This window comes from Salvelinus fontinalis, chromosome 7 (assembly GCF_029448725.1).
Source record: "Salvelinus fontinalis isolate EN_2023a chromosome 7, ASM2944872v1, whole genome shotgun sequence".
Taxonomy (NCBI): Eukaryota; Metazoa; Chordata; class Actinopteri; order Salmoniformes; family Salmonidae; genus Salvelinus; species Salvelinus fontinalis.
The window spans coordinates 27,747,311-27,819,399 of NC_074671.1; positions in this window are offsets into that span (position 1 = coordinate 27,747,311).

Sequence of the window (72,089 nt, forward strand, 5' to 3'; positions counted from 1 at the left end):
TTGGGAGAAATCGTCTTTTGGTGGAAAGCTGTCCTCTTGCCATGTGGAAATGTCAACTACGTTCGGGATGAACTGAAAAGCGTGCCCAACTTTTCACATCGTTGCAAAAATAAATGTCCCAAAATCGCACTAAACGGATATAAATTGCTATAAAACGCTTTAAATTAACTACTTTGTGATGTTTGTAACTCCTATAACGAGTGAAAAGATGACCGGAGAAATATAACAGGCTAAACTAACGCTTGGAACAGGAGAGGGTCGGTGTCTTCCACGCGCGTTACGCAGCAAGAAAAGACTTGCTAGCTAAAGGTTTTTTTCATTTGTAGGGCCTGTGAACGAGCAATCGAGCCCGTTGGAATCGTCATCACGTAAAGGCATCCAGGGGAAGACGTAAGAAGTGTCCGTATAGTCATAGCAACGACAGTGCCCGTTTAAATGACTTCAGAAAAGTGGCCAACGTTTCTCAAATCTGACTCCATGTCAGGGAAATTGCTGTAGAATGGGCTCTGTTCCACTTAGAGACAAAATTTCAACTCCTATAGAAACTATAGACTGTTTTCTATCCAATAATAATAATAATATGCATATTGTACGATCAAGGATTTTGTGGGAAGCCGTTTAAAAAATTAGCCACATTAGCATAAATAGTCTAAACAGCGCCCCCATCCCCAACAGGTTAAGTTCATTGAGTGAGCAGTTGTGAAATACAACATCTTCTGCCAAGTAAGTGAGACAATGTACAGTCTATTGTACACTGTAAATGTATCACCATAAACACTCTTGCTCATCTCAACAAAGTGCCAAACAGAAGCTGTTTGGCATAATCAAGGTAACGCCTTATGCTGTCATCATCATCAACCAGAAGCCATGGATTACAGGCAACAAGCGTCAATACATGACTAAGATCGAATCGTACTACACCGGCCCTGAAGCTCGTCAGATGTGGCAGGGCTTGCAAACTTTTACAGACTACAAAGGGAAGCACAGACGAGAGCTGCCCAGTGACACGAGCCTACCAGACGAGCTAAATTACTTCTACGCTCGCTTCGAGGCAAGTAACACTGAAACATGCATGAGAGCATCAGCTGTTCCGTACGACTGTTTGATCACGCTCTCCGCAGCCGATGTCAGTAAGACCTTTAAACAGGTAAACATTCACAAAGCCGCGGGGCCAAACGGATTACCTGGACGTGTACTCCGAGCATACGCTGACCAACTGGCAAGTGTCTTCACTGACATTTTCAACCTTTCCCTGTCTGAGTCTGTAATACCAACATGTTTCATGCAGACCACCATATTCCCTGTGGCCAAGAAAACTAAGGTAACGTGCCTAAATGACTACCGACCCGTAGCACTCACGTCTGTAGCCATGAAGTGCTTTGGAATGCTGGTCATGGCTCACATCAACACCATTATCCTAGAAAGTCTAGACTCACTCCAATTTGCATACCGCCCCAACATCACTAAAGATTGGAAAGCTGCCGCAGTCATCCCCCTCTTCAAAGGGGGTGACACTCTAGACCCAAACTGTTACAGACCTATATCCATCCTGCCCTGCCCTTCTAAAGTCTTCAAAAGCCAAGTTAACAAATAGATCACTGACCATTTCGAATCCACAATACCTTCTCCGCTGTGCAATCCGAGCTTTCACGGGTGCACCTCAGCCACGCTCAACGTACTAAATGATATCCTAACCACCAACGATAAAAGACAGTACTGTGCAGCCGTAGTCATTGACCTGGCCAAGGCTTTCGACTCCGTCAATCACCGTATTCTTTTAGGCAGACTTGGTTTCTCAAACAACTGCCTCACCTGGTTCACCAACTACTTCTCAGATAGAGTTCAGTGTGTCAAATCGGAGGGCCTGTTGTCCGGACCTCTGGCAGTCTCTATGGGGGTACCACAGGGTTCAATTCTCCAGTCGACTCTTTTCTCTGTATAAAATATTATCCTGCACTCGATAAATCCATGAATAAATATGTAAACTGTGATATCACTAGAGAATCAGGGTAATTCTCCCATAAACTGATGGGTGTTTCCCTTTCCACGGTTTCAAGATTCTATCTATTTTGCCAATTTTATAAAATCAAAGTTAATAGTTACAAAATGGCTCAATTTTTCTGGGATATTTAGAGTACATCTAGAGACCGAATGGCGATTTAAAGTTTTCATATTTTAGAGAACCAATCCATAATATAGTACGCTTATCATAGTCGGGTTTTAGTCCAGAGAAACTGGAAAAATTATCCAGGTCCTCAATGGGGCCCTTCAAGGTTGAAGATGTAGTACTCAAAAGAAAACTTGAATCATCGGTGTACATTGATACTTTTGTCTCTAATCCCTTACATTTTAGCCCCTTAATGTTGTCATTTGATCTGATTTTTGAAGATAACAATTACAATGGCCATAATAAATAGGTATGGTGACAGAGTTGTCTTGCCTCTTGCCGATTCAAAGTTCTCAGTGAAGTAAGCGTTATTTATTATTTTTGATCAAGGATTGTTGTACATGACTTTTACCATCTTATGAGAGATTCTCCAAAATTAAAAAAAATCTGGCACTTACAGTATAAACATATTCTAGAGATACTGTATCAAATGCTTTCTCATAATCTGCTATAAAGATTATACCTGGTTTCCCCACATTCTCATAGTTTTCCATTATTTCTAATCGTTGTCTAATGTTGTCTCCATAAAATCTTCCTTTTTAGAACCCAGTCTGATCGTGATAAATAATGTCCGGTAGGACCTTTTATATTCTATAAGCAATACATTTTGCCAATATTTTTGTGTCACAACACTGACAGGTGAGGGGCCTGCAATTTTTGTAATAGACTGGGTTTTGTATTTCCCGCCTTTCTCCTGCTTCAGTAGGAGAGAGATCAGTCGCTCTTATTGTGTGTCTGACAGTAAAGAGTAATTCAAGCATGATAGTAATGGATCTTTCAGTAGTACATAAAAAGTTTGGTATCTCTCTACTGGAATGACATCGAGGACATGGGTTTTCCCCATCTAAAAATAATCAATAGTTCGTCATGTGTAATTAGGCCTTCACAATATTTTTTGTGTTGCAGATAGTTTAACATGAAAAGGAAAAGAATATCACAAAACCTGTTGTCACGTAAGGTTAGAGGAACTTAAGAAGAGAACATTTGTTTAAAATATTTTGATTCCTCCAAAATCTCTGTGGGTGAAATAAGGATTTCTCCATCGTTTGTACCAATTTTATTGGAGGTTATTTTTGGTTGTGTTTCTATATTGAAGATTCTTTTGCCGTTCTCCATCCAATTTTCTCTGTTTTTTAGATAAGTAAAAACAAATCATTCCTGAAGAAGTTCCTCAAACTCCTTCTGTTTTATGTCTAGATTATTCAACAATTCTGTATTACATTTATCTACGCCACTGATGTGTAATGTTAGATTTTCGATTTCTGCTGTAAGTGTTGACCTAAATCGTTTTGACCTAAACCGTTTTCCTCAATCTATACTTAACAATAACAAGACAAAAAAAGAACAATAAATCCCTCCCCGTTCCCCTTCATACTTCCCGCATGAATCTGTCCTGTGCTATTGCAAAGGTGAGAGTGTGTCACTTATTGGTGACCACTACGGTCATTCCCTTAATGCAGGTTTTTGGTCAGTGGCTATGTCTCTATGCAAAGAAAATATATACACTACATGACCAATAGTATGAGGACACCTGCGCGACAAACATCTCATTCCATAGTCATGGGTATTAATATTCCATTGGTCCCCCCTTTGCTGCTATTACAGCCTCCACTCTGCTGGGAATACTTTCCACTAGATGTTGGAACATTGTTGCTGGGGCTTGCTTACATTCAGCCACAAGAGCATTAGTGAGGTCGGGCACTGATGTTGAGCGAGTAGACCTGACTCACAATCGGCGTTCCAATTCATTCGAAAGGTGTTCGATGGGGTTGAGGTCAGAGCTCTGTGCAGGCCATTCAAGTTCTTCCACACCGATCTCAAAAAAACATTTCTGTACAGACCTCGCTTTGTGCACAGGGGCATTGTCATGCTGAATCAGGAAAGGGTCTTCCCCAAACTGTTCCCACAAAGTTGGAAGCACAGAATCATCTAGAATGCTGTAACGTTAAGATTTCCCTTCACTGTAATTAAGGGGCCTTGCCTGAACCATGAAAAACATTTGAGCAGGTAGTGTTCTCCTGGCATCTGCCAAATCCAGATTCATCCGTCGGACTGCCAGATGGTGAAGCGTGATTCATCACTCCAGAAAACGCGTTTCAACTGCTCCACTGTCCAATGGCGGCGAGCTTAACACCACTCCAGCCTACGCTTGGCAATGCGCATGATGATCTTAGGCTTGTGTCTTAGGTGATCTTAGGCTGCTCAGCCATGGAAACCCATTTCATGAAGCTCCCGACGAACAGGTCTTGTGCTGACGTTGCTTCCAGAGGTAGTTTGGAACTCGGTAGTAAGTGTTGCAACAGAGGATACAATTTTTATGTGCTACGCGCTTCAGCACTCGGTGGTACCATTCTGTGAGCTAGTGTGGCCTACCACTTCGCAGCTGAGCCGTTGTTGCTCCTAGACTTTTCCACTTCACAATAACAGCACTTACAGTTGACCGGAGCAGCTCTAGAAGGGCAAAAAAATTGACAAACTTATTTTTTGGAAAAGTGGAATCCTATGACAGTGCTACGTTGAAAGTTCTTCAGTAAGGCCATACTACTGCCAATGTTTGTCTATGGAGATTGCATGATTGTGTGTGCTCAATTTTTATACATCTATCAGCAACGTGAGAAACTGAAATAGCCAAATCCACTAATTTGAAGGGGTGTCCACATACTTTTGTATATATAGTGTGCATATAGTCTTAGCCAGACTTAAATGTGCTCTAGTCAAGGTACAGTTGAAGTCGGAAGTTTACATACACCTTAGCTAAATACATTTAAACTCAGGGTTTCACAATTCCTGACATTTAATCCCAGTAAAAATGTCCTGTCTTAGATCAGTTAGGATCACCAATTTATTTAAGAATGTAAAATGTCAGAATAATAGGAGAGAATGATTTATTACAGCTTTGATTTCTTTCATCACATTCCCAGTGGGTCAGAAGTTTATATACACTCAATTAGTATTTGGTAGCATTGCCTTTAAATTGTTTAACTTGGGTCAAATGTTTTGGGTAGCCTTCCACAAGCGTCCCACAATAAGCTGGGTGAATTTTAGCCCATTCCTCCTGACAGAGCTGGTGTAACTGAGTCAGGTTTGTAGGCCACCTTGCTCGCAAACGCTTTTTCAGTTCTGCACACAAATGTTCTATAGGGTTGAGGTCAAGGCTTTGAGATGGCCACTCCAATACCTTGACTTTGTTGTCCTTAAAACCATTTTGCCACAACTTTGGAAGTATGCTTGGGGTCATTGTCCATTTGGAAGACCCATTTGCGACCAAGTTTTAACCTTTCACGAGCCTCAACCCCGGATCCGGGAGCCCCCCCCCCCCACACACACACTGATTAGCATCGCTAGCATAGCGTCACAATTAAATAGTAGCATCTAAATATCATTAAATCACAAGTCCAAGACACCTAATGAAAGATACAGATCCTGTGAATAAAGCCACCATTTCAGATTTTTAAAATGTTTTACAGGGAAGACAAAATATGTAAATCTATTAGCTAACCACGTTAGCAAAAGACACCATTTGTCTTTGTCCACCATTTTCTCTCTCCACCAGTAGCTATCACCAATTCGGCTAAACTAAGATATTGATAGCCACTAACCAAGAAAAAACCTCATCAGATGACAGTCTGATAACATATTTATGGTATAGGATAGGTTTTGTTAGAAAAATTGGCATATTTCAGGTATAAATCATAGTTTGCCATTGCAGCCACCATCACAAATCTCACCAAAGCGACTAGAATTACTACAGAGAGCAACTTGTATTACCAATTTACTCATCATAAAACATTTCTTAAAAATACACAGCACATAGCAATGGAAAGACACAGATCTTGTGAATTCAGACAACATTTCAGATTTTCTAAGTGTTTTACGGCGAAAACACAATAAATCGTTATATTAGCATACCACATATGCAAACGTTACCCGACCATTGATTCAAGCCAAAGAGAGCGATATCGTTATCATCGCCAAAATATATTAATTTTTTCACTAACCTTCTCAGAATTCTTCAGATGACACTCCTGTAACATCATATTACAACATACATATAAAGTTTGTTCGAAAATGTGCATATTTAGCCATAAAAAAACGTGGTTATACAATGACAATACTAGCAAAACTAGCCTGAAAATGTCGGTCGCCATCTTTCACAGTGATCTTGTCTCATGGATATCTATTCATAAACTTGACTAAAAAAATATAAGTTGGACAGCTATCGAAAGACAAATTAGTTCTTAATGCAATCGCTGAATTACATTTCTAAAATTATCCTTACTGTGCAATACAGGGTTCGCCAAGCGAAGCTATGCCAAACAAAATGGCGGAATATGCCTTTAAAAAATTTCGACAGAACAACGATTTATCATCTTAAATATTTCTTACTATGAGGCGATCTTCCATCAGATTCTTGGGCAATGTATCCTTTCTTGGGTCTAATCTTCTTTTGGTCGAAAGATGCCCTCTGTCCGTCGAAATGCCCACTAACGTTCGACCGGGACCCCGAAACGTGCCCGGCTCTTCAAAGCGCATCACATAGAAATGCCTCAAAATCGCACTAAACGGATATAAATTGCTATAAAACGGTTTAAATTAACTACCTTATGATGTTTCTAACACCTATAACGAGTAAAAACATGACCGACGCTATATTACTGGCTAAACCAAGGCTTGGAAAAAGGCCAGTCAGATATCCTTCTTGCGTTGAGCGCAGAGTCCAAAAGAACGCTACTTCCGGTATTTTGTGATTTATGGAGGCACTGATTGCGCAATCGACTCCATTCAAAGCGTCATCACGTACTGACACCCAGGGGAAGACGTAAGCAGTGTCTGTTTCTCCATAGCATTTACAGTGACCTTTAAACTGACTCCAGATCAGTGGCCAAGATGTTTGAAATCTGACTCCCTATCATGAAAAGTGCTGTAGATTGAGTTCTGTTTCACTCAGAGACAAAATTCCAACGGCTATAGAAACTAGAGAGTGTTTTCTATCCAATAATAACAATAATATGCATATTGTACGAGCAAGAATTGAGTACTAGGCAGTTTAATCTGTAGAGCAAATTATGCTAATGCGAAACAGCACCCCCTATAGTTGCAAGAAGTTAACCTCTAACGAGCCTCTACCCCGGATCCGGGAGCACCCCCCACCCCCCCCCACACTGATTAGCATCGCTAGCATAGCGTCACAATTAAATAGTAGCATCTAAATATCATTAAATCACAAGTCCAAGACACCTAATGAAAGATACAGATCTTGTGAATAAAGCCACCATTTCAGATTTTTTAAATGTTTTACAGGGAAGACACAATATGTAAATCTATTAGCTAAACACGTTAGCAAAAATCACCATTTTTCTTTGTCCACCATTTTCTCTCAACACCAGTAGCTATCACCAATTCGGCTAAACTAAGATATTGATAGCCACTAACCAAGAAAAAACCTCATCAGATGACAGTCTGATAACATATTTATGGGATAGGATAGGTTTTGTTAGAAAAATGTGCATATTTCAGGTAGATATCATAGTTTACAATTGCACCCACCGTCACAAATGGACTAGAATAAATACATAGAGCAACGTGTATTACCTAATTACTAATCATCAAACATTCGTAAAAATACACAGCATACACTAATCGAAAGACACAGATCCTGTGAATACAGACAATATTTCTGATTTTCTAAGTGTCTTACAGCGAAAACACAATAAATCGTTATATTAGCATACCACATACGCAAACGTTACCCGAGCACTGATTCTAGCCAAAGAGAGCGATATCGTATCATCGCCAAAATATATTAATTTTTTCACTAACCTTCTCAGAATTCTTCAGATGACACTCCTGTAACATCATATTACAACATATATATACAGTTTGTTCGAAAATGTGCATATTTAGCCACCAAAATCATGGTTAGACAATGACAAAAGTAGCACAGCTGGTCAGAAAATGTCGTGCACCATATTAGACAGTGATCTAGTCTTATACATAAATACTCATAAACTTGACTAAAAAATATAGGGTGGACAGCGATTGATAGACAATTTAATTCTTAATACAATCGCGGAATTACATTTTTTAAATTATCCTTACTTTTCAATACAGGTTGCGCCAAGCAAAGCTACATCTAACAAAATGGCAGAACGTGCGTTTGACATTTTTCTACAGAACAACGATTTATCATCTTAAATATTTCTTACTATGAGGCGATCTTCCATCAGATTCTTGGGCAATGAATCCTTTCTTGGGTCTAATCTTCTTTTGGTCGAAAGATGTCCACTTGTCCGTCGAAATGCTCACTAACGTACGACCGGGACCCCGAAACGTGCCCGGAGCTTCAAAGTCTATTACAAAGCAATGCCTCAAAATCTTACTAAACGGATATAAATTGCTATAAAACGGTTTAAATTAACTACATTATGATGTTTCTAACACCTATAACGAGTAAAAAGATGACCGACGCTATATTACTGGCTAAATCAAGACTTGGAAAAAGGCCAGTCAGATATCCTTCTTGCGTTGAGCGCAGACTCCAAAGGAATCCTACTTCCGGTCTTTGGTCATTTATAGAGCCTGTGATTGCGCAATAGACTCCATTCAAATTGTCATCACTTACTGACATCTAGTGGAAGGCGTGGGCAGTGTTTGTATCTCATAGGATTAACAGAGACTTTAAAAACTGATCTGGAACCAGAGGCCAAGATGTCTAAATCTCACACACTGGGAGGAAAAGTGCTGTAGAATGAGTTCTGTTTCACTCAGAGACATAATTCAAACGACTATAGAAACTAGAGAGTGTTTTCTATCCAATAATAACAATAATATGCATATTGTACGAGCAAGAATTGAGTACTAGGCAGTTTAATCTGTAGAGTTAATAATGCTAATGCGAAATAGCACCCCCTATAGTTGCAAGAAGTTAAAGGAAGTACAGCATCATGCGATATAGAGTTTTTATGGATGTGTTATGAATGACCGAAGTATTTCAAACAAAGTATTGGTATTCCTCTTCTGTTCCCATGCTGGAGTCCAGGGCTTGATTACTACCTGTTAGAATGGTGCCAACATTTTGTGGATGATTTTTCAGCTGGGGAACGGGTGTCAAAGACCTGACTGGGTCCAGCACCGCAAGGCATGACTCATTATATTGTTGTGTCTATCAAGGCACAAGGTGAGACCCAAATGCAGACACAGGAGGCAGATGGTTGGAGTCTTACAATGTTTATTAATCCAAAAGGGGTAGGCAAGAGAATGGTCGTGGACAGGCAAAAAGGTCAAAACCAGATCAGAGTCCAGGAGGTACAGAGTGGCAGACAGGCTCGTGGTCAGGGCAGGCAGAATGGTCAGGCAGGCGGGTACAAAGTCCAGAAACAGGCAAGGGTCAAAACTGGGAGGACTAGAAAAAGGAGAATGCAAAAAGCAGGAGAACGGGAAAACCGCTGGTTGACTTGGAAACATACTAGATGAACTGGCACTCAGAGATAGGAAACACAGGGATAAATACACTGGGGAAAATAAGCGACACCTGGAGGGGGTGGAGACAATCACAAGGACAGGCGAAACAGATCAGGGCGTGACAGTGTCTGTGTTTGTGTACTGCGAAACATGTAACTTGGTTCCAAAAGAAACCCACTTTCAAGTTCCTTATTTTGGGAGCTGTCACCAAGGAAAGTGTGTCTTGGTGTAACGTCGTCCCCGGGATAGCATGCACACAACACAAATATGCCTGGGATATCAACCATTCAAAGTTGGTGACCATAGAATTCTATGGGAGTGACCTTACTGAGTAAAGTATTTTACATCATTCCCCCTGGTCGTCACTAGTTAACACAGCTACAAAGTTATAATTATGTTTAAAACCCTGCCCATTTCCACAATGTATTTTCAGAAAATTAGATTCGAAACCTAATCCTAACTAATGAAGGACACGTTTTATCCATTGGTGCACCAGATCTTCCATGCATTTTGGCAGAAGTGTGTGGGAATAAGATTAGGTGTAATGTGACTAACATGAAATCCCTGTAGAGCATGTGCCATCCTTCAGCAAAACATGTCACCTTTTATAAAGCACATGTTTATATCATATTTGACATAGTGGGTTATGTCACATTTGACATTGGTGATTATATCACACAGTTATGCCACGTTTATGCCAAACACCCTTTTAGGGACTCCATATGACTGACATATGGTCATGTACATGATAGGCCTATCTGTCTTATAATATTACCCTTACAACAACAACAAAATGTCATGTGATAGATTCTATAAATGTCCATATTTTGGAATGAAAGTTTGTTTGTTCACAACATTATTATTGCAGTCCTCCATGGTTTTGCTTTAATATACATGTATACTTAGCGCAACTGCTAGGTGGAGACTGTCGAACTGTTAGCTGCAGGAGTGCACCTCATATGTTGGAATAAGAAAAGCAGGAAGAGAAGCTGTCTTCTTATTCATCCTGTTTTCAGGTTTGTAACATTTATAAGCATGGTTTCGTTTGAAATATAGAAATAAAATGTTTATCTAAACTGTGAAGAGATTTCTTGTCATTTTGATGTATAATTTAAGTGTTTTTACCGAGTGAAACACTAGTGAGATTTTCTCTTCATATGAGCGTAGCCAAGCTAAGCTATGAGACAAGATGGCGTGTCGTATGAAATGTTTTGTTTTATATCTTCGTTCTAAACATTTTGGCTCTTAAACGCTTTTATTTTTTTACGATGGCTTGTATTATGTGTATTAACATACACTACATTAATTATATGTATTTTCGAAGGTCACTTTTTTACAAAATGTGTGTCTAATGGTCGTATGATAACCGCTAATGTTAGCTAACTCAGCGTTAGGAGCTAGCTACCCTACCATAGCTAGTTAGTTGTTGTTAGCTGTCCATGGGTTTTTGTTGTATTTAATACACAGACCCCTTCTATAATTTGTTTGTACAATTAGCACTGTGTATTTAGTGTCATGGCTGTTGAAGGAAGTGGACCAAGGTGCAGCGTGGTGAGCGTACATTTTCTTTTATTATAAAAAATGACGCCAACAAAAAAACAAACGAGAAAACAACCGTGAATCTAAAGGCTATCGTGCCAACAAACAAAGACAACTTCCCACAAACACAGGTGGGAAAAAGGGCAGCCTAAGTATGGTTCTCAATCAGAGACAACAATAGACACCTGTCCCTGATTGAGAACCCTACCCGGCCAAAACATAGAACTATAGAACATAGAATACCCACCCCAACTCACGCCCTGACCAAACCAAAATAGATACATAAAAGGATCTCTAAGGTCAGGGCGTGACATTTAGATAGTCTTGTTGTCTCAACAATGCATTGTTCTATTTACTTATTTTGTACACCGCCGTCTTTAGTGATAGGGTAGCTAATTGTTAGCTAGCTAGTTACATGAATAGTTGAGAGCTAGATTTAGCTATGTTATGAAGACATTGAGAAAACAGGATTGTGATGTATTTGAGAATGTGTGAAAGTGTTTGCTATTGCCATGATATATATGGTACTGTATGAAGTTTCCAGCTTTCTTTACCGTTGTCACTGCATTGTAGCATTATCTATTCTGATTTCTGTTCTTTACTTATATTCTTCAGATAAAGTAGCTAATGCATCTCATGCATCCAGGGGTGGCGATGAAGACTTGAGGGAAGCTGCAGAAACAAACGTTCAAACGAAAGGAAACATCTAAACATCTTGGCAGGGAGAGAAACACATTTTAATAAATAATATGATTTAGAGTTGAATTATTTACAGCCATGTTTTTTTTCTCCATTGTGTTTTGAATAACTTGTAGAAAATGCACTTTACAATACTGTCATGAATCATTATGACCATCTTATGTCCCTTCACTTGGAATGAGAAAATACACTTTATGACACCGAATGCATTACACTGAAATATGTCATCCGCATGTAACCCAACTCTTCTGAATCAGAGAGGTGCAGTGGACTGCCTTAAACAACAGCATAGGTGCCCAGGGAGCAGCTGTTGGGGGTTAACTTTCTAGCTCAAGGGGAGAACAGCAGATTTTTCCACCTTTCTAGCTAGGAAACTCGAACCAGGAACCTTTCGGTTACCTGCCCAATGTTCTTGACCGCTAGGCTACCTGCCACGCTGTACTGTGTCCCTTTACTTGGACTAAGAAAATACACTTCATGACACTGTCACAAAGTATTAGGACCATCCAGTGTCACTTTACTTGGACTAAGGAAATACACTTTGGCCACTATCAGAAATCATTATGACAATCATAATTATATAAGACAGATAGGCCTGTCCTGTACATGCCCATATGTCAGTCATCAGTCACAAAATGGGTGCCTTATCCCGCTCCTGAAATCTGCTCCTGCATTCATCCCAGTCATCAGCAACAGAGCATTGGGCTGGGTACATATCTGACATCAATATGTGCGCAATTATAATTATGATAAAAAATGGTCCATAACATAAACATACTGTTTACAAATAGGCTATGGAATAATGGAATGTTATGCCTTGTGGGGTAGGTTTTGTGGGTTTTGACACTCTTATGTAGGAATCATAATCAGCCATAAAATAACACAATATATATCGGCTCTTAAAACCTGTCTGGGACGGGGGTTCCGCTAGCGGAACTCCTCCCACATTCCACTGAAAAGGCAGAGCGCGAAATTAAAAAAAAATATATTTTTTAAATATTTAACTTTCACACATTAACAAGTCCAATACAGCTAATGAAAGATACAGATCGTGTGAATCCAGCCAACATGTCCGATTTTTAAAATGTTTTACAGGGAAGACACAATATGTAAATCTATTAGCTAACCACCTTAGCAAAAGACACCATTTTTTCTTTGTCCACCAACACCACTAGTTATCACCAATTCGGCCAAATAAAGATATTGATAGCCACTAACCAAGAAAAAACCTCATCAGATGACAGTCTGATAACATATTTATGGTATAGGATAGGTTTTGTTAGAAAAATGTGCATATTTCAGGTATAAATCATAGTTTACAATTGCACCCACCATCACAACTCGACTAGAATAAATACAGAGAGCAACGTGTATTACCTAATTACTAATCATAAAACATTTCTTAAAAATACACAGCGTACACTAATTGAAAGACACAGATCCTGTGAATACAGACAATATTTCAGATTTTCTAAGTGTCTTACAGCGAAAACACAATAAATCGTTATATTAGCATAGCACATGTGCAAACATTACCCCAGCATTGATTCACAGCAAAAAGAGCGATAGCATTATCACCACCAAAATGTATTAATTTTTTCACTAACCTTCTCAGAATTCTTCAAATGACACTCCTGTAACATCATATTACAACATACATATAGAGTTTGTTCGAAAATGTGGATATTTAGCCACCAAAATCATGGTTAGACAATGAGAAAAGTAGCCCAGCTGGTCAGAAAATGTCGTGCGCCATATTAGACAGTGATCTAGTCTTATACATAAATACTCATAAACTTGACCAAAAAATACAGGGTGGACATAGACAATTTAATTCTTAATGCAATCGCTGAATTACATTTTTTAAATTATCCTTACTTTTCAATACAGGTTGCGCCAATCGAAGCTATACCAAACAAAATGGCGGCATAAGCGTTTAACATTTTTCGACAGAAACACCATTTATCATAATAAATAGTTCTTACTATGAGCTGTTCTTCCATCAGAATCTTGGGCAATGAATCCTTTCTCCGGTCCAATCGTCTTTTGGTCGAAAAATGTCCTCTAGTCCCGTCAATGGCCACTAACGTTCACCATGCACTCGAAAAGTGTCCAGCTCCTCAAAGCGCATCACACAGGAATGCCATAAAATCGCCCTAAACGGATATAAATTGCTATAAAACGGTTCAAATTAACTACCTTATGATGTTGTTGACACCTATAACGAGTAAAAACATGACCGGAGAAATATTACTGGCTAAACAACAGGTTGGAAAGAGGCGAGTCCGACGTCCTTCGTGCGTCAGGCGCAGGCAGCAAAAGGAAGCTACTTCCGGTATTTGGTCTTTTATACAGGCCCTGATTGCGCAATCGACTCCATTCAAAGCGTCACCCCTTACTGACATCTAGAGGAAGAGGTAGGCAGTGTTTGTATCCTCATTGCATTTACAGGGACTTTACAACTGACTTGGAATCAGGGGCCTAGATTTCTGAAATCTGACTCCCTGTCAGGAAAAGTGCTGTAGAAGGAGTTCTGTTTCACTCAGAGACAAAACTCCAACGGCTATAGAAACTAGAGTGTTTTCTATCCAATAATAATAATAATATGCATATTGTACGAGGAAGATTGAGTAGGAAGCCGTTTAAAAAGGACACGTTTTCCAGAAAAAGTGACAACAGCACCCCCTGTCCTCATCAGGTTTTAACCAACCATGCTATTTTGTCAGTTTTTTCGCATAATTTGTATCTTATTTTGTACATAATGTTGCTGCTACCGTCTCTTATGAACGAAAATAGTTTCTGGACATCAGAACTGGGATTACTCACCTCAAATTGGACGAGGAGTTCTTCTTCAATGAGTTGGACGCGAGGAATGTACTACAGACACCCGACCAGGCCCAGATCCCCATGATTCGCTGAAAAAAGGAAACGTTGGTTTTCTGGAAAAAGATCAGGATGCCTTGTGAGGATCAGGAGACGAGTGGCTAATCTGCCTTTGCCTTCCATTCTATTAGCTAATGTTCAATCGCTGGAAAATAAATGGTATGAACTGAAAGCACAGATATCCTACCAATGGGACATTAAAAACTGCTGTATATTATGTCTCACTGAGTCGTGGCTGAACGACGACATTAAGAACATACAGCTGGTGGGTTATACATTGTATCGGCAGGACAGAACAGCAGCCTCTGGTAAGACACAGGGCGGGGTCCTAGGCATATTTGTAAACAATAGCTGGTGAATGATTTCTGGGGAAGTCTCAAAGTTTTGCTTGCCTGAGGTAGAGTATCTCATGATAAACTGTAGATCATACTATCTACCTAGAGAGGTTTCATCTGTATTTTTCGTAGCTGTCTACATACCACTAAAGACTGAGGCTGGCACTAAAACCACACTAAATGAGCTGAATCCCGCCATAAGCAAACAGGAAAACACTCATCCAGAGGTGGCGCTCCTAGTCCTCGGCCACTGATGTCCCACCTGGACATCAGTTTTACCAAATTTCTATCAGCATGTTAAATGTGCAACCAGAGGGGGAAAAATTCTGGACCACCTTTACTCCACACACAGAGACACATACAAAAGCTCTCCCTCGCCCTGCATTTGGCAAATCTGACCATAACTCTATTCTCCTGATTCCTGCTTACAAGCAAAAATGAAAGCAGAAAGCACCAGTGACTCGGTCTATAAAAAAAGTGGTCAGATTGAAGCAGATGCTAAACTACAGGACTGTTTTGCTAGCACAAACTGGAAAATGTTCCGGGATACTTCTGATGGCATTGAGGAACACAACACATCAGTCACTGGCTTTATCAATAAGTGCATCTAAGATATTGTCCCCACAGTGACTGTACATACATACCCCAACTAGAAGCCATAGATTACAGGCAACATTCGCACAGAGCTAAAGGGTAGAGCTGCCACTTTCAAGGAGCGGGACCCTAACCCGAAAGCTTATAAGAAATCCTGCTATGCCCTCCGACGAACCATCAAACAGGCAACAAGCATCAGTACAGGACTAAGTTTGAATCATAACACACCGGCTCCGACGCTTGTCGAATGTGTCAGGGCTTGCAAACTATTACAGACTACAAAGGGAAGCACAGCCGACAGCTGCCCAGTGACACGAGCCTACCAGACAAGCTAAATTACTTCTATGCTCGCTTCGAGGCAAGTAACACTGAAACGTGCATAAGAGCATCAGCTGTTCCGGATGATTGTGTGATCACGCTCTCCACAGCCAATGTGAGTAAGAACTTTAAACAGGTCAACATTCACAAGGCAGCAGGGCCAGACGGATTACCAGGACGTGTACTCCAAGCATGCGCTGACCAACTGGCAAGTGTCTTCACTAACATTTTCATCCTTTCCCTGTCTGAGTCTGTAATACCAACATGTTTCAAGCAGACCACCATAGTCCCTGTGCCCAAGAACACTAAGGTAACCTGCCTAAATGACTACCGCCTCGTAGCACTCACGTCTGTAGCCATGAAATCCTTTGAAAGGCTGGTCATGGCTCACATCAACACCATTATCCCATAAACCCTATACCCACTCCAATTTGCATACCGCACCAACAGATCCACAGATGATGCAATCTCTATTGCACTCCACACTGCCCTTTCCCACCTGGACAAAAGGAACACCTATTTGAGAATGCTATTCATCGTCTACAGCTCAGCGTTCAACACCATAGTGCCCTCAAAGCACTTCACTAAGCTAAGGACACTAAGACTAAACACCTCCCAACTGGATCCTGGACTTCCTGACGGGCCGTCCCCAGGTGGTAAGGGTAGGTAACAACACATCTGCCACGTTGATCCTCAACACAGGGGCCCCTTAGGGGTGTGTGCTCAGTCCCCTCCTGTACTCCCTGTTCACTCACGACTGCACAGCCAGGCACGACTCCAACACCATCATTAAGTTTGCTGATCATACAACGATGAATCAGCCTATAGGGAGGAGGTCAGAGACCTGACCATGTGGTGCAAGGACAACAACCTCTCCCTCAACGTGATCAAGACAAATGAGATGATTGTGGACTACATGAAAAGGAGGACTGAGCATGCCCCCATTCTCATCAAAGGGGCTGTAGTGGAGCAGGTTGAGAGATTCAAGTTCCTTGGCATCCACATCACCAACAAACTAACATGGTCCAAGCACACCAAGACAGTCGTGAAGAGGACACAGCAAAACCTATCCCCCCCCAGGAGACTGATTTGGCATGGGTCCTCAGATCCTCAAAAGGTTCTACAGCTGCACCATCGAGACATCCTGACAGGTTGCATCACTGCCTGGTATGGCAACTGCTCGGCCTCTAACCGCAAGGCACTACAGTCGGTAGTGCGTACGGTCCAGTACATTACCGGGGACAAGAGTCCTGCCATCCAGGACCTCTATACCAGGCGGTGTCAGGGAAAGACCCTAAAAATTGTCAAAGACTCCAGCCACCCCAGTCATGGACTGTTCTCTCTACTACTGCATGGCAAGCGGTACCGGAGCACCAAGTCTAGGTCCAAGAGTCTTCTAAATAGCTTCTACTCCCAAGCCATAAGACTCCTAAACAGCTAATCAAATGGTTACCCAGACTATTTGCATTTCCCCCCCCCCCCCCATGCTGGTACTACTCTCTGCTATTATCTATGCATAGCCACTTTAATAACTCTACTTACATGTACATAATTACCTCCATTACCTCGACACCGGTGCCCTCGCACGTTGACACATTGACTCTGTTCCGGTACCCCCTGTACATAGCCCCGCTATTGTTATTTACTGCTGCTCTTTAATTATTTGTTATTCTTATCTCTTACTTTTTTTTGTATATTCTTAAAACTGCATCGTTGGTTAAGGGCTTGTAAGTAAGCATTTCACTCTAAGGATTACACCTGTTGTATTCAGAGCATGTGACAAATAGCATTTGATTTGATTAGAACAGGTCTAAATATATGTCTTGACAGTGACACAGTTTACTAACCGCTGTGCTTCCAGTAATGCACTGTAAATTCTAGAAATACAACATGTTGCTGTAGTCAGGTGTTACACTAAAATTCTGTAAATTTGTGTTTCAGTAAAGGTTCTGTAAATCTACAGTAATTTACTAGCTTCTGTGCTGCCAGTATTTGCTGTCAATTTATACTGACCTACTGGCTACTGTGCTGTGGTGTTTGGTTTTTGTATCACTGCATCTCAAGGGGACTGAGGAACTAAGGGAGTTTACTTTTGTGAGAGCAGACTTTTATTACCTCAAGGTGCCTTCAATAAAGCCTTAGTGGATTGTGACTCAATGCTGTAAAACACGCTTTGTTCACCCATCTCTCACCTCATTTTCAAACAAATATGCAGCTGCTAGATAGGCCACTAATGTACCAAAAGGAAGCATGTGAATGTAATAACTATTCTGTGTGTGAGTGTGTGCGAGGTAGAAACATTCTGTGGACATTTCTAAAGGGCTTCTCTATGCTGTGGTGTGTGGTGCGTTATCCTAACAGGCCACACATTGTGTTTGTCTGAGCTGTACTGACTGTGAACCTTTGAGCTGGAAAGCTGCCATAGCCAGAAAATGAGTGAACACCCACACCATTGGTACCTCTGTGTGTGTGTGTGTGTGTGTGTGTGTGTGTGTGTGTGTGTGTGTGTGTGTGTGTGTGTGTGTGTGTGTGTGTGTGTGTGTGTGTGTGTGTGCAGTGCCATTTTACTTAATTCCTTGTTACCATGGTAACTAATCCTATTTACTGAGAATTGGATCCAATATTCAGGTATTTGGTCTCAAAGCATAATACATTTTATCTCCCTTTCTCCTGTCTCAGGGACGCTGAAGCAAGAGACCATAATAATAAAAGTAATGATAATAATACAATTACTTTGTATATGTAACGATTCTCGTTGGTGGAAGGAGAGGAGGACCAAAATGCAGCGTGGTAAGTGTTCGTCATATTTTAATTTCAAACTGAACACTACACAAAATAACAACGATAAGAAAACCGAAACAGTTCTGTAAGGTGAACAGACACTAGACAGAAAATAAACACCCACAACCCATAGTGGGAAAACAGGCTACCTAAATATGATTCTCAATCAGAGACAACGAACGACAGCTGCCTCTGACTGAGAACCATATCAGGCCAGACATAGAAATACAACAACATAGAAAACAGAACATAGACTACCCATCCAAACTCACGCCCTGACCAACATAACACAAAGACATAAAAATAAACTAAGGTCAGAACGTGACAGTATAGAGCTTTTCAATACAAGTAACAAAGTTCTTCACATCATAAAATTACATGAAAACAATAGCATATTTCACTTAATACTGAAAATCTAATGCAATTCTGTTGTTGATACATTTAATTATATGAAAAGATTGGGTATGTTTATTATATAGTGAGATCGGGTTGGTTTACATGGTAATACAATTGAGGAGCTCTTATCGAAAAACCACATGAATTTCATGTGAGCACATGTGAACACATATGACCTTGTATGATCTCATGTGATCACTTGATTTCATGTGAAGTTAACGTGACATGTGACAACATGTGAAGCAACATGTGATAACATGTGGGCACGTGAGAACATGATCTCATGTGAAATAAATGTGACAACATGGGGATGCAACATTTCAACATGTGATATCATGAAATTACACATGACAACATGTGAGCATGTGAAAACACAATCTCATGTGAATTAAAAGTGAAATAAATGTGACAACATGGGGAAGCAAAATTTCAACATGTGAAAACACGATCTCGTGAAGTATATGTCAAAAAACTAAAAAGCTGTGATATAATGACACTACACATGCAAAAATCCAGGTGTTAAATATAATTTTGAATATTTTACTTTGAAAGACATAATTGACATGAATTCAATTTAAACAGTCTTGGCCCCGTGCAGGCTTTGTCTGGTTCCCAGTTTGTTCCAGGGCTGTTCTTAGAACATTGTGTTATTCTTAGAACATTGTGTTATTGTCTAGTTCTGGTGAAAATGATGTAAATCTACATCTAGTTACTGTATTTTTACAGCATAATTTAGATGTTAATGTTAAATAACAGTATGCTGCTATGTGCTGATTACGTGGGACTCATCCTCACTTGGGTTTTCAACTCTCAACCTCTTGGTTGCTAGCTACCTGAAGTTCCTGCTGCGCCACCAAGACTGTGTACAGACTCGAAATGGGCAAGAAGACATTTCTGCACTTTGCCTTAAAGTTGCAGTAAAAATAAAGTAAATGTATACAACAACATGAACGTGTTAATTCTTTAAAATAACAGTATGCTGTTGTATTCTGATTTAAATTACTGTATAATCTTGAAACGTGACCCAGCCTTAAATGGGATTTGAACTCATAACCTATTGGTGGCTATCAACATGAATTGTCCTGCTACAATGAAGCTAAACCATCAAATCTGTGAGTATGATAGAGATATGGCCACAAACTTATTGTCTGCACTTTGCTAATAACTTCCCAGAATCAAGTAAATCATTATCTATACCAACTGTGCTCCAGGACACTTAACATAGAGCATTCTTCAAATATTTGGGGATTTGAACCTGCAACCTCTTGGTTGGAATGCATCAATGTTTCTGCTGTGTTACCAAGGTCTTTCCAGTTGCTTGAAACATACAGTATATTAACACACTCAAAAAATAAGGGTATGGTTAGGGTACACTACAGTGTTATTACATGGGGTACAAAAAGGTTAAAGGTTTACTTTAGTTTAGTTTATTAGGATCCCCATTGGCTACTGCACATTCAGCAGCTACTCTTCCTGTGGTCCACATAAAACATTTAATAAAAATAAAATAATAATATTAATAGTTAAAATTGGAAAGACACCAAGAGACAACAAAAATGCTATTTACACACTATTCATACATACTGTATTCATCTTCTTATGTATAGTTAAATTAAATCTTTAGAGACAGGAGAGGCGCTGTGATACAGTTTTTTAACCTAACTGGCTTTTTGTCTGAGTAACCTCTGGTGGCAGAAGATTCCACGATGACATGTTACATACATACTGTAACTGAGAGACGCATTAAATCTGTTTTTGGTTTGGGTACAGTGAAGAAACCCATAGTGACGTGTCTGGTGGGTATGTATGTGTGTTTGAAGTGCTTGCAAAAAGATTATTCAAGTGGTGAGGCATCTTCAACACAGAAATGTTTCTTAAGAAGACTACCAAGAGAAATTGTCAATTTCTCCTCAACCCTCAACGACTATCGTGCATGTTGTTGATGTTAGTTCTATGTGTGCAGTTAAGGCCAAGGCATGCTGCTTTGTTTTGAGCCGGCTGCAACTTTGTTAGGTCTTTCATTGCTGCACCTGACCATATTACCAGACAGTAATCAAGATGGGACAAGATCATAGCCTGAACAATTAGTACAGTTTTTTTGTGTCAGAAACGCAAAGCTTATTTTTATAACAGACATACCTCTACCCGTCTTCATAACTTTGTCATTGTGACTTTACCATGATGTTACTCCTAAGAGTTCAACGGTCACACCCTTTATGCACAACTTCAGTTGAGGTTTAGGTCTTAGAGAATGCTTTGAACCAAATGCAATGCTTTTGGTTGTAAATGTATTTAAGACCGGTTTATTGTTAATTACCCATTCTGACACTGACTGTAACTCCTTGCTAAGAGTCTCAGTGAGCTCACTGGCTGGATGGACTGATATGCAGAGTGTGCAATCATCAGCATACATAGTCATTTTAGCTATGTATTAAAGGTACCCTTCGCAAATACAAAGTTTTCTACCTTTTAGGTATAATGGGATATTTTTCTACACAATATTTGGAATATACGGTACACTCATCAACACGCTTTGATAGGTGGGGGCAATAAACTGGTGAGGAACATTAGCATATTTGGGAGCGTGGTCAAATATATGTGTATTGTGCCAACCGTCAGTGGAAGTGTTGTAGCAGTTTAAGTGTTTGATGGCTATGCCAATATAATTAGATTGCATCCTTTGACACTGTCTGTTCTGAAAATGTTGTATGAGAATGTGTCAGTAATGAGCTGCAGTAAAGGTTATTGTGTGTGTTCCAGTGACTTAATGGTAACATGTTGCTGTATACTTGTCATTTCTCAACTGGCACTAGGAAACTTGCTGGAAGTTTTGTTTGACGCTGGAGCTCAGCCCCTTGCATCGAAATCGTTAAGGAGCTATTTTTCAAAGCAGTGTACCTATGTGCGTATCACTTTATCAGACGTACGTCATCAACGACGTCTGAAGCTTCATTTGATCACTTGCTTTTTCAAACAGTGTGTTGCAAAATGTGAGTTCCCACTGATTTAACCATGGTTCTGGTGCTTTCTTAAATTCCAAGCTGCTTTGAAACACTGACCTCTACTGGACATCATACTTACAAATATGTGACTACCTTGTGTCACGTTCCTGACCTGTTTTCTGTTGTTTTGTATGTGTGTGATGGTCAGGGCGTGAGTTTAGGGTGGGCAGTCTATGTTTTCCGTTTCTATGTTGGTTTTGGGTTGCCTGGTATGGCTCTTGATTAGAGGCAGGTGTTTTGCGTTTTCCTCTAATTGAGAGTCATATTAAGGTAGGTTGTTCTCACTGTTTGTTTGTGGGTGATTGTCGCTGTGTCTGTGTTTGTTGCACCACACGGTACTGTCTCGTCTCGGTCGGTCGTTCCTGTTCATGTGTTCTTCGTTTCATGTAAGTTCGTAGTTTAGGTCTGTCTAGTTCGTTTTGTTATTTTGTATATTTAGTCAAGTGTATTTCGTGTCTGTCTTCGTCTTCCAATAAAGTCATTATGTATTCATCACCCGCTGCGCCTTGGTCTACTCACTCACCGAAAGACAGCCGTTACACCTTGATTCGGTCTTATGTAGCAAAATTTGAAATTGTGTTTTTTACAGGCAGAGACACAGAGCTACACAATGGTATATCACATACTGCATTTTTGAGGAACAATGGGAAAATAATTCTGCTTTGAAAGTTGATAAACTTGTAAACTCAATTTTGAGAAAATGGCCTTTCAATGTTTTGGTACTGCTACTGGAGAGCTCTCCTTTGTCTCCACCCATTCAGCATTGTTCACACCCTCTTAAGTCAGCCCCACCCATCTCTTTAAGGATTCACATGTGAGGTCTTGTGCTCCAGAGTGGTGCAGTGGACTTAAGGCACTACATATCAGTGCTAGATGTGTCACTACAGACCCTGGTTCAATTCCAGGCTGTATCACAACAGGCTGTGATTGGGAGTCCCATAGGGTGGCGCACAATTGGCCCAGTGTTGTTAGGGTTTGGCCGGGGTAGGCCATCATTGTAATTAACAAATGGTTCTTAACTGACTTGCCTAGTTAAATAACATTTTTAAACAGTGAGTAGTGTAGCAAAGACTAAAAGTGGTAAAAGTAGTACAATAAGAAAAAATTCTAGGATAGTACACCTGCAAACAACAAAATAAGATACATTTAAATGAATTGTCTCACCCCTGTCAGTCTGTCTTTACACAGCTCAGTGAAATACATTTGCCTGCCTCCCATATATAAAATGTATATTTTTTTGAGTGTACAGTGGCAAGAACCCTTTGGAAATACATGGATTTCTGCATAAATTGGTCATAAAATTTGATCTGATCTTCATCTAGGTCACAACAATAGACAAACACAGTCTGCTTAAACTAATAACACAAACAATTCTACGTTTTCATATCTTTATTGAACACACTGTGTAAACATTCACAGTGCAGGGTGGGAAAAGTATGTGAACCCTTGGATTAAGAAACTGGTTAACCCTCCTTTGGCAGCAATAACCTAAACCAAACATTTTCTGTAGTTGCAGAGCAGATCTGCACAACGGTCAGGAGGAATTTTGAACCATTCCTCTTTACAAAACTGTTTCAGTTCAGCAATATTCTTGGGATGTCTGGTGTGAACTGATCTCTTGAGGTCATGCCACAGCATCTCAAATCGGGTTGAGGTCAGGACTTTGACTGGCCCACTCCAGAAGGAGTACTTTCTTCTGTTGAAGCCATTCTGTTGTTGATTTACTGCTGTGTCTTGGGTCGTTGTCCTCAAACTTCCGGGCGCCGAGCAAGATGGCTGCCTCGCTTCGCGTTCCTTGGAAAATATGCAGTATTCTGTTTTTTTATGTGTTATTTCTTACATTGGTACCCCAGGTGATCTTAGATGTCATTACATACAGTCGGGAGGAACTACTGAATATACGATTAACGTCAACTAACCACCGTTCCTACCAGGAATATGACTTTCCCGAAACGGATCCAGTGTTTTGCCTTCCACCCAATACAATGGAGCTGATCCCAGCCGGCGAAGCTACTCGACGCCGTAAAAGGGGAAAACGTAGCGGTCTCCTGGTCAGGCTTCGGAGACGGGCACATCGCGCTCCACTCCCTAGCATACTACTCGCCAATGTCCAGTCTCTTGACAATAAGGTCGATGAAATCCGAGCACGGGTAACTTTCCAGAGAGACATCAGGGATTGCAACGTGCTCTGCTTCACGGAAACATGGCTAACTCAAAAGACGCTAACGGAGTCGGTGCAGCCAGCTGGTTTCTTCACGCATCGCGCAGACAGAAACAAACATCTTTCTGGTAAGAAGAGGGGCGGGGGTGTATGCCTCATGATTAACGAGACGTGGTGTGACCATCATAACAACACTCAGGAACTCAAGTCATTCTGTTCACCTGATCTAGAACTCCTCACAATCAAATGTCGACCGCATTATCTACCAAGGGAATTCTCTTCGGTCATAATCACAGCCGTATATATTCCCCCCCCAAGCTGACACATCGATGGCCCTGAACGAACTCTATCTGACTCTCTGTAAACTGGAAACCACACACCCTGAGGCTGCATTCATCGTAGCTGGGGATTTTAACAAGGCTAATCTAAAAACAAAACTCCCTAAATTCTATCAGCACATCGATTGTCCTACCAGGGCTGGCAAAACTCTGGACCATTGTTATACTAACTTCCGCGACGCATATAAGGCCCTCCCCCGCCCTCCTTTCGGAAAAGCTGACCACGACTCCATTTTGTTGATTCCAGCCTACAAACAGAAATTAAAACTACAAGCTCCCGCGCTCAGGTCTGTTCAACGCTGGTCCGACCAATCTGATTCCACGCTTCAAGACTGCTTCGATCACGCGGATTGGAATATGTTCCGCACCGCGTCCAACAACAACATTGAAGAATATGCTGATTCGGTGAGCGAGTTCATTAGAAAGTGCATTGACAATGTCGTACCCACAGCAACGATTAAAACATTCCCAAACCAGAAACCGTGGATTGACGGCAGCATTTGCGTGAAACTGAAAGCGCGAACCACTGCTTTTAACCAGGGCAAGGTGACCGGAAACATGACCGAATACACACAGTGTAGCTATTCTCTCCGCAAGGCTATCAAACAGGCTAAGTCCCAGTACAGAGACAAAATTGAATCGCAATTCAACAGCTCAGACACAAGAGGTATGTGGCAGCGTCTACAGTCTATCACGGATTACAAAAAGAAAACCAGCCCCGTCGCGGACCAGGATGTCTTGCTCCCAGACAGGCTAAATACCTTTTTTGCCCGCTTTGAGGACAATACAGTGCCGCTGACACGGCCCGCTACCAAAACCTGCGGGCTCTCCTTCACTGCAGCCGAGGTGAGTAAAACATTTAAACGTGTTAACCCTCGCAAGGCTGCAGGCCCAGACGGCATTCCCAGCCGCGTCCTCAGAGCATGCGCAGACCAGCTGGCTGGTGTGTTTACGGACATATTCAATCAATCCTTATCCCAGTCTGCTGTTCCCACATGCTTCAAGAGGGCCACCATTGTTCCTGTTCCCAAGAAAGCTAAGGTAACTGAGCTAAACGACTACCGCCCCGTAGCACTCACTTCCGTCATCATGAAGTGCTTTGAGAGACTAGTCAAGGACCATATCACCTCCACCCTACCGGACACCCTAGACCCACTCCAATTTGCTTACCGACCCAATAGGTCCACAGACGACGCAATCGCAACCACACTGCACACTGCCCTAACCCATCTGGACAAGAGGAATACCTATGTGAGAATGCTGTTCATCGACTACAGCTCAGCATTTAACACCATAGTACCCTCCAAACTCGTCATCAAGCTCGAGACCCTGGGTCTCGACCCCGCCCTGTGCAACTGGGTCCTGGACTTCCTGACGGGCCGCCCCCAGGTGGTGAGGGTAGGTAACAACATCTCCACCCCGCTGATCCTCAACACTGGGGCACCACAAGGGTGCGTTCTGAGCCCTCTCCTGTACTCCCTGTTCACCCACGACTGCGTGGCCATGCACGCATCCAACTCAATCATCAAGTTTGCGGACGACACTACAGTGGTAGGCTTGATTACCAACAACGACGAGACGGCCTACAGGGAGGAGGTGAGGGCCCTCGGAGTGTGGTGTCAGGAAAATAACCTCACACTCAACGTCAACAAAACAAAGGAGATGATTGTGTACTTCAGGAAACAGCAGAGGGAGCACCCCCCTATCCACATCGACGGGTCAGTAGTGGAGAAGGTGGAAAGTTTTAAGTTCCTCGGTGTACACATCACGGACAAACTGAATTGGTCCACCCACACAGACAGCGTTGTGAAGAAGGCGCAGCAGCGCCTCTTCAACCTCAGGAGGCTGAAGAAATTCGGCTTGTCACCAAAAGCACTCAAACTTCTACAGATGCACAATCGAGAGCATCCTGTCGGGCTGTATCACCGCCTGGTACGGCAACTGCTCCGCACACAACCGTAAGGCTCTCCAGAGGGTAGTGAGGTCGGCAGAACGCATCACCCGGGGCAAACTACCTGCCCTCCAGGACACCTACACCACCCGATGTCACAGGAAGGCCATAAAGATCATCAAGGACAACAACCACCCAAGCCACTGCCTGTTCACCCCGCTATCATCCAGAAGGCGAGGTCAGTACAGGTGCATCCAAGCAGGGACCGAGAGACTGAAAAACAGCTTCTATCTCAAGGCCATCAGACTGTTAAACAGCCACCACTAACATTTAGCGGCCGCTGCCAACATACTGACTCAACTCCAGCCACTTTAAAAATGGGAATTGATGGAAATTATGTAAAAATGTACCACCAGCCACTTTAAACAATGCCACCTAATATAATGTTTACATACCCTACATTACACATCTCTTATGTATATGTATATACTGTACTCTATATCATCTACTGCATCTTGCCATCTTATGTAATACATGGACCACTAGCCACTTTAAACTATGCCACTTTATGTTTACATACCCTACAGTACTCATCTCATAGGTATATACCGTACTCTATACCATGTACTGCACCATTGCCTATGCCGTTCTGTACCATCACTCATTCATATATCTCTACGTACATATTCTTTATCCCTTTACACTGCGTGTATAAGGTAGTAGTTGCGGAATTGTTAGGTTAGATTACTTGTTGTTATTACTGCATTGTCGGAACTAGAAGCACAAGCATTTCGCTACACTCGCATTAACATCTGCTAACCATGTGTATGTGACTAATAAAATTTGATTTGATTTGATTTGTTGCATCACTCAACTTCTGTTAAGCTTCAATTGGCGGACAGATAGTTTAACATTCTCCTGAAAAATGTCTTGATAAACTTGGGAATTAATTTTTCCGTCGATGATAGCTAGCTGTCCAGGGCCTGAGGTAGCAAAGCAACCCCAAACCATGATGCTCCCTCCATCAAACTTTACCATTGGGATGAGGTTTTGATGTTGGTGTGCTGTGCCTTTTTTTCTCCACACATAGTGTTGTGTGTTCCTTCCAAACAACTCAACTGTAGTTTCATCTGTCCACAGAATATTTGGCCAGTAGCGCTGTGGAACATCCAGGTGCACTTTCACAAACTTCAGATGTGCAGCTATGTTTTTTTTTTGGACAGCAGTGGCTTCTTAGTGGTGTCCTCTCATGAACACCATTCTTGTTTAGTGTTTTATGTATTGTAGACTTGTCAACGGAGATGGTATCATGTTCCAGAGAATTCTGTAAGTCTTTAGCTGACACTTCTTAACCTCATTGAGCATTCTGCGCTTTGCTCTTGCAGTCATCTTTGCAGGACGGCCACTCCTAGGGAGAGTAGCAACAGCGCTGAACTTTCTCCATTTATAGACAATTTGTCTTACCGTGGACTGATGAACATCAAGGCTTTTAGAGATACTTTTGTAACCCTTTCCAGCTTTATGCAAGTCAGCAATTATTTTTCTGAGATCTCTTTGGTTCGAGACATGGTTCATATCAGGCAATGTTTCTTGTGAATAGCAAACTCAAATTTTGTGAGTGTTTTTTATAGGGCAAGGCAGCTCTAACCACATATCCAGTCTCGTCTCATTGATTGGACTCCAGGTTAGCTGACTCCAATTAGCTTTTGGAGAAGACATTAGCCTTGGGGTTCATATACTTTTTCCAACCTACACTGTGAATGTTGAAATGATATATTCAATATAGACAAGAAAAATACAATAATTTGTGTGCTATTAGTTTACGCACACTTTGTCTGTTGTTGTGACTTAGATGAAGATCAGATCAAATTGTATGACCAATTTATGCAGAAATCCAGGTAATTCCAAAGGGTTCACATACTTTTTCTTGCCACTGTATCTATGTCCTTAATCAGTATAAAGGAGGAAATGTTGCTTACTTGTTGAGCAAATCCAAAGCTGTAATGCATCCTGATGTCTTTGCTTGCTGGTTCATTTGGGGCCCCCAGAGACAACTACAGGTCTTGACAGGTCTTGCAGTCAGCAACCATCTTCTGGTAGACAGACCGCTCACTCTGAACAAGCAGGAGATGCTGCTCTTGCTTCTTCAGTTTGGCTGACCTAACAGCTTCTGGCAGATCTGACGACCTGATAGTTGTTCCTCCGGCACTGCCGGTATAGGTCTGGCCTGGGCTTAGTGTTTGAGATGTTGGGCAGAAATTTTCTCCACAGATTCCTGAAGGAAGACAGCCCGACTACACGTACCTCTGGAAAATACAGAAATAATATGAGATCAATAAGTAGTGCCATTCGTGTTGGAGATCAATGAAATAATCAAAACATGTTGTTTATGCTTTAAACATGCTTTTGTCACATGGGATGGCAGCAGCTTTCCAACAAAGTGTTTGTGTCCTGGGTGGCGTCCTGGTTATACTATTGCATTATCCTCTTCGTAGTTGTTGATGTAGTTCACCACTCGCTGCAAGTCCTCATGCTTCAGGTGTACCCTGGCTTGCTTGGGCCAGCTCTCTTTTTTTGATGGGAGGCATTAGAACATTCTCCTTTAACTTGCAATGAAAACAACTTTCTGACAAAATTAGAAAGGTATAATATCTGACACTGTAGCTAGACTCTTACTCGTATACATGGATGAACGCTTCACGGCAGACTGCAACCCCTTTCATTAAATGAGACGTCTAGTGTCTTTCCTGTTTAGTTTTTACAGTTTGCTCGGCCCGTTGTGTCAAGTCACTCTGGTTCACACTGACCGTGTGCAATGCCATGAGAATCATCTTAAGCTTTAGCCCCCACCCAAACTCTGACCATTTTACTCGCCCTAGCAGAGGTGTTTAGGATGGCTTCATGTTATCCAGAGCAGCCATATTCAACGGGTGTTGAGCATTCGTAAATTCATCAGTTATTCTGCGCTCTGGCACAATCAGACGAGAGTGCTCTGAAACATTTGTTGCAGTGACTTTCTATTGAAATGGATACTTGCGTAGTGTAGTCTTTTGTTAAGTTTTACTACGTGATAAAAAAAACTAAAAGCCGTGTTAGACAGGATTACCTACACATACTGATCACCTCAAATAGACAGAAGCGTGCTATATGGCAGACCAATCCAAGCTCGTCTCTCGGCATGTCCAGCCCACTCATTATCTCATAATCATGGCTAGCGGGAAGGTTATGTATTTTTCTGTGCCTTAAATAACTAGGCTCGTAATTTAACCATGTTATTCATATTTACAGATGGCATAAAAGTTTGTTATCAAGGCACATGAAACTTCACATGTTCAATAAGGCAAAAAACATTTTTATTTAAAAAGTTTACGTTCAAACGGCTCTCCTCTAAAGTAGTGATCCACGACATTTGCCTAGTTTTCTGAAACAGGTTAGATATAGTTAGGATTTTGCACATACAGTTTCAGTTGACTTGTAGCCTAGCAGGTAGTGTAGGGACTATGGATCATTCAGGGATGTGAGGGTATGAGATCAAATTATTTTGAAGAAAAACTATTTTCAAAATGGTTTTGTATAAGCTTCTGTCTTAAGCATCCTAAATGCCATAGATTACGTTTTTGAAAAATAGAAACCGTCAAAGCCTTTAGAAAGCCTTGGTTTCCAATAAATACTTGCTGCTCCTCTAAATCTTTTTAGTAGCCTACTGTGCCTTCACTGACCCTTCAACATGCACATCACTTGATGATTGGTGGCATAGTGCAACAGCGGCAGCCTATCAGAAGATTGCAGGTGTGGCTTATTTGAGACATGGCTTTCAGCTACCTCTTTTTGGTCTCCCATAAGAGAGAATTTCTTCCCTGTTAATCTGGTTTGTTCCTAATGATCAAGCGGGTACACTCTCAGCTCTGCAGCCTTGCTAAGTGCATGTGATATCAAAGAGCCATATATTATGTTTATAGTTTGGCACCATGTCATTATAATACTCACTATGCTAGCAGACCATCATGTCAGTGTGATGGATTAGCTCCAGTAACTTTAAGTTTTGCAATTACTCACTTGTGACTAGTAGACAGTAAGTAATTAAAAGTAAAGAACAGTCAAAATCAGGTTTTTCATGAAATTGGATGATATTTGTATGAAACCAGATCAAAGTATGATGACCAAAGTATGAAAAATGACAGTTGCTTCTACATTGATAAAGTTTGATCATTAAGTTACTGGTCCCTTCCTCCATGTCAAACACTTGGATTCATTATTTAGGGGACAAGGTGACAACTCTCATTTTAATACACCAATGGTAACATGATATTCTCTTACCTAATTTTAAATAAGTACCGCCTTGTAACCAACATCCAAAAAGGCGTGTTTAAAGAGGGGCGTGGTTTATTTAGCTATTCTACTAATGACAAAATTGGACTGTAGGGTGTCAGCAAAAATATAAAAAGAAAAGCCAATACATACATGTCAAATATTATTAAACAGTATGTTTCCCATTTCAGCAGTGTCTGGGAACTGGCATGCTAGGTCTTCAGCCAGCATGGAACAAAAGGGGGAGGGTTGTTTAAAATTCAGACACAGTTGTCAAATCAACACATCTGTCACTGCTGCTGTGCACTGCATCAAAAGAGACATGCCAAACGGGTGATGTATTAAAAAAAATAGAAATGCATATCACTGATGCAATTTTTGTGTTTGAGTTGCTTTATGTATCACCAAATTTGTTTAAGATGATTTTACTGCCCCTCTGCATTCAGGTTGCTTGACACAGGTGTTTCAAAAAGCTGCCGGTCAAGGCTAGGTCATGAATATAATCTCCCCGCCCCATCAGCCTGTATTTTCAAACTTATGTTAGTTAGCCATGAGAGAACGTACTTTTCAGAATGACTGTTCATGACTTTTAACTTCCTGTGAACCAGCTGTTAAAAAGCTACTGGAAAAGTAAACTTGTAACAGTGCAGTGCTTGATTGTCACAAATTCTTACAAAGATTGCATCAGTGATAATGTCAAAAGAGATGCTTAAGCCTCATCAACATAACGATAAAACCACTGAAACCGATACAACATTTCTACTGACGGTTGGCACAAATACAGCATGAGAATGGGTTCCCAAGAAAAACCTCCAAAAGGACACATTTGAGGTAAAAAGGAGCACTTAACAGGCAGAGGTTGATTTCTAATTGCTCACTTTAATCCGTTGTGCAGGATGTGGACATGTCAAGCTGATATTTTCCTCAGAGTTACCTGACCATTGCACTTAGCTCCTATTTATAGCTTAGAGGCTCATTGAGACACAACAATATAAACAAATTATAAGATAATATGTTTCAAGGTAAATGGAAAATTATAGCACAAAATAAAAAGAGAAATAGTGTGTCTTGTTAATCAATAGGCCATATAAAAATATACATAGGTGATATTTGGGTGTCTGTGAATCCTGTGAAACAGGGCTTGAATATAATAGCTTTGACATGACAGGCACATGGGCTGTATACTCTGTGGAAAAACACAAATGAGGGGGCATTTTGTCCTGGTTTCTATAAGTGCCAGTGAATAGGCTTTGACGTTCAGTCTCTTTAGCATGGGTATAGGTCTCTTCAATGACACCCTTATAATACCGCATTGCAGGAACCTGGTGCGCATATCATTAGCTTTGCGCTCGAAATCTATGCCTGTTCTATAGTTACATCAGTCTTAAGAATTTAACCATTGTTAGGCCTACGTTCTGCTTAAGGTGTACCGGGTGATTACTGTCTGCGCGTAAAAATGTATTCCTACTCTGCACTTGCGGAAGATAGTAGACTCTTAATTTTTGTAGTTTGTAAGATCCAAGAAGTTTATTTTCTCCCGACTTCTCTCTTCTGTGAATTTGAGATTGGGGTCAGATAAATGAATATAAGAAATTAACTCTGAGAGGAGAGCGTCAATACCGTTCCATACCAGTAGGACGTCGTCTATGTATTTTTTTCAAAGGGAAACATTCTGGAAATATGGGTTTTTCTGGACAACATATTTTAGACCATTATCCCGCATGCACATTGCCCCTGCCTACATTTCAAAGTGCGGTAATGATAAACCCATCTATCATTTCTGAGCTCCGACATCTCCCACATGCTGACCTCTGACATCACCTATTATGGAAATGACAACATTTCCGGCAGTTAAATGAACATTATTCATAAAAAGCAATCTATGAATATGGTTTTTGAAATCTATCATTTGTTTAAAAGCATGATATCTGTACTTTTAGTTTATGTTTGACGCAGCTTGTTGGCCATTAGTCATTTGGAATGTCTCAATGATTTCAAAGCACGTGAATGCATCCAACTGGTATGTAGGACTTATTAACTGGTAAATTCCCAACTCCCACATAGTTACACAGCTTTATACTTTCTATATTGGATAGAAAAATGCATAATTATCCTAGATAATTCACACATGTACCAACCAGTACCATGTGTACCTTTTACTTTTCCCCCTTTTTCTCCCCAACTGGTAGTTACAGTCTTGTCTCATAGCTGCAACTCCCGTACAGACATGGGAGAGGAGAAGGTCGAGAGCTGTGCATCCTCCAAAACACTGTGTCAGCGTGCACTGCGCCCAGCCTGCCACAGGAGTTGCTAGTGTGCGATGGGACAAGGACATCCCTGACAGCCAAATCCTCCCCTAACCCAGATGACACTGGACCAATTGTGCACCGCCCCATGGGTCTTCCGGTCGCAGTCGGCTGCGACAGAGCCAGGACTCAAACCCAGAATCTCTAGTGGCACAGCTAGCACTGCGATGCGGTGTCTTAGACCATTGTGCCACTCGGGAGGCCCTCCTTATGTGTACCTTTGACCTTTTTTTTTACACAAGGGAACAGCAATGTACCATAACCAGAGTCTTATTGTTAAGATTGTGTGGATATACAGTACACTCAGTCTACAGTTTATTAGGTACACCCATCTAGCACCCATTAGGTACACCCACCCACAAGCAGCCTCTCACCAATTTGACAGGTCTAAAAGAGTTACACCTCAGACACTGCCAAAACACTAGCAATGCGGGTGTCTGCTATCACGTGTCTGTGCTTGAACTGATTGAATCTAGACAATAATGTCAAGTGTCCCTGAGCACTGCTACTTTTTAGTTGGTGTTGTCAGATAATCGCACAAGTATTGACTTCATTTCGGGCAACTTTTAGCAAATATATTCTTGCCAATAAATCTGTGGCTAATAACTGTTATGGCCACAGACTTGGTACCGAAGCAGGAAATTCAGGTTGCTGTCACCTCAAAGGTTGTGAGTTCAAATCCCAGAGGTGGTTGTGTCCCAGGTATGCTAACCAATGTTGAGGTCAATTCTGTTTAAGTTCCAGCCAATTGAGAAAGTAAACTTTATTGAAAATAACTTAATTGGAATTTATGTGTACGTCCTGAATACAGTTCATTGTTGTACAGTACTAAAGTCAAACATTTGGACACACCTACTCATTCAAGGGCTTTTCTTTATTTTTACTATTTTCTACATTGTAGAATAATAGTGAAGACATCAAAACTACGAAATAACACATATGGAATAATGTAGTGTCACAACACAACTGCTTGGCTCAAACACATTAAGAAGGAAAGAAATTCCATAAATTAACTTTTAACAAGGCACACCTGTTAATTGAATGCATTCCAGGTGACTACCTCATGAGGCTGGTTGAGAGAATGCCAAGAGTGTGCAAAGCTGTAATCAAGGAAAATGGTGGCTACTTTGAAGAATCTCAAATATAAAATATATTTTGATTTGTTTAACACTTTTTTGGTTACTACATGATTCCATATGTGTTATTTCTTAGTGTTGATGTCTTCACTATTATTTTACAATGTTGAAAATAGTAAAAATAAAGAAAAACCCTTGAATCAGTAGGTGTGTCCAAATTTTTGACTTGTACTGTATTTTGAAGACAGTTTAAATGAATTATGCCTCCTTGAATTTGCCTACTTTCAGAACTATGAGCTGTCCATTTCCAATTGATTGTGCCGCGGCTGCTGCACCAGATTTCAGCACCACAATGTAAATTACTTGAATATAGTGTAGCTTATTGTGAGATAATTAACTCTGATAAATACATCAAGGGCAAGAAACATGTTGTTTTTAATCAAAATCAATTATAGTAGTAGCAAGCTATCAACGTTGACCTCGGGTCTTCCTTCTCATGTTCATGCTCTCCATCTCAAACTGAACTGAACATAGGCTATAGTCTCGTCCGCATGCAAGATCATGTATTTTTTGGACTAGGTCTAATCAAAAATGATTTTAAGAAGAAGCCTTTGACTCTCCTTCTGAACTACCGCCGTAGTCCTGAACAGCACAGCGATTGGTTAGGTGGCACACAAAAACATTTTTGATCATCAACAGCAGAGCCGGCTGGGGCTCGAGATTGAAATATCCATTGCAGTGTGTAATGCAGCCCAGTTTTATTTACACCATCCCAGCAGCTATCTTAGAAATATAACTTTGCTCTGTGCTACCTATAGGCTATGGATAATTTGTTTGAGACCACACTAAATATCCTTTAGGAGCACTTGATATTGCATACCCAGAAGAGAATCAGATATTTATTTTTTTATTTTTTATTTCACCTTTATTTAACCAGGTAGGCTAGTTGAGAACAAGTTCTCATTTGCAACTGCGACCTGGCCAAGATAAAGCATAGCAGTGTGAACAGACAACAACACAGAGTTACACATGGAGTAAACAATAAACAAGTCAATAACATGGTAGAAAAAAAAGAGAATCTATATACAATGTGTGCAAAAGGCATGAGGTAGGCAATAAATCGAGTAATTACAATTTAGCAGATTAACACTGGAGTGATAAATCATCAGATGATCATGTGCAAGAAGAGATACTGGTGTGCAAAAGAGCAGAAAAGTAAATAAATAAAAGCAGTATGGTTGGTGAGGTAGGTAAATTGGGTGGGTAGTTTACAGATGGACTATGTACAGCTGCAGCGATCGGTTAGCTGCTCGGATAGCAGATGTTTAAAGTTGTTGAGGGAGATAAAAGTCTCCAACTTCAGAGATTTTTGCAATTCGTTCCAGTCGCAGGCAGCAGAGAACTGGAAGGAAAGGCGTCCAAATTAGGTTTTGGCTTTAGGGATGATCAGTGAGATACACCTGCTGGAGCGCGTGCTACGGGTGGGTGTAGCCATCGTGACCAGTGAACTGAGATAAGGCGGCACTTTACCTAGCATAGCCTTGTAGATGACCTGGAGCCAGTGGGTCTGACGACGAACATGTAGCGAGGGCCAGCCGACTAGGGCATACAGGTCGCAGTGGTGGGTCGTATAAGGTGCTTTAGTAACAAAACGGATGGCACTGTGATAAACTGCATCCAGTTTGCTGAGTAGAGTATTGGAAGCTATTTTGTAGATGACATCGCCAAAGTCGAGGATCGGTAGGATAGTCAGTTTTACTAGGGTAAGTTTGGCGGCGTGAGTGAAGGAGGCTTTGTTGCGGAATAGAAAGCCGACTCTAGATTTGATTTTGGATTGGAGATGTTTGATATGAGTCTGGAAGGAGAGTTTGCAGTCTAGCCAGACACCTAGGTACTTATAGATGTCCACATATTCTAGGTCGGAACCGTCCAGGGTGGTGATGCTAGTCGGGCGTGCGGGTGCAGGCAGCGAACGGTTGAAAAGCATGCATTTGGTTTTACTAGCGTTTAAGAGCAGTTGGAGGCCACGGAAGGAGTGTTGTATGGCATTGAAGCTCGTTTGGAGGTTAGATAGCACAGTGTCCAAGGAAGGGCCGGAAGTATACAGAATGGTGTCGTCTGCGTAGAGGTGGATCAGGGAATCGCCCGCAGCAAGAGCAACATCATTGATGTATACAGAGAAAAGAGTCGGCCCGAGAATTGAACCCTGTGGTACCCCCATAGAGACTGCCAGAGGACCGGACAACATGCCCTCCGTTTTGACACACTGAACTCTGTCTGCAAAGTAGTTGGTGAACCAGGCAAGGCAGTCATTAGAAAAACCGAGGCTACTGAGTCTGCCGATAAGAATATGGTGATTGACAGAGTCGAAAGCCTTGGCCAGGTCGATGAAGACGGCTGCACAGTAATGTCTTTTATCGATGGCGGTTATGACATCGTTTAGTACCTTGAGCGTGGCATCGTCACACAGCGATATATAGCCATATAAGCAACTGATTCTCAAACACTGAGAAATATTGAATTTTCATCAATTATAGATTACACTACCTTCCCCTTGACTGAAATTGAAAAATATAACCCTCCCTCATTTTCCTCCAGGTACCCATTTTGTACATTTCGATCCATCCCTAATTTGTAATTGATGAAATTTAAAAAAGTCTGTATTTTAGAAATATTTGTTTATTAGGCTATTAGGCCCAATGCCACCCCTCATCTATGATTCTCGCGCAATATCAAGTGTGCTTGTAGGCTATTTAGTGTGGTCTCAATCAAATATTTAATAAGGATCCCCATTAGCTGCTGCCAAGGCAGCTGCTACTCTTCCTGGGGTCCAGCAACATTAAGGCAGTAAAATACAATGAAAAATATTACATGACAATACATAACACTTTTCGCAACACATTAAGTGTGTGCCCTCAGGCCACTACTTTACTACCGTATATCTAAAAATACAAAATCAATGTGTATGTATGTGTAGATTGAGTTTGTTGTCATGTGTATGCGTATGTCTGTGCCTGTGTGTGTGTCTCTTCGCAGTGGGGTGTTTTCTTTAAAAGAAAATCTGATTCTACTGCTTGCATCAGTTGTGGAATAGAGTTCCATGTAGCCATGGCTCTATGTATCACTATGCGTCTCCCATATTCTGCTCTGGACTTTCCGATTGTGAAGAGACCTCTGATGGCATGTCTTGTGGGGTATGCATCTGTGTCTGAGCTGTGTGCCAGTAGTTTAAACAGACAGCTCGGTGCATTCAGCATGTCAATTCTTCTTACAAAAACAAGTAGTGAAGAAGTCAATCGCTCCTCTACTTTGAGCTATGAGAGATTGACATCCATATTATTCATGTTAGCTCTCTGTGTACATTTAAGGGCCAGCCGTGCTGCCCTGTTCTGAACCAATTGTAATTTTCCTGCCCCTCTTTGTGGCACCTGGCCACACGATTGGACAGTAGTTCAGGTGCAGCAAAACTAGGGCCTGTAGGCCCTGCTTTGTTGATAGTGTTGTTAAGGCAGAGCAGCGCTTTATTATGGACAGACTTCTCCCCATCTTAGCTACTGTTGCATTAACATGTTGTGACCATGACAGTTTTACAATCCAGGGTTACTCCAAGCAGTTTAGTCACGTCAACTCGCTCAATTTCCACCTTATTCATTACAAGATTTAGTTGAGGTTTAGTGAAATGAGTTGTCTCAAATACAATGGTTTTAGTTTTTTAAATATTTAGGACTAACTTATTTCTTGCCACCCATTCTGAAACTGACTGCAGTTCCTTTTTAAGTGTTGCAGTAATTTCACTCGGTGTCGTATCTGATGTGTAAAGTGTTGAGTCATCCGCATACATAGACACACAGGCTTTACTCAAAGCCAGTGGCATGTCATCAGTAAAGATTGAAAAATGTAAGGGGCCTATAGACCACTGCCTTGGGGAATTCCTGATTCTACCTGGATTATGTTGGAGAGGCTTCCATTAAAGAACACCCTATGTGTTCTGTTAGACAGGTAACTTTATCCACAATATAGCAGGGGGTGTAAAGCCATAACACATACTTTTTCCAGTAGCAGACTATGATCGATAATGTCAAAAGCCGCACTGAAGTCTTACAAAACAGCTCCCACAATCTTTTAATCACCAATTTCTCTCAGCCAATCATCAGTAATTTCTGTAAGCGCTGTGTATGTTGAATGTCCTTCCCTATAAGCGTGGTGAAAGTCTGTTGTCAGTTTGTTTACTGTAATATAGCATTGTATCTGGTCAAACACCATTTTGTTCCAAAAGTTTACTTACGGTTGGTAACAGTCTGATTGGTCAGCTATTTGAGCCAGTAAAAAGGGGTTTACTATTATTGTGTAGCAGAATGACTTTTGCTTCCCTCCAGGCATGAGGGCACACACTTTCTTGTAGGCTTAAACTGGAGGTGTGGCAAATAGCAGTGGCAATATTGTCCTCTATTATCCTCAGTAATTTTCCATCCAAGTTGTCAGACCCAGGTGGCATGTCATTGTTGATAGACAACAATCATTTTTTCACCTATTCCACACTCACGTTTCGGAATTAAAAACTACAACACTTGTCTTTCATAATTTGGTCAGTTATACTTGGATGTGTAGTGTTGGCGTTTGTTGCTGGCAGGTCATGCCTAAATTTGTTAATCTTGCTGATGAAAAAATCATTACAGCAGGCAATATCAGTGGGTTTTGTGATGAATGAGCCATCTAATTGAACGAATGATGGAGCTGAGTTTGCTATTTTGCCCATAATGTCAGTTAAGGTGCTCCAAAGCTTTTTGCTATCATTCTTTACATCATTTATCTTTGTTTCATAGTATAGCTTCTTTTTCTTTTTATTCAGTTTAGTCACATGATTTGCAGTACGTTTGCCAATCGGTTGTGCAGCCAGTCTTATTTGCCATTCCTTTCAACCCTACAATTTTTCAATTCCTCATCATTCCACGGTGATTGAACAGTTTTTACAGTCATTTTCTTAATGGGTGCATGCTTATTAGATATTGGAATAAGTCATTTCATAAATGTGTCAAGTACTCTTCATTAAACACCACAGATCAGCAAATATTCTTTACATCATCAACATAGGAATCACTACAAAACGTATTGTATACACTATATTAGGCTCAGCCTTTGGAACTTTGGTTTTCCTAGATAAGGCTACCATATTGTGATCACTACATCCAATTGATTTGGATACTGCTTTAAAGCACATTTTTGCAGCATTAATAAAGATGTGATTAATATATGTTGATGATTTCATTCCTGTGCTGTTTGTAAATACCCTGGTAGATTGACTGATAACCTGAACCAGGTTGCAGGCTCTGGTTACAGTTTGAATCTTTTTCTTGAGTGGGTAGCTTGATGAAAGCTAGTCAATATTGTAGCGACTAACACAGACAGCTGTGTGTTATGTGTTAGGCTATTAGTTGGTCGTGTTGTACTTACCAGTACCCAGTGTTCGCGGGGTCCGACATGCCATTCAACTTGCTATCTGCTCATCATGGGAATGCCTGGAATGTTCTGATGCCGGGCATCCTGGTGGTTGTCGGAGTGGAGTGGAGGGGGGTTGGGCAGGGGGATGGAGCATTGGAAGTTAAGACCAGGTTTAGCCATTGTTCTTCCTCTTACGTCTGGGCTTCACAAGAGAAGATCACGGTTGGTTTGTAGGGTATCTTTCGTTTATTTGGCGTGGCCTACAGCCAAACAGTAGCCTGTGTAAAGTTGGGTTAATAAACCGTCAATTCGTTAACTCAATCCTCTGTCTGGACAATTGTTCCTTTATGATCTAGTCTGGTCATTACAATATTAAGGTCACCCAGAAAATATACCTCTCTGTTGATATCACATACATTATCAAGCAATTCACACATATTATCCAGATACTGTCTGTTGGAATTTGGTGGTCTATAGCAGCTTCGCACAAGAATGGGCTTTAGGTGAGGCAGGTGAACCTGTAGCCATATTACTTCAACATTATTTAACATGAGATCCTCTCTTAGCTTTACAGGAATGTGGCTTTGGAATAAAGACCGCAACACCGTAGATGTTAAAACTGTGTATTGCTACCACTGTATCATAAAAGGTATCATATAAGTGAGTTTCATAGTTCATTCCAGAATAGAAATGTCATCTGTTACTAGCAAGTTATTGACATTACGAACCTTGTTTCTTAGGCAACATATCTTAATGTGGGCTATTTTTAGCACTTTTCTGGGATGCTTGATTGTTTTTATTGCTTTACTGGGAAGCTAATCAGAATATAGTGCAGGGTGAGCTGCACACAGTGGACTTCCTACTAGGGCACTGTGCCTCAGTGCTATCAGTATAACGTTGGTTCAGAGAAACATAATTACTGTATATAATAGCTGTAGGATTGACAGAGGCATTCAGGGGAGTTAGAGGGACATAAATTAGGTTACTTACGTTGTGACTGCCAACACCCCTGGGATAAGGTACATTTGCTGCAGATCTACGATAACTCACTGACACAATGGCAAGGATTATCTGATCTGGGCTTGGGCCATTGATAAGTCATTGTCTCAAAACAGCATTCAGGAGTCCAGGATCCAAGATGATTCCTCTAGAACATCTCCTGTTTCCAGAAGATGTCATAGTTATCTATAAAAGTTATATTTTAGCCCGCGTCCAAATGACAGTACTGGACCTGAAGTAATTGGCCACTTTTTGGAATCTTTCAGAGCTAGAATCAGTTCTTTAAAATACATTTTTAGCACTTCTGAGCTATCCCTCCTAATGTTGTTTGACCCCACATGGACTACAACAGCGTCAGCTCCCGGCAGCTATCGTAGAACGGTCGGAAGCAGCCTTGTAATATCCTGTCAACTCCCAGCAGCTGTTGTAGAATGGTTGGATGGTTGGAAGCAGGGGGAGATCTGAGGATCTGAACCCAAGGTAGAAACCACCAGAGAGGGAAACAGAACAGAGAACGAAGGCACATGTACCTCCGGATCCGATCTTGAATTCGGAAGCCCACAGGGAAGAAGGCACCGGAACCCCTGGATCAAGGGCGGCAAAGCTGTTAGTCTGTGTCTGTTCCGGGCAGAGTTTGCAGTTTTCGATTTCCACGGTGAGTGACATATCTCGAAGACTGGTTGGTAGGATCGAGGACAGGAACATCCCACAAGTCAAACAGGAGCATCCTACTAGCTCCATTCTACTAGGGAAGGGGTTTACCACTTCAGAGAAAGATCCCTGCAGTGTACCGGCCAGTCGGCTGTGGAGAGCCAACACGTTGCAAGAGCTAGGGTGGAAAAGAAAGAAAAAGTAGGCGGGCGTGGATTCCACAGTAGCTTGTGTAAGTTCGCTACTTGTTTGCTAAGAGTGGCCACTTCGCCCCTGTAGTCCTTTGCAAGCAAACAGTTGCTATGTTGAAAGTCCGGGTGGTCCACATTTTCCTATAATAAAACAAAATAAACACAGCTCCTTCAGCGTTGAAAATGTTTGTTAGCATCCTCCATTTGAGGCTATGAGCTAGCTAGGCTAGCTGAGCTAGCTGGGCTTCTATGTCTCTCTTCTTGACAGGGACTTGTCCAAGAGAGATTTACACAGGTATCAAAAATGTCAGGCCATGGTAAGCCTTTACCAAACACGCAATTGTATTGTAACTCAGGCTAGTAAGACACGTTTCGTAAACAACACATTCACATTGAGGGGCGTGTCTCTGGTGATGGCATTGTAAAATCCCAACCAATATGATCCATATTGATTCGGAGAAGCACAGAGCAAAGTTATATTTCTAAGATAGCTGCTGTCTTTATTGGAGTTATTGACCTCACAATGAGCCATTGAGAAACATGGATTGTGGTGCTGAAACTTGAAGCAGCAGCTGTGGAACAATCAATTCAAAATGGACAGCTCACGGTGCTGAAAATAGGCAAATTTGAGTAGGCATAATTAATTTCAATCGTCTTAATTTTAATTGGACTTTAATAAGAACAAGATGGCTTTGTGTTGGAGCCTATATCTTCCTTCCTTAAGAAATAAGAGGTAGGCCTACCTGTTTGACAGACAAAATTAGGCTATAGGCTGTTATAGCCATAGATGTGTCGGTCATTTCCTCCACCCACCATGCACTCTTTCAATAGCCTACCCTCGTGTCAGTGAAGGGCTGTATAATGACACAGGGCGAGACGCAGATGCAGATACAGGAGGCAGATGGTTTATGTCTCTGATATTAATTGAACAACAAGGGGCAGGCAAAGGCATGTCGAGGACAGGCAAAAGTTAATAAACCAGGTCAGAGTTCTAAACGGTACACGGCGGCAGGTGGGCTTGAGGTTAGGGCAGGCTCAATGGTCAGGCAGGCGGGCTTAGTGTCAGGGCAGGCAAGAGGTCAGAACCGGGAGGACTAGAAAAACAGATACCAGGAAAAAATAGTAGCCCGGAAAAACACGCTGGTAAGCTTAACAAGACAAAACGAACTGGCAACAGGCAAACAGAGAACACAGGAATAAATACACTGGGAATAATGTGGAAGATGGGTGAGACCTGGAGGGGGGTGGAGACAATCACAAAGACAGGTGAAACAGATCAGGATGTGACAGGCTGTTAAATTAAAACCAAGACTCGAACTGAGGGGGTATATGATGGTATGCCATAGGCCTTACCTTTTATTAAAGAAAATAGCTAAAAGCACAGGCCTAAACCTTGAAAGTAACATGCTCAGATTCCTGATAACCTCTCAGATTTAATTATTGCAAACAGGGGCAGTTTCGTTGCAAACAAGACACACTGATTTGGCATTGAAGAAATATGATAAGATGAACACATGGGCCTATCTCTCTGTCCATTCTTAGCCTGTAATTTAGGTCATTTGTGTGGTATTGAAAAATATTCTGCTAGTATGTAAAATTATGTATCGCAATATGAAATGAAATTATTATAAAAGTAATTTTTTTCTAAGACCTGCAAATACTATGACAGATTCATGTAATGCTTTTACTATAAAAGACATCTTTCAACCCCTACTCTTGTCCACGGTAGTCTGCGAACCCACAATCTTCTGCTCACAGCCCTGTATACTATCAAATTCCTTGCATTGCCATATAATGCCTACAAGACAAAAGAACAGTTTCTAAAACTGCATATCTAAGGATCTGGTCTGTCCAAGTGAGGGTAAACAGAGACATGTTCTCTGCTATCCACTACATTTTGCAGAAGGGAAGGCCATACATTTTCATTTCAGAGAAGTCCGATATTCTCAACGTAACCCTTATTTATAAATAACGTTCACTCCCGTACTGAAACAGACATGGTGGTGTAACAGGAATATCGGAATGCTGTGAACAGTGAGGTTGTGAGTTAAAATCCCAGATAAGGACAAGTTGAATAATAACTACTGTATAAATAAACATACACAATGTAGTCATATATGTCATAGTGGGTTAAATATGTAAGTTGAGAACATTGCATATTAGACGTGCTGTGTGTATCATAATGACACATTTTTGTTTGCAGGGCATCACCTGTGAAATCTCATTAGACATTTTGAAACTTGTGAAACTTCATGTGAAATATTATCACATGTGAAGTGATCCAAAACCATATGGTTTCACATGATTTCACATGTGAAAATGATGTCGTTTTTCCGTAATGGAGAACATTTTACATTATTCAATTACATTACATTATTCAAAGTGGTGGATGTATTAAGTCCACTGTCTAAACCAAAACATTTTCAATTACACATCAAGTAATGTGGAGATTTCCTTCAGTGTTAGCGTTAGAAAGATTTCATGAAGAACCATTTCAAAGTCTGAAGTGTTTTGCAATGTTAGCCTCCAGGTAAGACAGCTAGCTTAGTTGTGTTGTTTTTAGAACTGTGACTGTACTTGTTTTATTTTAGCCTGTGCTCTTTCAGAGTGAAGCACTGACCCTCAAGGGGACCTTTGAATAGATGCTCTGATTGGTTGTTTTTTCAGGGCAGGAAGATTTTCTTCTAAAAGTCTCTTCATTCCCTCCACAGAGCAAGTCATACAAATAATAATTTGACCTTTCTGTGACTCTTGAACTATGGATTCTGAGTAGTTGAGGCTCTAAACTGCAATATATTTGGGTTCTAACTTTTAGAAACGTTGTCTATGTGTTCCCTCAAGACACCTACACTATTTTAAAAAAGGTGCTAAATAGAACTGTACAAGGTTCTTCGGTTTGTCCCCATAGGGGAACCCTTTTTGGTGCTGGGTAGAACCCTCTATGAAGGGTTAAAGAACCATTTTATCATCTAAAGATTCTTCCTAGAACCGCCTGTGAAGGGTTCTACCGAGAACCTGTGAGAGCAAAATTGCAAGATTATGTTATAATAGTTTTATTGAATCAAATGGTTGTTTTATGCAACAGAATAGATGGTTATTATAACTCTATTGTATCTGTGTGAACTGAAAGTGGGCCTCAGAGATTTAACACTGACAGGAAATGTATGATGTCTTTGGGTGCTACCGCATTCAAGAGCATGAGTTAGTGTTTCTGTACGGGGGTACCAGGGGAAGTTTTTACAGCAGATAATGTCTGCTGTGAATTATAAGTATTGTTCATACAAATCTTAACTTTGTGACCCGTTCCATACATCTGTTGTGTGTCATGTAGACTGAAGGAGGATGGACTTTGCTATAAAATGCTGTGGCTCAAACCAGCTCGTTGAGTTCTCAGTGATCACATCCAGGGGTGAATACCGACCAGCTCCATTACTGCAGTAATTAAATAACAAAAGTTTGAATGTTTTGAAGAAATGTAAAAGTCTCTCCTTTTGATTACAATAATTCCACCACAAACCCTTTTATCTTTGGAGGGTTCTTACTAGAGCCCTCTATGAACAGTTCCACCAGCTTTATTAGCCTTTAAAATGTAATAATTTATGACAATACATTACATATTTCAGAAGGCTTGTGATGTTAGGAATCTCCTGGTTTACAGGCCACATCAGGCCTGCAAATCACATTATGCTGGCTGGCAAAGTAATGGGTAATGCCTATTGGAATCAAACCAGAGGTAGGATAGCCAACAAGTGGAATTGTTAATCACCTATAACCTGCATTCAGAATGACTTCCAAGATATGGAATATAGACTCTCTATTCAATCTCAACCATCTAGACTGGAACAACCATCTCAGTAACGGGTGCAATGAATCCAATTACTAACAAATTGGATTAGTTTAGAAAGCTGTATATTCTTTTTTTTTAATGTAGCATAAAATGTATCTACCAAGCAGTGCACATGCAAAAACACAGATATAACAGTTAAACAAACAATTCTGAAAAGCTCCCTGGAATAGGGCATGCTGGGAAATATTATAAATGGTTTTATGTAGAACCCTTCTTGCCTTCCAAAGAATCAAAGAACCCTTTCTTCCAAAAACAGTTCTTATGATGTTAAAGGTTCTAGGTAGAACCCTCTGCTTTACAAAGAACCTTTGTCTTCCAAAAGGGGTTCTTCTGATCTAAACAGTTCTTGGTAGAACTCTATCCCTCTGCAAAGAACCCTTTTGGAACCCTTTTTCTAAGAGTTGAATGGTCCCATGTGGCTCAGTTGGTTGAGCATGGCGCTGACAACATCAGGGTTGTGCATTCACATCTATTAATTAGTATATCATTAATCCTTACTCCCACATTTGAACATTTATTGAACAGTTATTCACACATTCATAAACAACTTTTACAGTATATAATAAGGATTGATAAATGATTTATAAGAGGTTAAATATAGGTCCTTATAAACCATTTACTAATCATTAGAGAAATACTTTTGCGTGGCCTTATATAACGTGAGGGTTGTTTGTACTTTATAAATACTTCATAAATGTGTTGAGTGACCAGTGTAATATTTCACATTAAAAAAGGACATGCCATTGGTAGACATTACAGCAGTACCGGATGCTCCTTAAGGTTTAAAAATGTCCCCTAGAACAGATCGATGGTTAAACAATGAACACACAATACAGAGTATGTTTAAGAAAATATATTAAATATATAATAAACAGTCACACTGTTGCAACAGCGTGATGTGTAACTTCCGACACACTCTATGCCAGGGGGTCCCCAACAGGTCGATTGCAAGCTACCAGTAGCTCACAGACCACCTATGAGTATCTCTCCAAACAATTCTGAAATTACATGCAATTTTCACGTGTTCCACCGCAAACTGTCATTAAAAAATCTCACAAGTATCAGACACTGCAAGCTCCCAGCTACTATCTAACCAATGCAATATTGACATTATGCCACCCCTGGTTAGCCACAGTTGGCTTAAAAAGCCAAACCTAACACAGTATCTGCCAACTAAATTCCAGCAATATTGCCCCTTTCTGTCTGTGTGGTGTGAGCGTTTGTCTATTACTCCGTGTGCATGGGTAGTAGTGATGGGTCGTTCGCGAACGAACGGCTCTTTTTGAACGGTTCATTTGGCTCCCTGATTTGCATATGTTTACTATTGTTTTTTGAGCTCCAGACATTGATTATCTGCAGATAAATTTCAAACATATTCTCTGAAGATGGTAATTCCTCAGTACAGGAACAATATACTAAGGAGAGATTCAGTCTTCATTTTATTTTGCAGGCCATCTAATAATTTGGTCAGGTAAAAATACATTTGAACTCACATTTCACGATCTGACATAATGTTTCACGATCTGACAACATTTTAGGCGTGGATTGGAGATTGGAGATCAATTTCCAAGCATTACTGAGCTAAGAGGCGTTTGGGAGCCAAAGAACGGCTATTTTTGGTGAACAGAGCCAAATAATCCGGCTCACAGAAAAGACTTGGAATGCCCATCACTAGTTGCCAGTTGATGTGATAACCGTCTTGTGGGTTGACAGAAATAGTTTCCCCGAAACCTCAATTAAATGATAACTGCAAAGTAGGCTTACCTGGCAGAAGTATATTATGAGTAATTACATCATTTCTATTGATTATTTGTTATTTGCTAACTTTTCCAGGAAATTAGCAGCAGCAGTACAGAACCATCGCTAGACCGGCACATTAGATGGCACACAAGATGCACAATTAAAGGGCTAGTTGCGCAATTAAAGGGGAATTATACAAAAAAATTAAATGTGTTATTTTTCTTCCAGACCTTCCAGTGATTTAAGCATTTACATTGGTCCAGAACATCTAATTTCATTGTTTCTCTATGAACAATTGACATTTTGAGAGTGACATATAAAACTGAGAAAACATAATTTGGGAAAATATAAAACATAATTGATGTTAAAAAATATCAGATTTTATAGGGCACCCCTTATAGTTTATTTTATTAACCATTATTTTACCAGTTATATAGACAAAACACAGTCCACTACTTTCTGTTGTACACTAAGGTCCCGGGAAAGAGTTGCAGGGGAGAGGAGAAGAATGTACCTATTTGAAAGCTTGAAAAGAAAATGTTTTAAGTAGCTCTCATGCTAGAAAAGGTTGGATACCCCTGCTCTATGCTGAGTAAAGTCATGTTTTTCATCCGAAAATGCTATCAGTGACTTTTCTACCAAAGCCAAAGTGTGGATTGCATTCACTCCTTAGAGTGAGGCAGCACATTCTGAACACATAATTTGGCTGAACTATCCCATTACGTCTAAAGAGTTACTATCTTAAGTGGCAATCCGCAGATGAAACAATAACAAAGTGTCTTCCCCGCCACTGTTTAGGTAAAAAGCTGAGCGATTGGGCTGGAGAAATGTAACTACTCCAAAATGCATTGACAGCGCTATGGATGCAAGGGCTGACCATCCATGACATCAAATTTATAGTTTAACCATGTTTTGAGGTTAAACATTGTTTGTTTACATTTTCTTTGTTTACAGACATTGGAGAAAAACAAGGCTATATTTTGTGTTCTGATCGGGTACGACAGTTGATTTAAACCTGTGAAGCATTTATAAATTATATTCTTCAAGAATCAACAGGATCATATCATTAATTTAAAATTCCAAAAATGGATGTCACAACTGCAGATTTCCCCTTTAAACGCCCAGTAAAAGTCTCCCCAAGCAAAGCAGTGTGAAAGTACTCTGCGGTTAAAAGACTGAGGCACTGGAAGCATTTAAAGCTGGAATCCGCATAAAGTGAAACAGAACATCTGTTCGTCCCAGTGCCTTTGTGATTGTTTTTGTTTTGTTGATGAAATGGAGGAGAGAAGTGTCCGCCTGCGTGGTCAAAAAATAATAATAATCGCAGTACATATTCTGGTGTTCTATCGCGCATGTCTGAGGTAGAAAAACAGTGTTTGTTGATTGAAGTAACTTCTTTGTTGAAATATCCCAAAAGAATGTGGCAGTTTCACCAAGTATTGATTCCAGTTTTAAAAGTAAAAAACATATCAGTACTAATGAAGGAATACAAATCCACAAGAGAACAACTGTCGGGTCCGACCAGCTTTTGTGTGTAGGCTACATCTCCCTGTTTTATGATTAGTTGGTGTTCGCGAGGTTGACAACATTAGCAAAACATTTGTAGTACCACTCTTCCTCATGTCCTGCAACAATTGTTTTACAACGTTTCTTTAAAATAAAATGTTCCGATATATTTATTTAAACGTACTGTTTTGTGTGCTTATTCTTTTACCATTTATATGTTCTAAGCTATTTTGAGACCTTCAGGAGCACCAGGTACTGCTGGAATGTCTACCAATGGCATGTCCATCTTTTTGTAAGAAATTACACTGGTCACTCAAAACATGTATTAAGTATTTATGAAGTATTAATACAGGCAAAAATACTTTAATAGTGATTAGCAAATGGCTTATAAGGACATATATATAAACTTATGAATGATTTTATGACTCAGAATTACATTACATTACATTTCATAAACTTGTGAATAACTAGTTTACTAACATTTACAAATGTGGGAGTAATGATTATGAATTATGAATTTACTAATCCATTATAAATTCTTTATTACCAGGTGTTATTCTAAAGTGCTACCAAGTTATTTTGTTTTTGCAATGCAAATCTGTGGCACAAAACAACAGCTCTCTATACATAATTCAGAGTATAGCCAAGATACCACCATTAAAACCAGCTGATGAATTTGGTGAGATGTAATTTTAAGTGCAATAGGACCTATGTAAAAAAAAGTCAGAGAAGGGGTGCTGTTGTTGTTTTACAAGGCCAAGATGGATGTTTTATGAAATGAAAAATAACCTATTGTACTAAGAAAAATATTTTCATTTTAAGGAACAGTGTGTTCTGCCCAAGGGCATCTTGGAAAAGAAAAATATACATAAAAGCCTTAAAAAATAGACATAACCGAAAAGATTTATACAACACTGTTATATGCATGCTCCTGTTCTGTCATAGTCTACTATCGTTATGGGAAAAACATATACATTTCATGTGATTACATGTGATCTTGTGTATTCTCATGTGATTTCATGTGAAGTTAATTTGATAACATGTGAAGCAACATCTGCTCATGTGAATTCATGTGAAATATATGTGACAACATGGGGATGCAAAATGTCAACATGTGAGAACATGACTCCGATCACCTCCACCCTACCTGACACCCTAGACCCACTTCAATTTGCTTACCGCCCCAATAGGTCCACAGACGACGCAATCGCAACCACACTGCACACTGCCCTAACCCATCTGGACAAGAGGAATACCTATGTGAGAATGCTGTTCATCGACTACAGCTCAGCATTTAACACCATAGTACCCTCCAAACTCGTCATCATACTCGAGACCCTGGGTCTCGACCCCGCCCTGTGCAACTGGGTACTGGACTTCCTTGCGGGCCGCCCCCAGGTGGTGAGGGTAGGTAACAACATCTCCACCCCGCTGATCCTCAACACTGGGGCCCCACAAGGGTGCGTTCTGAGCCCTCTCCTGTACTCCCTGTTCACCCACGACTGCGTGGCCATGCACGCCTCCAACTCAATCATCAAATTTGCGGACGACACTACAGTGGTAGGCTTGACTACCAACAACGACGAGACGGCCTACAGGGAGGAGGTGAGGGCCCTCGGAGTGTGGTGTCAGGAAAATAACCTCACACTCAACGCAAACAAAACAAAGGAGATGATTGTGGACTTCAGGAAACAGCAGAGGGACCACCCCCCTATCCACATCGACGGGACAGTAGTGGAGAGGGTAGTAAGTTTTAAGTTCCTCGGCGTACACATCACGGACAAACTGAATTGGTCCACCCACACAGACAGCGTTGTGAAGAAGGCGCAGCAGCGCCTCTTTAACCTCAGGAGGCTGAAGAAATTCGTCTCGTCACCAAAAGCACTCACAAACTTCTACAGATGCACAATTGAGAGCATCCTGTCGGGCTGTATCACCGCCTGGTATGGCAACTGCTCCGTCCAACCGTAAGGCTCTCCAGAGGGTAGTGAGGTCTGCACAACGCATCACTGGGGGCAAACTACCTGCCCTCCAGGACACCTACACCACCAGGAAGGCCATAAAGATAATGAAGGACAACAACCACCCGAGCCACTGCCTGTTCACCCCACTATCATCCAGAAGGCGAGGTCAGTACAGGTGCATCAAAGCAGGGACCGAGAGACTGAAAAACAGCTTCTATCTCAAGGCCATCAGACTGTTAAACAACCACCACTAACATCGAGTGGCGGCTGCCAACATACTGACTCAACTCCAGCTCACTTTAATATTGGAAATTGATCAAAAATGTAACACTAGCCACATTAAACAATGCCACTTAATATAATGTATATACTATACTCTATATCATCTACTGCATCTTGCCATCTTTATGTAATACATGTATCACTAGTCACTTTAAACTATGCACTTTCATGTTTACATTCCCTACATTACTCATCTCTAAGGTATATACTGTACTTGATACCATCTACTGCATCTTGCCTATGCCGTTCTGTACCATCACTCATTCATATCTTTATGTACATATTCTTTATCCCTTTACACTTGTGTGTGTATAAGGTAGTAGTTTTGGAATTGTTAGGTTAGATTACTCGTTGGTTATTACTGCATTGTCGGAACTAGAAGCACAAGCATTTCGCTACACTCGCAGTAACATCTGCTAACCATGTGTATGTGACAAATAAAATTTGATTTGATTTGATTTAGATTTGATTTGAAACTACACATGACAACATGTGAGCACATGTAAAAGACGAGATGTTAAAATGTAATTTAGAATACTTTACTTTAAAAGGCATAATTTACATTAATTACATTTAAACAGTCATCATCCCCTGCAGGTTTTTTGTAGTTCCCGGTTTGTTCCAGGGACTTCCTCAGAATGCTGTGTCATGGTCCCCTGGTGGTTTTTGTCTAGTTGCTGTGAAAATACAGTAAATCTACAACTAGCTACTGTATTTTTACAGCTAAACTAAGCTATTAATGACAAAGGACAGTATGCTACTGTATGCTGATTACTTGTGACTCAACCTCACATGGGATTTAAACTCACAGCCTCGTGGTTGTTTGCTACCTGAAATTCCTGCTGAGCCACCATATCTATGGACAAATGAAGAATGGCTGTATATTTATTACAAAGAATACATTTCTGCACTTTGCCTACATTTGCAGTAAAAATAAAGTAAATATATATAACAACTTGAAGGTGTTAATTCTATAAAATGACAATATGCTGCTGTATTCTGGTTTTAATTACTGTAAAATCTTGCATAATTTTGTGCTGTGAACAAAATTGGGACTACCAACCTGTAATGTCCTTTTACAGTGTAGCTACACCACCAGATCTGTGACATAAAAGAGATAATGGATTTTTGCACTTTGCTAAAAGCAGCCCAGAATCAAGTAAATAATTGTACAATTATGTCCACCAACGTAAAACTAGCAATATTCAAGGACAATTGACATAGGATATACCACAATTCTGTTGGGATTTGAACTTGCAACCTACTTGTTGGGAGTGCATCAATGGTTCTGCAGTGCCACCAGGTTCATACTTACAACTTGGAGGATATATTAACACAAGGGTATGGTTAGGGTACTGTGTGGTACAACTTTTGCAATATAATGTGTTAGTAATGAGTTACACTTTAAGGAAGTTATTGTACATTTTCCAGAAACTTAATTACAACTTGTTGCTGTGAATTTGTCATTTCTTACTAGAAAGTACTTGGCAGTTGTTATGTTTGATACTGGAACTCTGAGGCATAAATTGAAATCGCGGAACAGCTAACTTCGAAGCAGTGTGCCGATGCGTCTATCACTTTATCAGAAGTACGTTATCAATGACGTCCGAAGCTTCCTTTGGTCACATGCTTTTTTAAACCGTGTGTTGCAAAATGCGAGATCCCACTGATTTTGCTGTGGTTCCAGTGCTTTCTTCGATTAAGCTGCTTTCAGACACTGACCTCTACTGGATATCATACTTATACATCTAGTTAGGATTTGGTACATGTGATTACACCTGAAAACTAGCTTAGCAGGTAGAGAAGGGAACTTTGGAACATTTAGAGACATGATGTTCAAGGCACGCAGTCTTGAAAATAGTTTTACGTGAAACCACATTTTTGCACTGTTGTTACGATAATTTGTTTATAAGCTTCGGTCTTCAGACAGAAGCTTAAATAAAACAAACAATTTGAAATACAGTGCAGAAAATGTGGTTTCACATAAAACTATTTAACAGAATTTGACCTCACGCCCCTGAATGTTTCATAGCTGCCTACTCTATCTGCTAAGCTACCTGTCAGGTGAATTTACGAGTAAAAATCCTAACTATATTTGTACTGTGTCCAGTAGAGGTCAGCATTTGAAAGCAGTTTGGAATCAAAAAAGCACCCAAACCACAGCAAAATCAGTGAGATCTCGCATTTTGCAAAAAACGGTTTGAAAAAGGACGTGATCAAACTAAGCTTCGTACTTCGTTAATGACTTACTTTTGATAAAGTGATACACTTTTTTAAAGTTAGCTGCTTAGTGATTTTGACGTATGCCTCAGAGCTCCAGTATCAAACGTAACATCACTAGCTGCAGTAAATTACTGTGAAATTTTACAAAAACCAACTTGCAACTAGTTGATAGCAAGTTATTGAAAATGTAACATTAACTTCCTTTGAACCAGCTGACATTAAGCTTTTGGAAGAAACACAGTAACCTTTTAACAGTGCAGCTCTTGATTGTCACAAGTTCTGACAAAGATTGCAGAACTGACAATCTTCTTCTTCGGGATTTGGTTGGTGGATCGCATCCAACTTTTAGGTGCACACACCACCACCTACTTTACTGGAATGTGAGGCCAGTCACAGCCTACCTACATTAAATTATCTTCATTAGTCCTATTCCTCTAAACAAGTGAAATATAGCCCTAGACATCACCACCTACAATCATTAAAAACCCACTACCCCATTCCACTACTTTGACCCCATCTGCTCCTACACCCTGCCAACAGCCTGGGAGGACAAGACACCACCACTCAACACACCCTGTAACTCTTCTGAAGTCAAATCTCATAAACCCAAACACATCTCTGCAGCTGCCACCACGTCTATTTTCTGTGATTTGCGTTCCATTTCGGCGGTACAGTTGATAACCATTGCTATAAACGTTAAGAAGCCAGAGTTACTGAAACATAAATAATTTGTTGACCTATCCCTCTGTGTTGGCACCAACCTACCCCTCACTGGAATCCTCTCAGGATCCCTCAACCTTGACCCATCCTCCTCTACCTTCTTTACAGTCTCAGGATGACACCTTCTGCACTACTCTGACTCTGGCCACTTCAACCTGCCTATCTCACACTGGATACTTCCGCTCACCAGCAACATGGGCACCCCTACAATTAACACACACAACTTTATCCACCAAAACTCCACAATCATCTGTCCCATGCCCTCCTGCACACTGTCCACATCTTGGAATCTCCTTCCTACACACTCCTGTGACATGAGCATAAACGTTGCACCTGAAACAACGCAGTGGATTCAGCACTAAAGCTCTATCTGATATATCATAACATGACTTTGTTGGGTAGAGACTCAAAAGGACTGACAGTGATTCCTCTGTTTCACCACGCTCCCCAGCGGGTCTGCGATGCACCAAATGACGGGGTCACAAATACCAGGAATCTTCCACTTCAATTTCTCCATCTCCACACTTATCGCTACCCCAGAAATCACTTATTTCAATGGTTCCCTGTTGCTAAGAGCAAAGCAAGAAACAGATCTTGACCCAAATTGGGTGACATGGAGCACCTGCCCCCTTTGATCAGAAGAGACAAAAAACAAATATCACAAGTCCACTACAGCTTACCTTCACTGATTCAACTGCACCAAACTCCTTCCTTTCTCACCTACCCTGAAACTACAAATGGATCCACCAAAAAGCAAGGGTCTACTTTCTCCAAAAATGTCTCTCCTACTGGACCAGATTCTTCTTTATCATGTCCAAACGTGGCGGGCCTCATCGCACATTACATTTACATTACATTACATTTAAGTCATTTAGCAGACGCTCTTATCCAGAGCGACTTACAAATTGGTGCATTCACCTTATGATATCCAGTGGAACAACCACTTTACAATAGTGCATCTAACTCTTTAAGGGGGGGGGTTAGAAGGATTACTTTATCCTATCCTAGGTATTCCTTAAAGAGGTGGGGTTTCAGGTGTCTCCGGAAGGTGGTGATTGACTCCGCTGACCTGGCGTCGTGAGGGAGTTTGTTCCACCATTGGGGTGCCAGAGCAGCGAACAGTTTTGACTGGGCTGAGCGGGAACTGTACTTCCTCAGAGGTAGGGAGGCGAGCAGGCCAGAGGTGGATGAACGCAGTGCCCTTGTTTGGGTGTAGGGCCTGATCAGTGCCTGAAGGTACGGAGGTGCCGTTCCCCTCACAGCTCCGTAGGCAAGCACCATGGTCTTGTAGCGGATGCGAGCTTCAACTGGAAGCCAGTGGAGAGAGCGGAGGAGCGGGGTGACGTGAGAGAACTTGGGAAAGTTGAACACCAGACGGGCTGCGGCGTTCTGGATGAGTTGTAGGGGTTTAATGGCACAGGCAGGGAGCCCAGCCAACAGCGAGTTGCAGTAATCCAGACGGGAGATGACAAGTGCCTGGATTAGGACCTGCGCCGCTTCCTGCGTGAGGCAGGGTCGTACTCTGCAAATGTTGTAGAGCATGAACCTACAGGAACGGGTCACCGCCTTGATGTTAGTTGAGAACGACAGGGTGTTGTCCAGGATCACGCCAAGGTTCTTAGCACTCTGGGAGGAGGACACAATGGAGTTGTCAACCGTGATGGCGAGATCATGGAACGGGCAGTCCTTCCCCGGGAGGAAGAGCAGCTCCGTCTTGCCGAGGTTCAGCTTGAGGTGGTGATCCGTCATCCACACTGATATGTCTGCCAGACATGCAGAGATGCGATTCACCACCTGGTTATCAGAGGGGGGAAAGGAGAAGATTAATTGTGTGTCGTCTGCATAGCAATGATAGGAGAGACCATGTGAGGATATGACAGAGCCAAGTGACTTGGTGTATAGCGAGAATAGGAGAGGGCCTAGAACAGAGCCCTGGGGGACACCAGTGGTGAGAGCACGTGGTGCAGAGACAGATTCTCGCCACGCCACCTGGTAGGAGCGACCTGTCAGGTAGGACGCAATCCAAGCGTGGGCCGCGCCGGAGATGCCCAGCTCGGAGAGAGTGGAGAGGAGGATCTGATGGTTCACAGTATCAAAGGCAGCCGATAGGTCTAGAAGGATGAGAGCAGAGGAGAGAGAGTTAGCTTTAGCAGTGCGGAGCGCCTCCGTGACACAGAGAAGAGCAGTCTCAGTTGAATGACTAGTCTTGAAACCTGACTGATTTGGATCAAGAAGGTCATTCTGAGAGAGATAGCAGGAGAGCTGGCCAAGGACGGCACGTTCAAGAGTTTTGGAGAGAAAAGAAAGAAGGGATACTGGTCTGTAGTTGTTGACATCGGAGGGATCAAGTGTAGGTTTTTTCAGAAGGGGTGCAACTCTCGCTCTCTTGAAGACGGAAGGGACGTAGCAAGGATGAGTCAAGGATGTCAAGGATGAGTTGATGAGCGAGATGAGGTAAGGGAGAAGGTCTCCGGAAATGGTCTGGAGAAGAGAGGATGGGATAGGGTCAAGCGGGCAGGTTGTTGGGCGGCCGGCCGTCACAAGACGCGAGATTTCATCTGGAGAGAGAGGGGAGAAAGAGGTCAAAGCACAGGGTAGGGCAGTGTGAGCAGAACCAGCGGTGTCGTTTGACTTAGCAAACGAGGATCGGATGTCATCGACCTTCTTTTCAAAATGGTTGACGAAATCATCAGCAGAGAGGGAGGAGGGGGGAGGAGGGGGAGGAGGATTCAGGAGGGAGGAGAAGGTGGCAAAGAGCTTCCTAGGGTTAGAGGCAGATGCTTGGAATTTAGAGTGGTAGAAATTGGCTTTAGCAGCAGAGACAGAAGAGGAGAATGTAGAGAGGAGGGAGTGAAAGGATGCCAGGTCCGCAGGGAGGCGAGTTTTCCTCCATTTCCGCTCGGCTGCCCGGAGCCCTGTTCTGTGAGCTCGCAATGAGTCGTCGAGCCACGGAGCAGGAGGGGAGGACCGAGCCGGCCTGGAGGATAGGGGACATAGAGAGTCAAAGGATGCAGAAAGGGAGGAGAGGAGGGTTGAGGAGGCAGAATCAGGAGATAGGTTGGAGAAGGTTTGAGCAGAGGGAAGAGATGATAGGATGGAAGAGGAGAGAGTAGCGGGGGAGAGAGAGCGAAGGTTGGGACGGCGCGATACCATCCGAGTAGGGGCAGTGTGGGAAGTGTTGGATGAGAGCGAGAGGGAAAAGGATACAAGGTAGTGATCGGAGACTTGGAGGGGAGTTGCAATAAGATTAGTGGAAGAACAGCATCTAGTAAAGATGAGGTCAAGCGTATTGCCTGCCTTGTGAGTAGGGGGGGAAGGTGAGAGGGTGAGGTCAAAAGAGGAGAGGAGTGGAAAGAAGGAGGCAGAGAGGAATGAGTCAAAGGTAGACATGGGGAGGTTAAAGTCACCCAGAACTGTGAGAGGTGAGCCATCCTCAGGAAAGGAACTTATCAGGGCGTCAAGCTCATTGATGAACTCTCCAAGGGAACCTGGAGGGCGATAAATGATAAGGATGTTAAGCTTGAAAGGGCTGGTAACTGTGACAGCATGGAATTCAAAGGAGGCGATAGACAGATGGGTCAGGGGAGAAAGAGAGAATGTCCACTTGGGAGAGATGAGGATCCCAGTGCCACCACCCCGCTGACCAGAAGCTCTCGGGGTGTGCGAGAACACGTGGGCAGACGAGGAGAGAGCAGTAGGAGTAGCAGTGTTATCAGTGATAATCCATGTTTCCGTCAGTGCCAAGAAGTCGAGGGACTGGAGGGAAGCATAGGCTGAGATGAACTCTGCCTTGTTGGCCGCAGATCGGCAGTTCCAGAGGCTGCCTGAGACCTGGAACTCCACGTGGGTCGTGCGCGCTGGGACCACCAGGTTAGAGTAGCAGCGGCCACGCGGTGTGAAGCGTTTGTATGGTCTGTGCAGAGAGGAGAGAACAGGGATAGACAGACACATAGTTGACAGGCTACAGAAGAGGCTACGCTAATGCAAAGGAGATTGGAATGACAAGTGGACTACACGTCTCGAATGTTCAGAAAGTTAAGCTTACGTTGCAAAAAAATCTTATTGACTAAAATGATATAGTACTGCTGGCTGGTGAAATAGGCTAGCTAGCAGTGGCTGCGTTGTTGACTTTGCTTGAAAGTGTAGCTAGCTAGGTAACCTCTAACTGGCTAGGTAACCTCGACAATTACTCTAGACTACACAATTATCTTGGATACAAAGACGGCTATGTAGCCAGCTAAGATCAAACAAATCAAACTGTTGTACTGTAATGAAATGAAATGTTATACTACCTGTGGAGCAAAGCGGAATGCAACTACTCGCTCCAACCCGGAAGTGCGTATCGTAGAGGGAGAGGCAATAGAAGTGTTGTTTCTTGTATTATTGTCTTGTGTCTTTAGAGGACTGCTTCACCTTAACGTCCCTTTTACCCCCTTTCCCTTTTCTTCTGTCCTTATTTTGTCCCACTTTGTCCCTTCTTTGTCCCTTCTTCTCTTCTGCCAACTAGACACTCCTTGTTAGCTAGCTAGCTTCTTCCAGGAATGTCCCTAGCAACTGCCTAGCAACAGGTAAACAACTTAGCTAGCTAAGAAAACGGTATAATTTTATGAAAAAATTTTTACTTTTTCAAAAGCCTTTCTTCTTTGTTTGCTGCTTGTTTGGTCTCCTATTCAGTTTGCAGTTTTCTTTTGATTTTTTTTGATGTACTTTACTCTAAAAAAACATTTAAATTTCAATATTTGTAGGAGCTCATCTTTTCAGCTGCTGCTGCTTAATTTGGAACTCCGGACATACTTCATCCTCACCCTCACTCTCGTCAGGTTCCATCTCTGAGCAACTGGAGCATGTATCCCTCTTTTTGCACTTGACGCCAACCTTCCCTACCATACCACTTCCCCCTACACTCAGCTCCTTCTCAGCGGTCATCACTGCACCTGCCACCGCAGTTAATTCACCCTCACTCTCTTTACGTTCTCAACTTCCTTCTGTAGCTCTTCCAAAAGTGCTATGTTTTTTTGTTGTTGTACATTTTACCCCCTTTTCTCCCCAATTTTCGTGGTATCCAATCGCTAGTAATTACTATCTTGTCTCATCGCTACAACTCCCGTACGGGCTCGGGAGAGACGAAGGTCGAAAGCCATGCGTCCCCTGAAGCACAACCCAACCAAGCCGCACTGCTTCTTAACACAGCGCGCCTCCAACCCGGAAGCCAGCCGCACCAATGTGTCGGAGAAAAAAAAGTTTTTACTCATTGTAATCAGAATACAGCAGCATACTGTCCTTTTATAGAACTAAGACCTTCAATGTGTTGTTTCTATACTCCTAAAAATAAAGCTGCAAGTTGGAACCAAATAAGGTTCTTGAGACTGATGCCATAGCGGAACCATTTTTGTGTCTCTCAAGAACCATAAATGGGATGGTTCTTTGAAGAACCATACAAAAACCCGAAACCAGACATGTTTTGGCCCTCCAGGATGGGAATTGAATAGCCCTGCTGTGGGGTTTTTAGCCTTATTTGCATATTTCTCAGGGTGCCTTAGCGAGTGAATTTTAGAGTTACCAATACCACAAATCACTGTTTGCAAGTGACATAGAAATGGTTGTTACACTCATTAATTTTCTTCATCAAGTGAGCTCCTAAGTGAATATGTTGCCATACATTTTTTATTTTGCAAGACAATATAATACATATTTCATAAAGCCTTCTATTGCGGGCCTAGTTTTACCTGAATACCGTGGCCTGAAATTTATAATCTACAGGCCACATCAGGCCTTTAAATCACATTATGCTGGTTTGCAAAGTGATGCGTAATCCCTGTTGGAGTGTGAATATGCAACATATGGAATTTTTATACATCCACAACCTGCATTGAAAAGGACACCAGGGTTAGGCATACAAAAGAAATGAGACTACCTTAAACATCTAAACTGGAACAATCATTTCAGTAATGGGTGAAATAAATCCAAGTAACAGCTTGGAATAGTTTAGAAAAATGTATTTTATTTATATTTGAGTAGCATAAGATTAATGAATCAATCAATGCACATGCAAAAACATTGATATTGAAACAAACAATTTAAAAAATCTACCTGCTGAAGAGCATGCTGGTAAATATGATAATGATCTGTGTGATTTTATTTAAACTCTGGTGTTGACCAACACTGTGGTTCTTTTACACCAGAGTGTTAATTTAACTATTGAATCAACACTAGAAATGTTACACTGAAAGATCTGCACTAGTTAAAACTGGCCAATTTGCTGTGTGCTTTGAAAGGGACACATCTGCAGGCTTCCATACATTTCAAGAACCTTTTAGAATTCTGTAGAACCGTAGATGCCATGTCAAGAACACCACACTTAACTAAAATATTCTTTAATGGGCAAGGGTTATCCAAGGAACCTTAAGAGTTGAGGTATAACCATTTGAGAACCTTTATTTTGTTGGTGTACTCTAGGCAAAGTGCAATAATGTATTATATGTACAGCCTATCTCTTATGTCCACAGACCTGGTGGTGTAGCAGTCAATTCAGGTACCTAGCAACCAAGAGGTTGTGAGTTCAATTCACAAGTGAGGTTGAGTTTTAAGTAATTCAGGGGACCATGACACAATGTTCAAACATTTTTGTTGGGGACGTCCCTGAAATTAACTTGGAACTAGACAATACCTGCAGGGGCCATGACTCTTTAAATTTGCAACATATTTTTATGTGAATATTCTAAGATCTGCATAAAACAATATGCACATTTTCCCACTCGCAATGTTTTATCAAACTAACTTTTTTGCTTTGCTTTACAAAAGGAGTATAGCCTATCTGGCTTGCATGAAAATTAACACACGGGAAGTGTCCTGCATTCACTATTTAAGTGCATAGATTACATAAAAACTCCACATGTCCCTGTTCCAAGACAGTTGCATGATAATAGTCAATTCTAAATCAAAACTAATTTCACACATATATTATTTAGTACACAGTGCATTCGGAAAGTATTCAGACCCCTTCACTTTGACATTTTGTTACGTTACAGCCTTATTCTAAAATTGAATAAATAAATACAAATTCTCAATCTATACATAATACCCCATAATGACAAATGGAAAAAAATATATATATATTCTTTTTGCAAATGTACAAAAACGTAAGACTTGCTATGAGACTTCAAATTTAGCCTAGGTGCATCCTTTTTCCATTGATCATCCTTGAGATGTTTCTACAGCGTGATTAGAGTCCACCTGTGGTAAATTCAATTGATTGGACATTATTTGGAAAGGCACACACCTGTCTCTATAAGGTCCAACAGTTGACAGTACATGCCAGAGAAAAAAACAAGCCATGATGAAGAAGGAATTGTCCGTAGAGCTTCGAGACAGGATTGTGTCGAGGCACAGATCTGGGGAAGGGTACCAATAAACAGCCACCCGGCCAAACTGAGCAATTGGGGAGAAGGGCATTGGTCGGAGAGGTGACCAAGACCCAGATGGTCACTCTGACAGAACTCCAGAGTTCCTCTGTGGGGATAGGAGAACCTTCCAGAAGGAAAACCATCTCTGCAGCACTCCACCAATCAGGCTTTTATGGTAGAGTGGCCAGACGGAAGTCAATCCTCAGGAAAAGGCACATGACAACCCGCTTGGAGATGGCCAAAAGGCACCTAAAGGACTCTCTGATAATGAGAAACAAGATTCTCTGGTCTAAATGACAAGTGTCACGTCTGGAAGAAACCTGGCACCATCCCTACAGTGAAGTATGGTGGTGGCAGCATCATGCTGTGGGAATGATGATTGAGAGAAAGATGAACGGAGTAAAGTACAGAGTGGTCCTTGATGAAAACCTGGTACAGAGCGCTCCGGACCTCAGACTGGGGTGAAGGTTCACCTCCCAACAGGACATCGACCCTAAGCACACAGCCAAGACAATGCAGGAGTGGCTTTGGAACAAGTCTCTGAATGTCCTTGAGTGGCCCAGACAGAGCCCGGACTTGAACCCGATCTGACATCTTTGTAGAGACCTGAAAATAGCTGTGCAGCAATGTTCCCCATCCAACCTGAAAGAGCTTGAGGGGATCTGAAGAGAAGAATGTGAGAAACTCCCCAAATACAGGTGTGTCAAGCTTGTAGCGTCACAACCAAGAAGACTCAAGGCTGTAATCGATGCCAAAGGTGCTTCAACAAAGTACTGAGTAAAGGGTATGAATATTTATGTAAATGTGATATTTCAGTTTTTCATATTTAATAAATTAGCAAAAATGTCTAAAAACATGTTTTTGCTTTGTCATTATGGGTTATTGTGTCTAGATTTTTGAGGGAAAAAAAGCAATATAATACATTTTAGAATAAGGCTGTAACGTAACAAAATTTGAAAAAAGTCAAGGGGTCTGAACACTTTCCGAATGCACTGTAGATACCCCACCAGACTTGCCACCAGGGAACACTTCACAGTCCCCAAGTCCAAACCAAATTTAAGGCAACACACTGTATTGTATAGGGACATAGTCACATTGAACGCTCTTCCATCTCAAATTACCCAAGCAAACAGTAAAACCAGCTTTTAAAAAAACAAATATAACACTCCTTCACAGCACATCGCCTCTCCCATAGCTGACCTAAATAACTGTATATGTCTATGTAAAGTAATATGTTTTTCCTAAGTGTTTTGTCAGCACAGGAACTTTTGTACTTCGATATGTATTTTAAATGTATGTAGCTGTCCTTGTGCCGTTCTTGTCTATTATTGTTCTGTATTATTTTATGTTTTGTTTGGACCCCAGCAAGAGTAACTTCTCCTTTTGCAACAGCTAATGGGGATCCAAATAAAATCCTATGAAAGGGACACATCTGCAGGCTTCCTTTCTGAACCTTTTCAAGAACCTTGAAGAATTCTGAAGAACCGTAGATGCCACGTCAAGAACCCCACACTTAACTCAAAGGTCCTTTATCGGGCAAGAATTCTCTAAGGAAGCTTAAGAGCTGTGGAATAACAATTTAGAACCTTCATATTTTTCAGTATATAGAGAAGATGCTGCACAGAATCAAATGAGAAGATGAGCTGGCTGGCATGAATACCTGGTTCCAGCACACAGTATACTCTGGGCACATTGTGTCAGTCTGTTAGGGAGCAGTGGTACCCCCCTGCCACCATCACCAGGTGTGTGGCACACCATTTTCTGAAGCAACATGTCATGCACATCATATTATATTGCATCACAAGGCACTAGACAGCTAAACCTAAAAATGTGTCATTTTTCACAAAAATATTTAACGAGGGTTGCCGTGTCATTGAAAAAGTATATTGCAATCTTTTGATTTGGAATGGGCATCTCGCCTGGTGAAATTCGTATTTGTCCTTTTGAGCAAGGAGTGTCTGTCATCACCAATTTCAATCATTCCAAGAGAATGCATTTGACAGAGGGAGCAGGGTTGGAGAAATAGACTTAACGTTGACCTCTATGTCTGAGTGAAAATAATAAGGATATAGAACTTGTCTTGATTGACAGGGCTAGTGTTGAACAAATAAATTATTATATAAAAAGGTCAAGTTTGTTCAATTCAGATTTCAAATGACTGTCGCTATGTGTTTTGTGTTTTAAAGAGCTTTCATGGCTCAATACTGTCTGGTATTATATCTCACACTGGGTTGTCATGGTGCACTAGCTAGTTTCACAGAAAATATATCGTGCTTGCAATCTTGCTCAGTGGGCAATATTACATCGGCTGTCACATTGACTATTCCTGATAAACAGACATACAAAACCCAATCTGAAGGGTTAGAGCAATTGTTTGTAACCATGGGTTACAATTTCATCAAAGCTGCAAGAATACAATTGAGAATACCCTTTGTCTGTCATAAGTCCAGGCTGATACCGTTTTGTGATAAAGTTTTTTTAGAGTAAGTTGACGATTTAGTCATAACTATCTCTCACACAAATACGTGTGTATGACAAAGTCAGAAAAACAACATATATCAACTGTCTCTTTTGCGCAAACTCTAACCCAAATCTGATCTCTCAACTGTCATAGACTGCCATAAGAGGTTAAGACATGTCATGTCTTGTTCAAGCAGCATTATGTAGACTGTTTGACACATAGTTCCAGAGCTTAATTCCCCTCCCCCTTATGCTATGCTGTTGAATGATTCCTTCCCTCAGGCTCACAAATGACTGTGGAAGCTTCCCTGCTGGTGCCATAACGACAGCTGGCACCCGTGCACTCTGCCACAGCAACGGAGGTCATCTGAGCAGACAGTTCCCTTACCTCACACTTCATTGGGCTGCCATGGTTACGTAAGGACGGCGGCAGAGAATGTGTTTGAGCAGATCACTTTTGTCAGCATTTCAAAGTGTGTTGCATTGGGGTTATTGTCCAACTTGCGACTACATGTCAACTGCATGAACTTTACACAAATCACGTGATCAAAGGTCATGCAGTTTTTGATGAAGTCGCCTTCAATGAATTGCAGTAGCTTCTTACCAACTGCACCATGCTGGCATCACCTGCATCGTGGGAGGCACAAGATGAGGAATCATCGGACCAAAGCGCAGCGTGGTAAGTGTTCATGTTCATTTACTAAAACAGAACACTAAACAAAATAACAAAGAGAATGAACGAAACAGTCCTGTCATGTGCAGCGACACAAAACAGAAAAACAACTACCCACAAAACACAGGTGGGAAAAGGCTACCTAAGTATGGTTCTCAATCAGAGACAACGATAGACAGCTGCCTCTGATTGAGAACCACACCCGGCCAAACACACAGAAATAGAAACCTAGAATTCCCACCCCAACTCATGCCCTGACCAAACCAAAATAGAGACATAAAAAGGATCTCTAAGGTCAGGGCGTGACAACCATTCATTAGTTGTTGTTTTTTTTACCAACGTGAATGTGGCCAAAGACATGACTGAAACAGGAAACAACGTTGGTGCAATTCTAAAGCTACAGAGGATACAAATGAAAATTATATTTGAGACCTCTCTCTAACCAATTATTGCACACATTCCAATTTCAGTTTGTGAGTGTGTGACATGGGGGTATAGAAAAGTTTATTTCAACATTTATATTGAAAAACTTTTATAAACAATAGAAGATATGTTGACACTGCCATGTTGATCTGAGCCTTGCTACTGTGTTTGACCCTCGGCTGTTGCAGATGCACCTCCCTGACTTCACACGCCGACTTTGGTTTACAATCGGCTTCGTTAGGCTTACTGCTCGAGCTCACCCAGACTCTCATCCCTGAGTTGTCCCAGCATACACTGCACATCTCCGTCTGTTGACCCAGCGCAGTGTCCAATGCACAACGAGAGGAACTCCAGGAGTCTCCTGGGGAGGAGCACAGCACACTATGTTTCACCTATCCAAGTCATCCAACCCCAATCTAGAAATTCTAATGCATTGACATACTAAGGACTCATTCTACCGACAGAACAAAAAAAAATTGAGGAAGCGTACACATGTATTATTCATCAAACCTTGATCAAAGCCCTCATTTTGTATATCTATGGAGTTTGCATAATTTGCAAGTTGTTGCAATATATGAGTATTTTTGGTCTTGTGTTTTTTTTCCTCCACAAATACATCCATGAATCGACCAGTAGGATTCTCAGCTTATTATCTGGGTTTGTTTACCTAGTGTTGTTTTCTGAGCCACAGCCACACTACACTGTTGGATTAGCTCAGACCTCCAACTGGGTGTGTGTACTGTATTCCCTATGCTGGTCCAATGCAAAATGCATCGTAATAAACACATTGTCAGGCGAACGTGAAATGAGAACTGTGTGAGTCTGTTTAATTTTGCATGATATTGCTCCGGTTGCTGACTAGGTGAATTTGGCTGGTGTTTCCCGCTGGACTAAAACACACACTGCATAACCAAAAGTATGTAGACGCCTGCTCGTCAGAAATCTCATTCCAAAATCATGGGCATTAATATGGAGTTGGTCCCCCCTTTGCTGCTATATCAGCCTCCACTCTTCTTGGAAGGCTTTCCACTAGATGTTCGAACATTTCTGCTGGGACTTGCTTCCATTCAGCCACAAGAACATTAGTGAGGTCGGGGGCTGATGTTGGATGATTAGGCCTGGCTCGCAGTCGGCGTTCCAATTCATCCCAAAGGTGTTTGATGGGGTTGAGGTCAGGGCTATGTGCAGGCCAGTCAAGTTATTCCACACCGATCTCAGCAAACCATTTCTGTACGGACCTCGCTTTGTGCAGGGGTAATTGTCATGCTGAATCAGGAAAGGGCCTTCCCCAAACTTTTGCCACAAAGTTGGAAGCACAGAATAATTTCAAATGTAATTGTATGCTGTAGAGATTTCCCTTCACTAGAACTAAGGGGCCTAGCCCAAACCATGAAAAACAGCTCCAGACCTTTTTCCCTCCTCCACCAAACTTTACAGTTGACACTATGCATTGTGGCAGGTAGAGTTACCCTGGCTTCCGCCAAACCCAGATTTGTCCGTCGGACTGCCAGATGGTGAAGTATTATTCATTGCTTGAGAGAATGCGTTTCCACTGCTCCAGAGTATAATGGTGGTGAGCTTTACACAACTCCAGCCAACACTTGGCATTGCGTATGGTGATGAAAGGCTTGTGTCCGGCTGCTCGGTCATGGAAATCAATTTCATGAAACTCCAGACGAACAGTTATTGTGCTGACGTTGCTTACAGAGGCAGTTTCGAACTCTGTAGTGAGTTTTGCAACCAAGGACAGACGACTTTTATGCGCTGCAGCACTCGGCGGTCCTGTTCTGTGAGCTTGTGTGGCCTACCACTTCGCGGCTGAGCCCATGTTGATCCTAGACGTTTCCACTTCACAATAACAGGCTGGCTATACCACTCACGTCGCGTGCGCGAGCATTGCAAAATATATTTAGAAATCTATATCATTCAATTATTGCACTCACACTGCTCGCGCGCATCAACAAGCATCTGCATTGCCAAGGGCTGTGAATAGAAGTCAGTTCTATTTCTGACGCAGATCGCGCTGTAAGTCCTGCCTCTCCCATCTCCTCATTGGTTTATAGAAGCAGGTACCCACGTGCCATCTCCTCATTGGTTATACCCACGTGGGTGACTGAAGACGAACGAGGTCAGTGGCGGTAATGCACCTAATTTATGAAAGTTGCCAATCACAATATAAAGTCAAGAGAAGAAAAAGCCTGGAAGGATGAGAGATGACTAGAAACAATTCGGTTGACCGTTTTATGTGTGGATGAATTGGTTGAGTAGAGGACCTTGTGCATTTCAGGTAAAATAATAACTCAATGTTTATATCGCAGGACAAATTAGCTAGCAACAGCAATCTAGCTAAATAGAACAAATTAGCTAGCAAGTGCAAGATAGCTAGCTAAATTGCCATAAATGTTTAATGCTTTTCAAAATTAATATAATTGGTTCAGAGTTTGTTTTGATATTTTAACCTGCGAGTCGTGATCGCGTTTGGTGTGGGGGGACAAAATACATTTATGCACGGTGGAGCACGGGCACAGCTGGTTTGGGTTCCCTGTAACTGATTTGTTGGAAAGGTGGCATCCTATGACGGTGCCACGTTGAAAGTCCCTGAGCTCTTCAGTAAGGCCATTCTACTGCCAATGTTTGTCTATGGAGATTGCATGGCTGTATGCTCGATTTTATACACCTGTCAGCAACGGGGGTAGCTGATATAACCAAATCCACTAATTTGAATTGGTTTTCATGTTACGCCCCTGAAAAAGGGGAGAAATTATCACGAGAGTGGTACGGTATTGTTTACTCATTGAAACTTTTAGTGCAATCATTTTACAAAAGTAACACATTACAGAACAACAGATCTACAGGAAAGATAGGTTTGTAGGGTACAAGGCTTATTCAAGTCACAACAGTATACACTGTAATTCACTGAAACAGATATTAATTTCAATATAACTGTCAAGCACAAAGCTTTAACTCAGTAAAACATAACTCAATTTATCAACAGGCAATAAAGTGTTTGAAAAACCATTATACAAATAACACCGCAAAATATCTTATTAACAACGCACATGTCGATTATAAAATGGCAGCTATTCTCAGTACGAAGCTATTCTTCACTGCAACCGAGCAGGGCTCATATTACTCTCTGCAAACTTAACTAACTTCCTCAAGATGTTTCTAAGACACGCCTTAAACACTCTTGACATGTTAGCGAGTTATTACATTTAAATTACTCTTTTTTATCATCAATAACGTACCTGAAAAAGGGGAGAAATGATCACGAGAGTGGTACGGTATTGTTTACTCATTGAAACTTTTAGTGCAATGAGAAAAGACCGCGATTTCTCCGGGACCTTGAGTGGAGACCAGAGCAATCGATCTCAGGCTCATAGATTAAGAGCCTTTAGTAGATAACAGATTAACACTTTTACACACGACAAAATAAAGTAATCAACATAACGTTTACACATTCCTCTCACAATTCGTACCCTTTGTACGCTTGACGGATTTTAACACAATTATATAAATGTTATCAATCTCTATCAACTAATACTGAATGCACGATCTTCTTAACCTTAGATGTTTTAAGATCCTCACATACTATGAACTTACTAATACTTTTTAATGCATAACAGGCTATTAGTATTTCCTTTAACCTGTCACATTCACATACACTATATATACAAAAGTATCTCCCTCTCTGTCCCTATTTTCCCCTACTGGAAGGGTGAGATAATTGTATGCCTCAAATAGTGACATCCTGCATCTCCTGTTATACATCTTGCCATACAAAGCAACAGGAAGTCACATTTCTTACATACACTCTTAGAAAAGATGGTTAAAAAATGATTATTCAGCTTTCCGCATTGGATAACCCTTTTAGGTTCTAGATAGAACCTTTTTTGGTTCCATGTAGAACCCTCTCAAAAGGGTTCTACCTGGAACCAAAAAGCATTCTTCAATGGGTTCTCTCTTTCTTCAATGGGAACCCTTTAGGTTCTAGATAGCAAAAAATGCCTAAGATTGTATAACTCAAAGTCAAAGAGAACACACAGGAACCTTGTAGTCATTCCACCTGGACTCTGTAATAGAAAGTACTTCCAAAACATTACATATATTAATGACCAATGTGAAGGATGAGAGATGGATCACTTATCACTGTGTCTCATAATGGCAGTCGGGGGAATAACAAAGTAATTTAGATGATCCTAAACGGATTACAGTGGCAGCGACTGTGCAATTAATCGTAATTTTGGGACAACATATGGCATAGAGAGTACAAACAGAAAATAACCAATGAGAATAGAGGGAGGGAGGGAGGGAGGAAGCAAGAAAAAATGTACTCTACAGCTCTCTTCTTCTCTCTCTGTCTTTCCTTCTTTTCTTTCTCATATCTCTCCCACCCATTTATTTTTCTTACTGACAATCCCTCCCTTATGCTCTCCATCCCGCTCTCCCACCAGCCTGTGCAACATTATTACTTTAGAGCACAAAGGAAAGGTCACAGCATTAATGCACAAAAAGGTAGGGAATCCATATCCTCAATTTCACTAGGGCCAGGACAATACTGGTATGACGATACTCGTTAGTATCGTAGCAAGGAAACAAAACATGAAGCGGATTTAACTTCTTTAGGAAAACAGCTGTAATGTTGGAAACAAACATCATTATGTTGTCATCGTGTCACATGTCTTTATTTTCCAAGCTATAGGACAACATTTTACATACAGCAGGTTTATAAAGGACCAAAGAGTTTGGTCTGCTTCGTGTTTTCATTTATATATTGTGATTATGGCATCGTCACAGCCCTCAATTTCACTATTACAACTTTGGGAAAGTCTCACATGTTCTAAACATGACAACTATTCTGTTGAAGAAGAAAAGAACTTAAGCTAACATGAGGCTTTTGAATGATTTGATATTAATCAGGACTCGCGCACACGCACACAAAACACCAGCAAATAAGTAGGCTGTAGCCTGAATATGTCCTCATCAGAAGACTACCTATTTATAAAGTTGGTAATAATTTGAAATGCAGAACAATATCTTTTCAGATGTTTTCTTGCTCCATTGCAGGCTCATTAATAAAATATGTCTCTCCAGGCAATGTGTGCAAGCTTTACTTTGATCAGTAGTAAATACATAGTCACGCACAAACACCTCAAAACAAACACACGCACACAGATATTTCATTGCAGGATTTACTTTGTTGACCAATTTGAAACAAGGCAATACCTCAGACAAGACATATTTGTGCCCAGCAGATGTTGTTTGGAAAGAGCACAGAGAGACAACACAACACCTTGCTGACTAGAAGAGCACAGCATTAGTGTGGCATAACTTTGGTGATTTATGACAGGCAGAAGTGCTGACCACAGACTCTGAAGGGGGTGATAAAGCTAGAGCACAAGGTATGGATCATAAACAAGGTGTCTTATTGACTTATTGACCTTCTGACACCTTTGAGTTATTTTGTCCCTGGACCTCAAATAAATGTTGATCATTGACCTGAAGTGAATTTGTATAGGGAAGCCCTTTTTAGATCAGAGGACAATTAGTATATCTAGAAAGCAGTACCTTTATCTGGATGATGCGATGACCTGACACCCAACACAAATGAACATAACATTGGAGCATAGTATGTTTGGGTGTGATAACACAATTTCTCAGAAATCTAAGTATTCCCTTAAGGAAAAACCACATGAATTTCACGTGAATATGTGATTTAATGTTAAGTTAATGTGATGATGTGACAACATGTGAAGCAACATGTGATAATATAAAACTACATATGAGAAAATGTGAGAACATGATCTCATGTTCAATTAATGTGAAATAATTGTGACAACATGGGGATGCAAAATTTAAACGCGATAACATGAAACTACATGTGACATGATCACGTGAAAACACAATCTCATGTGAAATAAATGTGACAACATAGGTATTCAAAATTTCAACATGAGATACCATGACACTACACATGTGGCAACATTTGAGCATATGTGAAAACACAGGTGTCAAATGTCAATTAGAATATTTTACTTTGAAAGCAGAATTGGCATTAATTAAATTATAACAGTAATGGTCCACTGCAGGTTTTTTCTAGTTCCCGGTTTGTTTCTAGTGTTAGAGCTGTCGCTTTCCTCATCCTCAGATGAGGTGAGGAGAGAAGGATCTTCTGACCAAAATGCGGAGTCTGGGAAATATGCCATCTTTATTTATTTACAACGATAACTGATGACACGAAAACAAACAAAACACTTTCAACAAACTACAAAATAAGAAAAACGACGTACACGCAACCTGAACATAAACTTACATGGACAAACGTAAACTCACGAACAGGAACGGACATCGAAACGAACGAACAGCCAAACAGCTCCAAAAGTGAATACATCTAACATAACGAAGACATCACAGGAGACAATCACCCACAAACACACAGTGATAATGCCCTACCTAAATATGACTCTTGATTAGAGGAAAATGCAAACCACCTGCCTCTAATCAAGAGCCATACCAGGCAAACCGAAACCAACATAGAAACAGGTAACATAGACTGCCCACCCAAAACACATGCCCTGACCAAAAACACATAAAAACTAACATAAATAGGTCAGGACTGTTACAGTACCCCCCCCCCAAGGTGCGAACGCCGGGCGCACCAGCACAAAGTCCAGGGGAGGGTCCGGGTGGGCAGTTGACCACGGTGGTGGTTCCGGTTCCGGACGCTGTCCCCATACCACCATAGTCACTCCCCTCTTCTGTCTACCCCTACCACTGACCACCCAAACATTACCTTCCCCTAAATAATCAGCTAGCACCGGAACAAGGGGCAGCACCGGGACAAGGGGTAGCACCGGGACAAGGGGCAGCACAAAAACAAGGGGCAGCACCAGGATAAGGACCATCACTGGAATAAGGGGCAGCACCGGGACAAGGGGCAGCACCGGGACAAGGGGCAGCACCGGGACAAGGGGCAGCACCGGGACAAGGGGCAGCACCGGGACAAGGGGCAGCACCGGGACAAGGGGCAGCACCGGGACAAGGGGCAGCACCGGGACAAGGGGCAGCACCGGGACAAGGGGCAGCACCGGGACAAGGGGCAGATCCCGGCTGAAGGACTCTGGCAGGTCCTGTTTGGACGGCTCTGGCAGGTCCATGCTGGCTGACGGCTCTCGACGCTCATGGCAGACTGACGGCTCTCTACGCTCATGGCAGGCTGGCGGCTCTCGACGCTCATGGCAGGCTGACGGCTCTCGACGCTCATGGCAGGCTGACGGCTCTCGACGCTCATGGCAGGCTGACGGCTCTCGACG